At 42.5% G+C, this 72,089-nt stretch overlaps 1 protein-coding gene across 1 annotated transcript; it reads left to right on the plus strand.

Annotated features, from left to right (window-relative positions):
• The first annotated feature begins 6,803 nt into the window (after positions 1-6,803).
• Positions 6,804-56,284, plus strand: Fgf9 (fibroblast growth factor 9). The gene is made up of 3 exons (XM_042685783.1): positions 6,804-7,986; positions 20,479-20,582; positions 56,008-56,284. Exons 1-3 carry the CDS (start codon positions 7,710-7,712, stop codon positions 56,251-56,253), a joined length of 627 nt encoding a protein of 208 aa, XP_042541717.1. The 5' UTR covers positions 6,804-7,709; the 3' UTR covers positions 56,254-56,284.
• The last annotated feature ends 15,805 nt before the right edge of the window (positions 56,285-72,089 follow it).

Below are 72,089 nucleotides of genomic sequence, written 5' to 3' on the forward strand. Positions count from 1 at the left end.
ACACACACACAGAGTTCTCAACAATTTTCATTGACACATAGCTGTACATGTTTATGGTGTACAGTGTGATAATTGAATCTGTGACTATCATATACTATATATCAGTAGGTATAGTTTGTTCCCATTTGTAGGAACAGCCTTATCCATATATGTCATAAACATGGACTTAGATGTCACTTCTGGCTTTCAGGTAGATAATTGGAGATAACAGTCTCATGGACTTTGCTGCTTAGGCTGGTTTCAAATTGTGTTCCTCAGATCTCAGCCTCCTAAGTAGCTAGGATATCAGGCATGAACCACTGTGTCCAGCTAGAATCTTTTTGTTTATTTGTTTGTTGTTTGTTTCTCTGCAGGAATGTAAGCTCCATGACAGCAAAGGGCCTTGGCAGGAAAAGCAAAGTTAAAATGAGTTAAGCTAGAATGACTAAAGGAGAGTGAAACAGAAATAACGAGGTAAATAAAGAAGTGAAGGTCACATCAGGAAGTTTGGCAACTTAACTGGCTTGGGAAGATAAAGTTAGAGTGGAAAATGGGGCTTTTTATTTTATTTTGTGCTAGGTCTGGAGCTTGAACTCAGGGCTTGGGAATCTTGGATTTTTCATTTAGCCCTGGCACTCAACCCTTCGGCCCTTATCTCCACTTCCAGCCTTTTGTTGGTTAATTGGAAATGTAAAGTCTTAAAAACTTTGCTCTCTAGGCTGGTTTCAAATCTCAATTTTCAGATTTCAGCTCCCTGAGTAGCTAGGATTATAGCTGTGAGCCACCAGTGCCTGAAGAGATGGGGGTCTTTTGAATCAGCAATGTGATATAAGTTGGAGACAATTAAAAATGAAGAACATAGTCCCAGGGATGCACCAGCCACATTGCATGATAGGAGAAATAGGAAGGTACAATGGGCAGGGAAAATTGTCAAAGGAGCGACATAGTAGCTGCATGTTGTGGAGTATCTCAAGGTTTGGTAAGTTGACATTTTCATATTTTCAGGGTTGAATCAATTGTGTGTGTGTGTGTGTGTGTGTGTGTGTGTGTGTGTATGTATGAGAGAGAGAGAGAGAGAGAGAGAGAGAGAGAAAGGTAGCTCACAATTTCTGCAGTTGCTCACAAGGGTTTTTGTCTCAGGCACCGTCCTTCCATGTCCTTCCAGGAGAAATATGTAATTATTTTGAAATTAATTTTAAAAACTAAGTTTCAGTGCTAATAGCTTTCTCCTGTAATCCTAGAAGGCTGAGATCTGAAGATCTCAGTTTGAAGTCAGCCAGGGCAGAAAGGTTCTGAGACTCTTATCTCCAATTAACCAGCAAGATGTCTTAAGTGGAGTTGTAGTTAGAGGGGGAGAGCACTAGCCTCCAGCAAAAAGCTAAGCAAGAATCCTTTCCTCCTTCCTTCCTTCCTTCCTTCCTTCCTTCCTTCCTTCCTTCCTTCCTTCCTTCCTTCCTTCCTTCCTTCCTTCTTTCCTTCCCTGGGACTTGAATTCAGGGCCTAGGCACTGTTTCTTAGATTTTTTTTTTTTGCTCAAGGCTGGAACTCTACCATTTGAGTTATACCTCCACCTCCCACTTTTTGGAAGTCAGTTGTAGATATGAGTCTCACAGATTTTCCTGTTTTAGCTGGCTTTGAACCTTAATCCTCAGATCTTAGTCTCCTGAGTATTTAGGATTACAGGTATGAACCATCAGCACAAGGGTCTTGCATATATTCCTAAAATAATTTACATGGGAATATAAAAGGGTTTTCTGTATGATACACATGATTTAATCTCATAATACACCAAATTTAATTCTTTCCCTAACAATAATCTTTGCATATTAGCCCATACAAATATCCAAAAATTCCTTATATTTTAACAAACTATATAAGTTCTGTTGTGTGAATTATAATTTACGCATTCAGTCATTCTTGGTAGTTATATATGAGTGTTTCAACCTTTTGGAATCAAACTTGCTATCTGAGAGTTTTACTCATTTGCTAGTGTTCAATTCACCTACGCCATACCTCTAACCCCTCTACTTTCTTTTTGCCCACATGATTTGTGTGTGTGTGCGCGTGTGCATGCGCGCGCTGGTTCTGGGGCTTGAACTCAGGGCCTGTGCACTGTCCCTGAGCTTCTGTGCTCAAGGCTAGCCCGGCAGTTTCCAGCCTTTTTGGGGGTAGTTATTTGGAGATAAGATTCTCATTGAGTTTTGTGCTCAAGCCACAGCTCCACAGCTTTCAGCCAGGTTTTGATAGCTAATTGGAGATAAGGGTCTCCTGGAGTTTCCTGCCCAGGCTAACTTAGAACAGTGATCCATTAGATCTCAGTCTTCTAAGTACTTAGGATTACAAGTATGGGCCACTGCTGCCTGGTGCCTGCATGGTTTTTGAAGAGAACTCTGATGTAATTGTCACCAATATTCTTCTATAGATGAGGTGCCCCCCCCTACTTTCTTTTTTTTATTGTGAAAATACTGTACAGAGGGGATACAATTACATGGGCAAGATAATGAGTACATTTCTTATCAAGCATTGTAACCTCCTCCTTTGTTTCCCTTTCCCATCCCTTCCCATCCTCCCCCACCCCCCAGCTAATCCTCCCCCCTACTTTCTTTTAAGATTGGTTTCATCCTTTTAAATTTTAAAACATTATTTTATTATTATTTTTTTCTCAGTACTGAGATTTAAATTCATTACTAGGCAAGAACATACTCCTAGTCCTTTTTGCATTGTTTTTTAAAAATTTTAAAATATTTATTATAAAGGTGATGTACAGAGGGATTATCATTTCATGAGCCAGGTAATGAGTATGTTTCTTTTTGGGAAGTGTCACCCCTTCCCTTGCTCTTTCCCAGGTTTTCCTTCCCATCCCACCAACAAGTTGTATAGTTCATTTTCAACATAGTACGATTGCTGCATTTGTTCATCGTTTGTCCCTCCATTTCTGGGCATTCCCTAACACTCCCCAAAACAAATAAATGAATATATAGAACAAAAAGAAAACAAAAACAGCAAGAAAGAAGAAGAGTCTTGTTTTCATTTCCTGGAGTTCATTTCGATAAATATTATTTTGTATGATCAGATGCACATAGGCATTGTGCCTTTCTGTTCCTCTCCTAATAGTATTCTGCTTTGGTCTCACTGTGTGTGAATGCCTCGAGACCTGTATAATTTATGATGTCTCAGTATTTTAGTTCTAGCTTCCATATATGAGGGAAAACCTGCCCTGCTTATCTCTCTGACTGTGCATTAATTTTGTTTTTAGAGAACATCTTTGGTCCCAGTGGAAGACTGTAATGTCCTTCTTCTACTTTCCTAGGAGTTTGAATTACAGAAGTGTACCACCATGCCCCTCTGTTTGGCTTTTTCCTTTTAACATAAAGCCACACATGTTACATAAAGACTTACATCATTTTCAGTATAAAAATTTGTTTATAGTAAAAATGAAATCGATTTGAATAGAACTCATTTCTTTTTATGATTATAATTTATTAATACATTGGTTGAAGCAATGAACAGGATTCTCTGTAATAGTTTATAGGCCACATTTCTATACATGTATGTAAATGAAGTTTCACAGTAACTCATTGAGGCCCATGAGGAGGGGATTCAATCACACAAGGAGTAGTTGAAGGATTGGATGGAATGTTCTAGACTTAGACCTCCAATTCCTCTCCCCATTCCTGTCATCACCCTTTTGATTTCTCTTATCATTTATTCCTGTCTAGGCTGAAGTACTAAATAGACAGTGAAAAAGACAGCAAATACCACAGAAAGGGCATCAGTGGTTCATGTCTGTGATCTGTTGGGATCTCAAGATCAAGGTTTGATGCTAGCCCAGGAAGGAAAGCCTATGAGACTCTTGTCTCCAATTAACCACCAAAAGCCCATTATGGCACCAGCTTTGGACACAAAAGCTAAGGATCAGTGCCCAGGCTCTGAGTTCAAGCCTCACACACACACACACACACACACACACACACACACACACAAGCGAGGAGTGGAGGTGTGGCTCAAGAAGTAGAGTATTAACCTTGAGTCATAAAAGCTCAGGGGCAGTGCCCAGGGTCACAGTTCAAGTCCCAGGACCAGCACAAATAATTACCACCATCAACAACAGCGATAACAAAGAAAAACACAGGGATTCATAATCATGATCATAGCAGTGCTGAGAGAGACTCTTGAGGATGTGAGCTAGAGTGAGGGCTTAAGAATCGTGATTTAGACAGGGGAAAAAGGAAGGACAGTGCTTCTATTACTACATACAGAAATTCATGAAACATCAGCAGAGAAATCTGATGAGTAAGGCCAAGGGGACAAGGAAACGGGGGAGCTGCTTTACCCTGGAGTTAGGGAGGCAGATGACATGTGGGTTAAACCAACTGCAGTGAAAGAGAAGTACCCTGAAGGAGGAGTCTCCTGCTTCTACCTGGAAAAGTGCTCCATCAGCATCCTTCTCTCTCATTGCTGCATCCTTTTCTAAAGTGACAGTCAGGGCGCTGCAGGAATCAGAGCGGAAATGGGCTTTGCTTATTGGATGATGGTCTAAATTCAGAGCGAAAGAATGTGGTTGGAGACAGCTGGTGGAAACGATTCCAGTCCTGTCTGTCCTCAGTGGAAATGTCCACGTGCGCGCTCTCTCTCTCTCTCTCTCTGGTCTTTCTCTCTGTCGCTGTCTCTCTCTCCCCTTTTCTTTTTGTGTCTATTTTCCAACAGGACTTACTTTATTTATTTAGCTAAGTGGCCGAGGAACGCCCGTTTGCTTCCCCCCAGCTCTGCTCGCTTGCCTTAGTGATGCACGCTAGCAACTCGAGTGGTTTATAAGAAGTAGAACTTCCTTCCCAGCTTCTTGTATCTGGGCAAACCTTGCCCTGCACCACTGCGGATGCAACTGCTGTAAATACCACGGGGCAGGGCTCTCTGGGCTTTAGAGACTTTCAGGCTAGCCAGGCGCACTGAGCCAGTGCCCGGACACTCAGTGACCCCAGACTGCGGCAAAGGGGGTGGGGGAGGTGGGAGTGGAAAGAGGGGAGCATCACCTGGCCTTTCCCTCCCCCTCCCTCGTGCTGCGGGAGCCTGGCTTCAATCCGGGGGGGGGGGAGGGGGGGAGGAGGGAGAGGGGGGGGCAGGGGAAGGTCGGTGACACCTCCAGCACCGCCCCCTCCCAAATCTGCAAATTCATTGCTACCTTTCTAAAAGTCCCAGGGCCAGCCCCAAGCGTCACCTCCAGTCTTTACTTGCAAGGCAGATCCGACTTCTCTCCCAGAAACGGTTTTGATTAGCACCCTTTCCCCAACGCCGCCCCATCACAAGAGGCCCAGTCTCCGCTTTGGACTTTTGGATCTCATTCGTACCCGGGTCTGGGAGCTGAGCTCAAGTCCTGGCAACTTTGACCATTCTGACCCTAGAGTCGGGCCGTTTCTAAGGCAATTTAAACAAAGAGGGAGGGGAGGCGGGGGGGGGGGGGGAGATGGAGAGACTGAGTCCCGAGGGCGGGCTTGCTGGGCGTGTGTGTGTGTGTGTGTGTGTGTGTGTGTGTGTGTGTGTGTGTTGGGGGGCGCTCCGCTCCGCGTCTGCAGCCGCTTGGGGGACCACGGCGCGGACGGGTGACCCTGGGCGCCGGGAACGCCATCGCAGGGCCGGGTCCCTGGCAACCCCGGGGCAGCGAGTTTCTTTGTCCCTGCCTCCTGCTGGCTGCGAAGGCCTCTGGCTGCCAGCAAAAAAAAAAAAAGCCGGAGCGTTGGGACTGGGGCTCCAGGCTTCCACGTGCCTCCCGGCAGGACCGAGCCGAAAGCGGCGCCTGGCAGCAAAGCACCTCGCCTCTCGGGGTTCCGCGGTGAGCCGTGGACCCGTAGAGCGAAGACCCTGGAAATCCGCTTTGGACTTCTCGAAGCCCAAGCCAGGTTGGCGGGGCTTGGGGAGGGGGCGCGTAGGGGATCGATCTCCTAGAGCGTTCTTTGCACCCAGAATCTCCGAAGACGCGCGCGTGCGTGCGCGCGCGAGTCGGGCGCAGGTCCAACTCCAGGACACAGAACATTTGGGGTCCCCCTTCCCCCTACCCCGCGACCCACCAACAGTACCCGAGCAAGGGGATCCGGGCGGCGGCGGGGTGGGATCTAAACATAGCCCCATTCCATCCAGAGATGCCCTGCGGAACGTCCCTAACAAAACCGAAACAGTGTCCACAACGGCGTGCGCGCGCGCGTGTGTGTGCGTGTGCGCGCGCGCGCGTGTGTGAGAAACTGAGAATGACTTACCTGCGATAACCCAAGGTGTGCGACCCAACCCCCCCAACCCCTCCCTTCCCTTCAACTCCCTCCCGTCCCATTTTAAATAAGGCAAGGCCAGGTTACAGAGTCCACGTGAAAATTACTTTTCCAGTTTCACTCTGATACTCCATGCGCGTGCGTGCGTGGAGCAAGCTAGATTTTTTTTTTTAAGGTTCTGGTCTGATATTTTCCCCCCCCCCCCGGTTCTGCAGGAGAACTTAGGAGTCTCATGAGACCCCCCCCCCCCCCCCCCCGCCATTCCTTCCTGCCCTTGGTTAGGGGAGGCCAGGCCTGTTCTCTTTTCGCTCTTCTTTCTATAAAGCAGAGGTTTCCTTTTCGCTGGTCTTTCCCAAGAAGTCCCGCGCTCGGCCGCCGCGCGCTGCGTGCGCCCCAGCCTGCCGCAGAGCCCAAGCAGGCAGCACGGCGGGCGCTAGGACCAGGGGGGAAGCTCGGGCGTTCCCCCCCTCTCCCTCCCTCCTCCTCCTCCCCACCCGGCGCTACCTTAAACCCAGCCCAATGCCGCTGCCTGCGCCACTCTGCGCGCCGGCGGGGGCTGCGCACGAGGAGCGCTCCGCCCGGCTACACCGCTCCGCCAGCCGGCGCGGCAACACCTGTTCGCGGCTGCCAGGGCGGCACGCGAGCTCCGGGACGCGGCTCTCTCCGCTCGCCGCTCACCGCCTGCTTCCCGAGCCAATGGATCTCCGCAGAGCCTCTGGAGAATTCTGGATACTAGCTTTGGATGCCTAAAGTTTTTATTTCCCTCCTCTTCTTTTTGTTTTATTATTATTATTAATTATCATCATCATCAATTATTTTTGGAAGGGGTGGGGGAGACAAGGAGGGGGAGATTTCTCGCCGCTACCAACGTGAGATTTATGATTATTATTATTATTAATTATTATTAATTTTTCCTCTCGGGGCGAAGGATTCATGCTGATGTCTGCAGAGTCGGTTAGAGAGTAAAAACAGCGCATGCCTTCCTTGGAGTCAGGATCCGTAAATTCTGACGTAGCCTGAGCATCTTAAAAAAAAAATCTCTTATCATAACGCCTGAGCATTTTCTTTTTAAAGTTGCTATGGTCATTCTGATCTCAAAGCAAATGGAGCCACTACGGATTTTCTCCCTTATTCCGGTCGGATGGGATGAAGACCTTGCAGCTTGCTGAGAGCCAGGCTCTGTCTGTAGAGATACACAGATACGATGATCACGATGTCAGTGTGAGAGTATGAAGCCGTGGTTTCTTAGACGATCCGTGGTTTGACCTTGAACCGGTGCCAGTGAAACAGCAGATTACTTTTATTTATGCATTTAATGCATTGAAGAGAAGAGCCTTGCCCCCGCCCCCTCTCCTCCACTCACTCTCTGCAACTGCAGTAAAGGAAGGGAGTTGGATATACCTCGCCTAATATCTCCTGGGGTTGACACCATCGTTATTGTTTATTCGCGTGCTCCAAAAGCTGGGTCCTCTGATGGCTCCCTTAGGTGAAGTTGGGAACTATTTCGGTGTGCAGGATGCGGTACCGTTTGGGAATGTGCCCGTGTTGCCGGTGGACAGCCCGGTTTTGTTAAGTGACCACCTGGGTCAGTCTGAAGCAGGAGGGCTACCCAGGGGACCCGCAGTCACGGACTTGGATCATTTAAAGGGGATTCTCAGACGGAGGCAGCTCTACTGCAGGACTGGATTTCACTTAGAAATCTTCCCCAACGGTACTATCCAGGGAACCAGGAAAGACCACAGCCGATTTGGTAGGTATAACCGTTAACCCTTTGGTGTCCGTGAGATGACACGCTCGAATTGTAACTATCAAGGAGGTGGTGGCTGGGCGGAGGGGCTGGGGGGGGGGAAGGGATGCGGGAAGGGAGCGCTCTCTCTCTCTCTCTCTCTCTCTCTCTCTCTCTCTCTCTCGCTCTCTCTCGCTCGCTCGCTGGCTCTCTCTCATCTTGCCAGCTCAGGGAAAAAAAAAAGCCTCCGGAATTGCAGATCTGCTGCTGCTGCTGGCAGGGGTGCAGCGTCTTTGCTGAAAGGCCATTTTTTTTAAGGGAGAGGGGCATGATTTATTCATATAACAGTGATCTTTTATATCAGATAACTGGGAAGCTCGGGTTTAGTAAGTTTCTTTTGAATGGACTGATTCCACGAGTTTAAAGCTTTAATCATTAACTACTGAGAACTTAAAAAATGCATTCCGTTTCCTGCAGGCGGTAGGTAGCTCGTGTCCAAATTAAGGTTTTTCTTCTTCTTCTTCTTTCCTTTACTGCTTTGCCCTTTCCTCTAATTGGGATTCGGCTTGAATTGTAAATTAAGCGTATTGTTTATTCCCCCACCCCCACCCCCTCCACGCGGGTCTACAAGCCCCGTAGGCGAAGATTGCTGACTGATTGTTCTGTGGAGAGGGAGGACTTGAAGTCGGATTTTAGACTTGGTGAGCAGTGGGGCTGAGGAGCTCGAGGGGAAAAAAAAATGACTTGGAAGAGACAGAAAGCTTACCAGAGTGTTGTTCTTCTAGACCAGGACATAACCTCTGCTTAAAAAAAAAAATTCCAGAGTGTGCATCTGGAGTGGGTTTCCCGGGTGGCTCTCTGGTGTGCGAGTGTGCGCGCGCGTGCAAAAGCGGCGAGCTAATTTTCTTTAAAGGGCATTCGGAGGATTTCACTTGCCAAGGAGGGTATTTGTGACTCAGCGCTGAGGGCTGCAGACTCGGGGAGGTGACTCTGCCCACTTTCCTGCCTCGCACACACGTGCCTGCGGGGGCACCTTTAGTCCACGGCGATGAAGTCAATTAACACAATCTTGGTTGAGGTGGCAAGGGGAGAGGGGTGGGGTGGGGGTGGGTGTTTCTCTTTCTGTCTCTGTTTCTGTCTCTATCTCTCGGTTTTTTTCTCTCTCTCCCTTCCTTAAAAAAAAAACCAGAGTCAGTTTTGGGCAACCATGCTGTTAGAAGGAGTTAACTTCTGAGTGAACCCAACTGACAACACAAACTAGGTCGTAAAAAAACCCCACAAAGTCCGGTGGTGATTTTTCTCCCTCGTGCCTTCATGCTAGAGCTGGGTACCACCGAAACGACATGCTTCGCTTTGTGTGAGGCCGTGGATGGTGTCAGGTGAGAGGGGTTCAGGTCTGGGATGGAGGACAGTTCCAGATGCCTCTCTGAGGCCCAGGGTTTTTAGCCTCATCTCCTTTGATTCGCAGCTGGCTGGCTTAAGACTAAAGCCCAAAGCAGAAACCCCAAGTTAATGGTCTCTGGTTGCCTCCTTATGCTGCTTAAACAACACAACCACAACCCCCCCCCCCCCAAAGTTGTAGCTCCTTCCCGTTGACTTACAACGTTCCTCCCACCACCCCAGAAGTGTTGCAGAGGAAGACTTCAACTTTACTCCAAGTGCTCTCTTTAGCTGGCCGCTTTAAGGGCTGCCATCGAGCCTCGCATTTGAGACTAGAACAACAGGCAGTGGGCGGCCCCAGGTTGGGAGAACTAGCATGCCACCGGCCGCAGTGGCCGCCCGCCGGGCAGCGGGGGCCGCGGGCAGCGGGGGCCGCGGGCCCCGGCGAGCGGCGTGGGCGGCGGGCCTAGGTGCGCCTGGCAGCCGCAGCCTCCGCCTCCCGCGCTCGCTAGCGGCCGGCAGGTGCCGGCTCCGCCGCCGGGGCCCCGCGGCGCTCTCCGCGGCCGTCCGCCCAGCTCCGCGCGGTCCTAAGCGCCCTTCGTTCCGGTCTCCCTTTTCGCCTAGCTCTGGTGCGCCCTTCAAGCGGCAGCCGGGGACCGCTTGTGTGTGTGCGCGGGTGTGGGGAGGAGGAGGAGGCGGGAGGGGAACGCGGCGGGCGCGGGGGGGGGGGGAGGGCGGCGGATATAATTTGAGTCGCATTTAGGGACCCCCCTCCCGATCGTTCTTATTTCGTTATTTTTGCCCGACTTTCGTCCTTTCGTTTTCTCTTTGTGTACGAGTGCGGGACGAGCGGGGCAGGCGGCCGCGCCCCGGGGCTTCCGGCGCGGTGGGTTTGCGGTGTGGGAACGGCTGGAGGCGCGGTTGGTGGCGGCGGCGGCGTGGGGAGGGCATGGGGGGGGGGGAGAGTGGACAAGCTAGTGACCAGACTCTCCGGCTCCGCGTCTTCATCTGGGGTCTCCCTCCCTCCCTCTCTCTCCCTAGCGCGATCGGGGTTTGGAGAGTAGATGGGGTCTGAGGCGCTGGGGAGGTGAGATCGAGGCACACCCCCCCCTCCCTGGGCCAGGCTGGGCCGGAGTCACCGGGGAAGGGGGGGGGGTCACGATGGGGTGGGTGACCAAGTGAGCCGAGGCAGTGGAAGGGGAGCGGCGCGCTATTGTTAACTGTTCTGCGCCGAGGAGGGCTCTGGGTCCCACCGGCTTGCCTTTCCAGCATCCTCCCCGCCTGGGCGCGGGCCTCTCGGCTCCCGGAGGCCCGGTGCGCGCGCCGGCGCGCGGCGAGGGCGCACGGCAGCCGGGGCCGGGGCGGCAGGCCGGGGCCAGCTTCATTGTGTGGATTTCTCCGCCACAACCCTAGGGTGGGTGCAGCACCACGGGGAGGGGGGGCGGGCAGGCGTGGGGGAGATTATGGGATGTTCTATTTGGGGGTGCTCCACCTCGCACCTACCCTCCAATAGCTTCCCCCCCCCCTTCTTCTTTTTAAAGGTAATCACCTTTAGGATAGGACGTTTGCCATTCGCAATCGAGTCATCAGCAATTCATGAACTCTACCGAGGGAGGAGGGCAAGGGTGCCAGGGAGGTGCCACGCGGGGGGGGGGGGAGGGCAGGAGGGGGCGCGTTCGGGAGGGGGCGGGGAGAGAGGTCGGCGGGCGAGCCCTGCAGGTACGGTTCAGTGGCTGGAGTGGAGGCCGCGAAACAACTACCCCAAAAAGGCGAGACCTCCTCACCCCTCCTCGATCCTAGAGGTTGGAGAAAGGTGTCGCCAAGGAAGTGACATCTCCCCTCAGACTCGCTTGCACAGTGTGTGTGTGTGGGGGGGGTATGATGGGGATGGGTGTTGCTGGGAGGGAGGGCGGGGGCGGAAGCCCCTGGCCCCGGGTTACAGAGGGACGGGCAGGGGGCCTCCCAGATCGGCGCAAGCTGGCGGGTAGCTGTGGAGTCGGCTTGAGGCTGGAGAGGAGGAGGGAGGGAGGGCGCGCCTGGGCGCTCTGCGGTGCCACTCACCCGGGTTGGGATGGAGCTGAGTGGGTGGCTGTGCGCAGTGGGGGTGGGGAAGGAGGGTGAGGCAGGAGGGTTATTTAAGTCTTTCATCCGGTTGCAGTGAGAAACAGGCCCCCGGGGGTGACAGCAGTGCCGCGGTCTCCCGCTGGTTGCTGCTGCTGCTGCTGCCGCTTGCTGCGGCGGCAGGTCCCAATATTAGCAACCTCTGCAGCGCGGTGCTGGTGCCTTAGGAGCCTCCTCCTCGTCTTCCTGGCCCCGCCCAGAGGGTGGCTGGGGCGGCGCTAGGACCCTGCGGCCCCAGCAGGGAGGGCGGTGGGAGCCAGCAGGGCCCGGGTGGGGGCGGAGGGGCTGCGGCAGGCGGTCACACCTGGCGCGCCGCACCGAGCGCAGCCGGGGCCTCACCTTCCGCCTCCTCCCATCACCCCCTGCAGCGGCCGCCTGCTCACCCGGGGGACGGAGTCTGCAGCCGCAGCTTCAGAGTAGCTGTGGAGGGAGGGGGAGAGATGGGGATGAGGCGGGGTGGGTTTACACCTTGATTGCAATGGGAGGTGCATTTTTCTCTACCTGGCAAGGAAAAAAAAAAAGATTTCTGCCGTCCCCACCCCTCCACCGCCTGCAGCTGCAGGTGACCGCAGCTCCGGGCAAAGCCTGGCGGTGACACAGCAGCAGTGCAGGGGACTCGGGGGTGGGGTGGGGGGAGTCTTACCGCGGTGCAGGCTGGAGCGGACAGCTTAGGAAAGGACCTTGAGGGAGTCCTTTGTCTCCTCCCCCACTTGGGGTGGGGTTTGGTGTGGCCTTTGAGGTTGGAAAAAGAGAAAAGGCTCTAGGGATGTATCTGGGCTATTGAGTTCTCTCTTTTCCTATACATATTGGCACTTTAAAGCACTCCAGACTTGCTAGTTGGTAAAAAAAAAAAGTGAGCAAAATAATAACTAGGGCAATGGTGATATAGAGTAGCCAAAAAGTGAATGGTGCCCACCTCTCCCTTCTGTAATCCTAGCTAATCAGGAGGCTGGTTCAAAGCCAACTCAGGCCAGAAAGTCCAGGGGACTCTTCTCTCCAATGAACTAGCAAAAAAAAAAAAAAAAAGCCGGAAGTGGAGCTGTGGCTCTCGTGGTAGCATCAGCCTTGAGAGACAAGTCTAAGGGACATTGCCTAGACCGTGAGTTCAAGCCACAGTACTGGCACACAACCATTGAATGCAGGGCCTGTAAAAGCCTAAGCTGGCTCACCTCCTCTTCAAGTGGGATGGTAGCTCTGTACTTCATCAGCACTCCAACTCCAACCTAGCCACTCAAAGGGAGCAGTGTGTCAGGTGGGGGTTGCATTAGAGTGAAGAAATATGATGGTATGATTTATTTAAAAATAAAAACTGGCTTAAAATTCTTATTTCCAGCTTTTGCACTTAAAATTATGTTCTTTTTGTATGGCTCTTCAATGATCTCTCTAGAGGCAAAGTCTGCCTGTATAAGGAGCTGTTTTACAGCTTACTTAGGATTCTTGAAAACTCTGTGGGTCTCTATCTCCTATTCTCCTGGTTATTTCCTAAGTAAACTCAGGTTTGATCATCTCCCTACAGGTCAACTTTGCTGGATACAGACTCTGATTATAATCTAGTCCCAGGCTTTCTGTGTGTGTATGTGTGTGTGCGTGTGTGAGTGTGTGTGTGTGTGCATATGCATGTGTGTGCACATGTGCCAGTCTCAGAACTTGAACTCAGGACCTGGGTGCTGACCCTGAGCTGTTTTGCTCAAAGCCAGCACTCTTACCACTTGGGTCACAGCTCTGCTTCCAGCTTTTTGGTGATTAATTAGAGATAAGAGTCTTACTGACTATCCTGCCCAGGCTGGGTTTGTACCCCAATCCTCAAGTCTCAGCTTTCTGAGTAGCTAGGATTTAAAAACATCAGCTCCTGGCTCCTGGCAATTGTTAACTTTTAACAGCCTCAAATCATGCTTTTCTTTATAGTTCATGCTTTTTTTTTTTTAACAGACAAGGTCACCAAGCTGCTCAGGTTGGTCTGAAACTCAGCTTAAACAATTCACCTGCTTCAGCCTCCTGCCCCTACGCCCTATGCCCTGATGCATATCTTTTTGATGTCTTGTCTGAAAATCGAAACTGAGTGCCCAGGGCTTTTAGAACTGAAGGTTACTGGAACCTAGGCTAGAGTGGAACAGCTCCTCCTTTGATGGAACTGAGGCATCATTCAGGTGGGCTCTTGGAGGGGTGGCCACCTTGGGGGTTAATGGTCTGTTTGGACAGATCTAGGAAGGCTCTGTCCATTGATTGCTATGGAGAGACTGGGAGGAGGAAGGAGGCCTGGATGTGGACACATTCCTGAGGTGTGCTCTGGTGGACCAGGGCAATCCTTGGAACTCATCAGATCCCTTGAAGTCCCAGGAGTGGGTCTTCATTTGAAATTGTTGGTTACAGTGGAAGTGAACAGAGAAATGACTCTAGTCCTTGACTTTGTGTCCTTTCTGAGCTGAGGTTGTATCTGCTAGAGCGAGAAGCCACCAGGGTCCACATACGAGGGGTATAATAAGTTGGATTTTGGCACATTTCTCTCCTTTTCTCCTTCCTTCCTTCTTCTCATCCTTCTATCCCTTTCTTTCCCTTGATCATGAAACATTCCCATGTCTGTGGAGAAGCCTTCTCCTGGCTATGGCTCAGAGTACCTTCTTTGCCACAAGGTGTGCTTACTCATGCTTACATGCCTAAGCAGATGGCAGGGGAAGTGGCCTGTGCTCAAGGAGGGAGGGGAGCAGTTGGAGGACTTGCCTGGCTCCAGCTCTGGCTTATGAAGGGCTGAACTGACCCGGTTGAGGTGATAAGAGTTCATTGTGGACAAGATGGTACCAGGAATGATAAGGATTGGGGTAGGTCCTTTTACTAGGTTGCCAGGTCTTCCTGACCTCTGTGGGTGTGGGAGGTGGGGTGTGACTCATCCATTGGGGGTGTTCTACTACCCTTGGGTTATGAAGGTGACCTCACAAAAATATGGGCTGTTCTTTGAGGTTTCTGCTGTGTGTATGTGGGGTGTGTGTGTGTGTGTGTGTGTGTGTGTGTGTGTGTGTGTGTGTGTGTGTGTGTGTGCCAGTACTAGGGCTTGAACTCAGGGCCTGGGTGCTATCCCTTTGCTTTTTCATTTAAGGCTGGTGGTCTTCTACTTGAGACACACCTCCACTTCTAACTTTCTAGTGATTATTGGAGATCAGAGTCTCACAGACTTTCCTGCACAGGCTGGCTTTGAACCATGATCCTCAGATCTAGGCCGCCTAAGTAGCTAAGATTACAAGTATGAGCCACTGGTGCCCGGTGAGTTCTCTGCTTTGGTAAGGAGCCACAAAAGTATGGATGGCGATTTGAGGTGATGAAATTTTTTTTTTCCATCTGGGGCTCACTGAAAGTTTCTTCTTACTAGGAAAGCTCCTGAAATACTTAATTAAGGTATTTTTTTAGGAAGCTGCCTCTGATTTGCTCCCCCACATTGGAATGGACTATTATCTTTTTTTTTTTTTTAAGGATTTGTTATTTCTTTTTTGTTGTTGTTGGTCAAAGATGGGAACTAAAATGCAATACCTGCATCCGCTTTCACTCATTGGCTAGCGTTTACTGGCTAGTGCTCTACCTTATGAACCAAGCCCCCAACCCCAGACCACTATGTGTTTGAATACTGCCCACATTTTCCACACCTGCCTGTCACTGAATACAAAATGGCCCTCTTCCCAGGACAATGAGTCCCTCCTTATCTATAGTATTACTTTCTGCAGTTTCAGTTACCCACCATCAACTATTGTCAGAGAACATTAAATGGAAAATTCCAGAAATAAACAACTCCTAAGTTTCTAATAACTTTTATTACAATATACTTGTCCTATTTTTTTAGCGACTTAGTGTGTCTAACTTATAAATTGAGCCTTATCATACATATGTATCTACAGTATATGTACTCTATGTAGGCTTTGATATTCTGTACTGTTTCAGGCATCCCAGAAATGTACATCCTACTGAGATGGGGGCTTTCTATAGTTAGTGAACAATTTCACTATAACTTACTTACCTTTCATTTATGCTTATACTTTTTGTTTTTCAATGATGAGGATCAAGTGTGGTGTGCATGCTAGGCAAGTGCTCTACCATTTGAGTGATGCCTCCAGTCCTTTAGGTTTGTTTGTGTGACAAAATTAAGGTTGGAACTCAGGGCCTTTTCTGTGGCTTGACTATTTTGCTCAAAGCTGGTAGTGTTGTACTACTAGAGCCACATCTCCACTTCCGGCTTTTTGTTTGTTAATTATAGATAAGAGTCTCAGGCACTTTGCTGCCAGGGCTGGCTTTGAACTGAAAGCCATAGATCTCAGCCTTTTGAGTAACTAGGATTATAGGGTGAGTCACTAGCTTATTGCTTTCTTTCTTTCTTTCTTTATTTTTTGGGTCCAATCGTGGGCCTGAACTCTGGGCCTGGGCACTATCCCTCAGCTCTTCAGCTCAAGGCTAGCACTCTACCACTTGAGCCACAGCGCCACTTCCGGCTTTTTTCCTTTTTGCTTATGTGATGCTGGGGAATCGAACCCAGGGCCTCATGCATGCAAGGCAAGCGCTCTACCACTGAGCTACCTTCCCAGCCCTTGATATAGGATGCTGTTCCCTTGCCTAGGCTGATTCTCCATCTTCCTGCTTCTGCTTCCTAAGTGGCTGTTTACAACCACACCAGCTAATAATAGTTTGTTGAACAAATAAGTGAGTGCATATGAATTTCAGAGATCTTGTCAAATAACAACAAAAAACGATTATTATAATGCTTTTATTCCCAATTATATAATTAATAGTGATAATAATACAATAATTTTAGAACTTACCTATATGTAAATGGTGCAGAAATCACCGAATCATGGGAGAAAAGGTGAAATCAGATGTGAGATGTACATAACAAATTAAGGAAAAAGCTGGAAAGTTCTGATTGGTTGGGGCAAGTGACTTAACCTGAAATCTCAATTTTATACTGTAATGACCGCACTATCCTGAGGATTGAGAGAAGGTCTCTCATTGTGTTTTAGCTGTAAGATGATCATTAGTGTTGGTGTTACTGATAGTCTTTCTGTTCTTCAGACCAGCCAATCAGATGGCTTTTGTGAAGTCATATTCTTTGGACCTGGTGAATGATGTTTGATAGGAGTTTCAGGGCTTCCTCTTGTTTAGGAAAAACACAAAGATCATCAAATACCCCCTTGGAAGATGCAAATACCTTTTTGTTGTGTGATTAAGCTTCTCCTCTTGGCCTGGTAAATTAAAATTTTCAGCCTTCTGATGGGGCAAAATACTTGAATTTTACTTTATAATGATAACTGAACATAAGGTAATACCTTAGGGTAATTGGAGGGTAAGTATAACCTAGATTGTGGTGCACATTTAGGGAACTAGGAGAGATTCATATTTATGTGGTCCCAGGAGTAACAAAATTCCATAATTTTGATGATTTTGAATACTAAAAGTTTTGATGATTTTGAACCTTTAGAGTTAGCAGTGCCTTACTGAAATAAAATGATGGAGTCAAAAGAGGTACAGCCTATATGATATGGATATCCAGGAAATATCGCCTCATATCTCTTCCCATTTGCTTTATGAAGTAGGGAAAGCTGGTCACAAATTGACTTGATTCAGGTTTTCTTTTCTTCCATGATACCACCACAGCTCACCAGTAACCTGTAAATTCTTTATTGTTTCCATGTATGAGTTCACATCTTGTGTGTGTGTGTGTGTGTGTGTGTGTGTGTGTGTGTGTGTGTGTGTGTGTGTGTGTGTGCGCTTGCCAATACTGGGGCTTGAACTTAAGGCCTGATTCCTTAGCTTTTTCACTTAAGGCTGGTGCTCTAACACTTGAGCCACACAGCTACTTCTGGTTAACTGGAGAAAAAAGTCTGACAGACTATCCTGCCCAGGCTGACTTTGAACCTTGATGCTCAGATCTCAGCCTCCTGTGTAGGTAGGATTGCAGGCCTGCTCAACCACAGCTAACGGTGGCCTCACATTCTACCAAAATAAGTTTTGCATGTGCAGGTAGCATTTTGTAAACTATAATAAGCTGGAGATAATTTATAACTTTTTCTTTAAAAAAAGAAATAGCTATTTTTTGGGAGGGTGGGTAAATGGGGAGGGGGTCACCTCCAACAGTTTCCTCTGATTTAATTACTTGCTTTATTAGATTTATGTAGTTCAGATCTTCATTTGATCTTAGCCCAGTCTATTTTGTGAGAGTTACAAAATTAATTGTTAAAAACTCTATGTAAGTGCTTTTTTATTAGTCACAAGAGACTGACTATAGTACAGTGATATGTAAGTTATTTCTAAACTCTTATATTCAAGTAGTGTTTTCTACTTATTTATTTATTGTTGGCACTGAAGCTTCAATTTAAATACCGGGCACTATCCCTTAGCCTTTTTCCTCAAGGCTGGAACTCTACCACTTGAGCCACACCTCCACTGCCAGCTTTTTGCTGATTAATTGGAGATAGGAGTCTTTTGGACTTTTTTGCTTGGGCTGGCTTCAAACCTTGAACCTCAGATCTCAGTCTCCTGTACAGCTAGGATTACAGGAGGGAATCTCACCAGTGCTTACTTTTGAAAGAATGTTTAAAACATAGTCTCAATACTTAGTATGAATTCACAAAAGGTCTATACAAAATATAGTACTTTGTAACAAAAATGTGAAAATGTCAGGAGTGCAAGGAATATTAGAAACATCCTAACTCTATTGTGGGAGAATCTTCAAATGACAATATGTTTAGAAGAATGTAAGCTGCTGTGGCATGGTCATAAAATTATGGATTTATGCCCAGCTTAGGTATTGCTATTTGTGAGATAAGCAATATAAAATAAGGAAATAAAAATAAGATCATATCTGGGCACCAGTGATTTTCTCCTGTAATCTTTGTGACTCAGGATGCTGAAATCTGAGAATCGAGTTTTGAAATAAGCTCAGGCAGGAAAGTTTGTGGGATTCATATCTCCAGTTAGCCACAAAAAAGCTGGAAGTGGAGCTGTGGCTCAAGTAGTATAGCACCTTAAGTGAAAAAGCTGAAGGAGCGTACCCAGACTGTAAATTCAAGCTTCAGTACCAGCACCAAAGGGTGGGGAAAAGGTTATGATGTTGATTTAATTTGGGGATATGGTGTTCCATGCTCAGTAAAGCAAGAACATTCCCCCCTCTAGAATGTTATGTTATCTTAATTACTTTAACTATCTTTGAGGTTTAGATAAGCACAGAGAAAAAAATCAATACCTTATTTATTTAAGCAGACATATTTGGATGGTGAGCTTGTCGGTGCTGCTGAGTTACTTTTAAAGGTGGAGCTTCAGTATAGTTATGCAATGAAGAGCTGGAAAAATTTTGTAGTTACACTTTATGCTTTTATTTTGAGAGCCACAACATCATTCTCTGAATAGGTTTAAACATTCATTATATACGAATACTACTTTTGTTATTATTTAAATATGAGATGTTGATCAGGTACCACTGGCTCATGCCTGTAATCCTAGCTACTCAGGAGGCTGAGATCTGAGGATTGTGGTTCAAAGCCAGCCTGAGTAGCAAGGTCTGTGAGACTTTAGTTCATCACCAAAAAGCTGGAAGTGGATCTGTGCCTCAAGTGGTTGAGCACCAACCTTGAGAGAAAAAAAGTAAGGAAAAGCACCCAGACCTTGAGTTCAAGCTTTAGTATCAGCACAAATAAACACACAAATAAATAAAAAGAGATGTTTATTTCTCACAGCTCTAGAGGCTGGGAAGTTCAATATCAAGATACCTATATACAAATATTTAATTTCACATGTGTAAAAGAGAAATAAATTGTTTCTCCAATGTACTCTCAGTGTTATTTGAATATATATTTATATATATTCATTTGTCCTATCACTTCTAAGAATGTATATGTAGATACTAGCTTTTAGTGGGCAGGGGTTGGGGAGAGGAGATTGGTATAGGAGTTTTGAACTCAAAGTTCTGTGCTAACATGACTTGCTTGCTCAGCTGGCACTCTACTCCTTGAGCCAAGCCTCTAGCTCAGCTTTTGGTTGACTGCCCAGCTTTTGGTTGGTAATTTCTGGAGGTGAGTTTTGAAATGCTTTTTTTTTTTTATTTCCTTGGCTTGCTTAGAACTACAAGCCCTGGATCTCAGTTTCCTACGTAGCTAGGATTTTAAGCATGAAGCTACCAGAGCCCAGGGGAATACTAGTTGTTTTTTTTTAATCTCTTTTAAATAAAATGTTTTAGTTATTTATATGTCATGTTGGTAAGTGGTTTTGCTTGATTGGGGTTCTTTGAGACAGGATTTCACTGCGTTACCCAGGCTGGGATCTTCTTGTCAGAATAGTCAAGACTAAAGGTGCATGCAATCTAGCTGGCTCTTAATATGATAAGAAATAATTTAGGTGGGAATTCAGTTATTTATTTTTTGTGCCAGTCCTGGGGCTTGAACTCTGGGCCTGAGTGCTATCCTTGAGCCTCTTTGTGTTCAGGGCTAGTGCTCTACCACTTGAGCTGCAGCTCCACTTCTGGCCCTTTTTGCAATTTATTGGAGTCTTATGGACTTTCCTCCCTGGGCTGGCTTTGAACAATGATCCTTAAATCTCAGCTTCCTAAGTAGCTAGGATTATAGGCATGAGCCACCTGTGCCTGGCTTCAATTCTTTTTAGGAAATACTTTCCCTTTCTTTTTGTGTGCTAATACTGGGGCTAAAACTGAGGGGCTTGAGCTCTTACTTGGCTTATTCACTCAAGCCTGGCACTTTATCAGCTGAGCTACACTGATACTTCCTTCTTTTTGCTGGTTAATTAGAGATAAGAGTCTTATGGACTTTCCTGCCTTGGCTGGCTTTGGATTGCGATCTTCAGATCTCAGCTTCCTGAGTAGCTAAGATTATAGGGGGTGAACCACACCGGTGCCTCACTAAGCAATAGTTTCTAATACAGAAAATGCTTCTTTAACTGGTGTGAAGTTGTGCAAGTCCCCAGGGACGCTGAGACTCTGACAATGTGATCTGTGACTAACCTGTTTTATGCCTTCTGGTGTTTATTTTGCAGGCATTCTGGAGTTTATCAGTATAGCAGTGGGCCTGGTCAGCATTCGAGGCGTGGACAGTGGACTCTACCTCGGGATGAATGAGAAGGGGGAGCTATATGGATCAGTAAGTACCAGAAGAGACAATTTCCACATTCCATGTTTGATTTGAGCTGCAGTCCTCTCCCTTCCCTTCTCTTCCCTGCTCTGCTCTTTCCCTCCCTCCCTCCCTCCCTTCCTTCTTTCCTTCCTTCCTTCCTTCCTTCCTTCCTTCCTTCCTTCCTTCCTTCCTTCCTTCCTTCCTCCCTTCTTCCTCCTCTCCCTCCTCCTTCTTCCTCCTCCTCTCCTTTCCCTTCCCCTTCCCCCCTCCTCCTCTTCCTTCTCCTCCTCCTCCCTTCTCCTGCAGCTCCTCATTCTCTTCCTTCTCCTCCTTCTTTTCCTATTCCTTTTCTTCCTCTTGCCCCTTCTCTTCTTTCTTTTTTGGTGCTAGTACTGGGGCTTGAAGTTAGGCTTTTGCTTGGCTTTTTTGCTCAAGGCTGATTCCTTATTCCTTGGGCCACACCTCTACTTCCAGCTTTTTGTTGGTTAACTGGAGATACATTTCTCATAAACTTTCCTTCCTGGGCTGGCTTCAAGGTGGGATCCTCAGGTCTCAGCTTTCTGAGTAGCTAGGATTACAGGCATCAGGCACATGCCTAGCTCTTAAACTTCATTTAAGGCTGGCAATAAAACCAAGTCAGTCTGGAAAGGCAAATGTTAAGTTTTTACTTTTCAAAGCAAGCAAGCCATTTCATTTTTATTAATAGAACCTCAGTTCTGCATTTTCACTAGACCAAAGTCGTTAAGAAAATGGTTTATTTATGTGCCAAACCATCTTCATTATCAAGTAAATAAAAAAATTCACCAGTGTGAAAAAAATCCCCATCTTCTTGTATTGAATGAGAGTTATTTTTGAAATGAATCAAAATGATCTCCCAAGCTTTGCCAAGCATTGTAATTAAAACTAGAAATAGACCATGCAGTGAGTCTAAATCCTTTTTCTAAATGACACAAGATTTTTCATTATGCAGGGAGGGAAGGGAGATGGAAATTATTGTCAGATATTCTTGTATGCGAATAAGGATATAGCAGCATTGTAATTATTTGCTAGCATGCTGATTTTTTCCCCCTTCTATCTAACTTCCCATCCCCACGAAGTTGGGAAGTCCTTAGGTTAAACATTGACAGAGCATTTATGCTGCCTGGCCAGGTTTCAGGCATGGTGGTAGATGCTGTGCTGTATTTGTGAATGGGATAAAGTCTATTCCTGCTCTCCAAGGAGGTGAGAGGTTTACATTTTCACCTGTTTATGCTTCTAGGAGTGCAGTGTTCAAATCATACTGTATGAGACACAGTACAGATAGAGTCAATGCTTGCTAAATTATTAGGCAAATAATTAGTATATACTGTGGACCCTTCGTATGCACAAGTAAATGGCTCTCAGCAGCAGCCATGGTGGATGAATGCAGGATACATGGCATTCAGAGCTTTGTGTACTTCCTCTTCCTCTTCCTCCTTCTTCTTCTTCTTTGGTCAGTTGTGGGTCTTGGACTCTGGGCCTTGATGCTGTCCCTCAGCTCTTTAGCTCAAGGCTAGCACTCTACCACTTGAGCCACAGAGCCATTTCCAGTTTTCTGGTAGTTTATTGGAGATAAAAGTCTTACAGACTTTCCTGCTTGGGCTGGCTTTGAAAGTGTGATCCTCAGATCTCTGCCTCCTGAGTAGCTAGGATTACAGTGGCAGTGGCAGTGGCACCCAGCCCTAAGCTTCTTGTTACTCAAGTCTAGCACTGTACAACTTGAGCCACAGCTCTACTTCTGGCTTTTTGTGGTTAATTGCAGGTAAGTGTCTCATGGACTTTCTTACTCTGCTAGCTTCTAACTGTGATCCTCAGCTCTCAGCCTCCTGAGCCACTGGTACCCAACCTTGATTAATTTTTCTTATAACAACACTCAACCCCTGCTAAAGACATACATACGGCTTCAAAAAGATCTGTTTCCCTGCTCAGTTCCTTAAACTAAGCACAAAAACTTTCACCTTGTTTTTTTTTTGGGGGGGGGAGGCGGGGACCATTTGCTTTTTGGGAGATATACTTTCCCCCCAAAATTAAGGGCAGGGGAATACTCAGCAGGTCATACAACATTTTAAATTCAACAGCTGATAAGTGTGGGGACTAGAAGTTTTTTTCCACACCCACTCTGTTGTGTAATGTGTGTGCAAGAATTTAAATGTTTTCTTTTAAAATTTCTTATGGTTCAAAAGTATTTATTATTCATTTCTCTTTCTTTTTATGGTTCTTGGTTAAAACCACGTGAAATAAGTGTGCGAATAAGGAAAGCTTATTGTGTTAATGTGGTCAAACAGTAGAATTTGTAATAAAATTAACTTCAGATTTTTATTATCATTATTGGCAATCATGTGAAATTTAATCCATGTTATCTACAAAATGAGAACTTTGATTTAAGCCTACAGAATGTTCAAAATAAAAACATTAGACTGGGAAAAGTTCTGGAGTTTTCAGTTGGTAGATATATAAAGCAAAAAGTTTTCTAGCTGTTTTCCTTTCTTATCCATATAGTAGTTTAAAAAATATATACACATGAGCTAGTCTAGGCATTGGTGGCTCACACCTGTAATCCTAGCTACTCAGGAGGCTGAGATCTGAGGATGGCAGTTCAAAGCCAGCTGGGGCAGAAAAGTGCCCATGAGACTTTTATTGCCAATAAACTACTCAAAAAAGCTGAAAGTGATGCTGTGGCTCATGTGGGAGGGCACTAGCCTTGAACACAAAGAGACTCAGACTCAGGGACAGTGCCCAGACCCTGAGTTCAAGCCCCAGGACTAGCAAACATACACACACACACACACACACACACACACACACACACACACACACACACACACACACACACACACAGAGTACAGTTGCACTCAACTACTTCAAGTGACAGGAAAAAGATAGCTTGTTTAATTTGAATATAAAATACAACATTGGTAGGCACTGGTGGCTTATGCCTGTAATTCTAGCTTTTCAGGAGGTTGAGATCTAGAGGACTGAGGTTTGAAGTCAGCCCCAGCAGAAAGACTGTGAGACTCTACTGCAAAATAACCAGCAAAAAGCAGAGCTGGAGGTGTGGGTCAAATGGTAAAGTGCCAATGGTGAGCATGAAAACTGAGGCCCCAGAGTTCTAACATCAATACCAATGAACAAGAAAAACAAAAACATTGCTGTTTTTGTTTTTTTTTTTTTCCTTCCTATGCTAGGGTTTGAATTTGGCCTGTACTTACTCAGCTTGCTTGCTCATGGTGGATGCACTACCACTTATACCATGCCTCCAACCCTGATACTTTTTGCTGGTTCTTTTGGAAATGGAGTATAGTGAACTTTTCTGCCCTGGCTGGCTTCAATCCAGGGCAGATCTTCTGGATCTCAGCCTCCCAAGTAACTAGGATTACAGAGGTGAGCCAGTGGCATTAGGCTAAGACAGCATTTTTTTTTCTCTCTACTCAACATGTTCATGATATGTACAATGCTTCTCGATCACTTCTCTCATTCATCCCCCTCATCCATCCCAGCCGCACCCTGAAGTTTTCTAGTTCCATTTCACATATGTACATTGAGTGTTAGGAGCATATTCACCCCTTGTTCCTCTTTCCATCAACTACCCACCTCTCTTTGTTACCCCCCTCGTCCCCTCAGGCAAGGTATGGTTCAACTTCCTAGTAGTCATTTAGTTAAAATGCTTGTTAATTATACCAGGGACCTATAGCGTGGAAATCTACTTCATATTACCATAGTCAGTTCTGTTGTGCGTATATGCAGATGGCCCTGTATGTGTTTGCATATATGTCTATTTTTAGATCTAACTTCCACATATGAAAGAAAACATGTACCCTTTGTCTTTCTGTGCCTAATTTATTTCACTCAACACAATTTTTTTCCAGAGCCTTCCATTTCCATGTAAATAACCTATTATTCTTCCTAATGGATGAATAAAATTCCATTATGTGTTTATACATATTATGCATATACATGTCATATGTTTACATATTATATGAACCATATGTCTATATGTAATACCTAGTATAATATATGCGTGTATATATAATATCACATTTTTGATCCATAGTTTCATGTAGGGCATCTGAGCTGTTTCCATAACTTGGCTATGGTAAATAGTGCCTCAGTGAATGCGGATGTACAGATGTCTTTATTGTATCTTAACTTGCAATCTTTTAAATAATTATCCAGGTGGTATGACTGGATCAGAGTCATTCTGTGTTTAGATTTTTTGAGGAATCTCTGTACTACTGCCTTCCATACTAGTAGCATTAATTCACATTCCCATGAACAGGGGAATAGGTTCCCCCCATCCCCAGTCCAGCATTTGTTGTTTTGTATTCTTGATGATAGTCATTCTGACTGGAATGAAGTGGGATCCCTATGCTGTTTTGATTCACATTCCCTTTATGCCTAAGGAGGTAAAAGTCTGTGGGTTTTGGTGTTTATTTATTTATTTTTGGTTGTGGGCTTAAAGTCAAGGCCTAAATGCTGTCCCTGAGCTTTGTGGCTCAAGGCTAGTGCTCTACCACTTTGAGCCAAGCTCCACTTCTGATTTTGTGGTGATTAATTGGAGATGGTCTCACATACTTTCCTGCCCTGGCTGGTTTTGAACTGTGATCCTGAGTAGTTAGAATTACAGGCATAAGCCACTAGTGCTTGGCTAGAAATGTGTGTGTGTGTGTGTGTGTATGTGTGTGTCAGTTGTGGGGCTTGAGCCCAGGGCCTGGGTGCTGTCCCTGAGCCTCTTTGTGCTTAAGGCTAGTGCACTACCACTTGAGCCACAGCACCACTTCAGTTTTTGAGTGATTAATTAAAGAGTTTCATGGGGATTTTTCTACCTGGGCTGGCTTCAAATCACAATCCTCAGACCTCACTCAGCCTTCTTAGTAGCTAGAATTACAGGTATGAGCCACCAGCACTCAGCAGATTATTTTTTTTTAAGTGTAAGGATGGACTTTTTAAAAAAGTCTTTTGAGGACTACAAATTATAAAGTAAAAGCAGATCACTACATAGAAATCTAGTAAATACTTTCTGACTGTTCTTGAAAACTTTACCAAAGATATTCACTTAAATTTACCCCAGTCACAGTGTTATCAGTTATAATGCTCTTAAGATGACCATGTCTTTATTTCAAATTATATTACACATTATTCCCTCAAGGTCAAATAACACATAGAATTTTTAATGATATAGGATATGATGTGATTTTTTCTGCCTTGTTTACATTTTAAACTATAGGTTGATTGATTTAGATATTTAAATATTTTTTTCAAAATCACCCTATTGAAACAATAAATTACTTTAAAATACATTTGTAAGGCATAGAATTAAATTTGGTATTTAAAAATTAAAAATTTAAATACAAATTTTTGATTTTTTTTCCTAAATGGCTTTTGTCAACAGAATTAATTATTTGCTTGGTTTTGGAGACAATGTTCTACTATATAGTCTCTGTCCTAGAATATGCTATGTAGCCCAGGATGGCCTCAAAAAGCTGATACACCTGCTTTAGCCACGTAAGTGTTGAGATTATAATCTACAATGCCTTTGCTAATTTTTCTTTTTCTTTTTTTTCCTTTTAACCGGTCTTTTGGCTTGAACTCAGAGCCTGGGCACTGTCCCTGAGCTTCTTTGCTCAAATCTAGCATTCTAGCACTTTAGCCACAGCACCACTTCTGGCTTTTTTTTTTTTTTTTCTGTTAATATGGTACTGAAGACTCAAACCCAGGGCTTAGTGCATGCTAGGCAAACACTCTACCACTATGCCACATTCCAAGCCCTAATTTTTCTTTTTTTTGGTGCCAGTCCTGGGGCTTGAACTCTGGGTCTGGACACTGTCCCTGTGCTCTACCACTTGAGCCACAGCTCCACTTCCAGTGGTTGATTGGAAATAAGAATATCACAGACTTTCCTACCTGGGCTAGCTTTGAATCATGGGCCTCAAATCTCAGCCTTCCCAGTAGGTAGGCTTATAAGTATAAGCCATTGGTGCGGGTCCTAACCTTCAGTTTTTAAAAATATAATTTTATTGTTATTATTAAGATGTTGTACAGAGGTGTTACCATTTCATAAGTCAGGTAATAAGTACCTTTCTTTTTTTGGACAATGTCAATCCTTCCTTCACTTTCTCCCAGTTTCCCCCTCCCATTCTTGCCCACAAGTTACACAGTTCATTTTCCACATAGCCTAGCCTTCAACTTTTAAAAATGAAGATAGTATTTAAGATAAATACCATTTAGGTTAAGTACTATTTCAGGTAATTTGAAACTTAAAGAAAATATAAAATGATGTTCTTTTGACATGACCTCGATTTTTCTTAACTTTGAGATATATAAAGTGAATTGAAGTAAGTTATTCCCAGTTGAACTCAATAAAACACTTTTTTGATGTATAGCACAGAAATTCTGTCTAACTATAGGTTTGTCATATGGTCTTCAAATTTTTGTGATCTTATATTCCCCCCAAAAATGTGGTTTTATGTGCCTGCATTCCAACATATGCATGTTAACATATTTAAAATCATACTTATAGAAATAAAATTCACATATGGTACATTATTTTATAAAATGTGCATCACAGTAAACTTTTTGTGTGTGTGTGTGCCATTTCTGGGGCTTGAATTCAGGGTCTGGGTGTTGTCCCTTAGCTTTTTCAATGAGGCTGGTGCTTTACCACTTGAGACATAGCTTTACTTTCAGATTTTTGGTGGTTAATTGGAGATGAGAGTCTCACAGACTTTTTCTACCCAGATTGGCTTTGAATGGTGCTTTTCAGATCTTCCTGAGTAGCTAGGATTAGAAGCTTGATCCTCTGGTGGCCTGACTCCAGTAAACATTTTTAAAGGATATGATGAACAAGTAGGCCAAGTTGAGGAATTATTATTGGTGTTTTGCTCCAAATGTTGCCTTGCATAGAGTTCATATGTTGGCCATATACTTCAGCCATAGAGTAGGGTGTACTATCCAGTTAAGTAACTACCAGATTGCTAGATAAAATCACTAGCATGATATAGATATCTGCAGTTTATCAGTGGAAAAAGAAAACACACGTGATTTTGTGTTCAATAAAGTTGGCTGTGGGGTTGTGGGCCAGGCAGAGCCTCATCTCCCTGCACAGATTATTTCAGTGACTTCTAAGTGTAAGTCCGCCCCAGAAGCAGCCATGTTTTCTGAGTGTCTCCCACTTCCTGGAACATACAAGCTGACACAATATATACCAGAGAGGGCTGGGAAGGTGACTCAGTGGTAGAGCGCTTGCCTTGCATGCATGAGGCCCTGGGTTCGATTCTTCAGCACCACATAAGCAGAAAAAAAAAGCTGGAAGTGGCGCTGTGGCTCAAGTGGTAGAGCACTAGCCTTGTGCTGAAGAGCTGAGGGACAGTGCCCAGGCCCAGAGTTCAGGCCCACGGCAGGACTCCCCCCCCCCCCCAAAAAAAAATATATATATATACCAGGGATTGCACTGTAGGAAGTGGTAAAGAGAAGGTAGAAAGCAGGATAACTATCCCTCCCTCCCTCCTTTCCTTCCCTTCCTTCCTTCCTCCCTTCCTTCCTCCCTTCCTTCCTTCCTTCCTTCCTTTCTTCCTTCCTTCCTTCCTTCCTTCCTTCCCTTCTTCCCTTCCTTCCTTCCCTTCTCCCCTTCCTTCCTTCCCTTCTTCCCTTCCTTCTTCCCTTTTTTTTTTCTCTCTCCCTCCCTCCCTCCCACCCTTTTTGCCAGTCCTAGGACTGAAATTCTGGGCTTGTCCCTGAGTTCCTTTTTGCTCAAGGCTAGCACCCTACCACTTGAGACACAGTGCCACTTCTTGGCTTTTTCTGGAGGCTAAATGAAGAGTCTTACAGATTTTCTTGCTTGCGCTGGCTTCGAACCATAATCCTCCAATCTCAGCCTCCTGAGTAGCTAGGATTACAGATGTAAATCATCAACACCTAGCTAGTCATTCCAGTGAGAGTGTTTTGTGTTTTCCTTGAGGCCAAACAAAACCTTGTTTTCCCTTCTGCGCCATATCACAGGCAACAAGCATAATTTATATTATGGTTACATTTATTTTTGCATCCTCTAAAGATAAAAAGGGTTTAGGCCATCTTTTACTTCTCTGTGTGTGTGTGTGTGTGTGTGTGTGTGTGTGTGTGTGTGTGTGTGTGTGTGTGTGTGTGTGTGTGTATGTGTGTATGTATGTATGTATGTTTGTGTGCTGGTACTGGGGCTTGAACTCAGAGCCAGAACACTTAGCTTTCTTTGGTCAAGACTACCTCTCTATTACTTGAGCCACAGCTCTACTTCCTTTTATTATTTTTTTGGTGGTTACTTGGAGGGAAGAATCTCACAGACTTTTTTGCCCAGGCTGGCTTCCAACTGAGATCCTCAGATCTCAGCTTCTTGAGTAGCAAGGATTACAGGTGTGAGCCACCAGTGTTCTGCAGTGTCTTGATGTTACCTAAGGTCTATCTGTGTCCCTTGCCCTTGAACGCAGGTGCTTGGTAAACACCCTTTGAAGAAAAATGAATGGATAGTTCTGATGAATTCTATTCTTTGATTATATATATATAGAATAGGACCTTGACTCATGGGATCAGTGTCTATATGAGACTTTAGTTGAAGGAAGAATTGCTTTCTTTCATTCCCAGGCTTAATTGGATTGCATCTGTGCTGTCCTTGGTGTGCCCAGCCTAGGGGAATATGGCTGAGGTTAAATGAGATCTTCTGCCTGAGCTCCCTGAACAGCAAGCTATTTCCCTTTGCTCTTGTTCCTTGTGCCAGCAAGGTGGGGAGTGAGGTGGAGTGGAGCATCTTTTCCCATAGGCTTTAGGCTTATCCTACCTATGGAAGGAGCAGAATGTCTCATTTTCATGGTGAGGAGACCAACAGAAGGAAAATGAAATAGATGATGAATCTATTTCTAAAGGTATTAAGTGTTGGAGCTGAAGGAGTCCTGGCCTGTGTGAAATTACATAAAGTTTGTGTACTAAAGTGGAGAATGTTTTAAGGCAAGCCTTGAAAATGCTGATCTCATTGTAAAGGAAAGTAGATAAGAGATTTGGTGAGTCTTGAGCCATTCTAATAGAGCAAGTTAATGTGTTCATGTAGCAGAAGTGTTCACTTAACCATATTTTCATGTTGGGAGATTAATTTGCTTTTTTCACTGCTATGTTCTTTGCCTTCCAGTTCACCTTGGATGGGAGGGGACAGAAACGAATGGATAATGCTTCTGAGGAAAATAGAAGAATATTAATATGGGAATGTGGCAATAGGGAAAATCTATATTGCTAATATGTATTGCATTTTGAGTAGTAGGAGAACCTAAATAATTCTTACTCTGGATAGGAGTTTGATCATTGTATTCATGTATTAATTTGTCCATGCAGTTTTCATTCATTTGCTCATTCATCTATTTCACAGACGAGCATATCTGCTATGTGTCTAGCACTGTAATAAGTACATAACCAAGAAACAACCAGCTCAAAGTCTGGCGGGAGAAACATACTTATAAATAATTCAGTGCAATGTGAAATTGGCTATAATTGAGATGTGGCCACATGTCTTTGGAGCTTAGAGGAATGTTTAAAAAACTGTTTGAGAAATACAATATCCTTCCTGGTTGAATTGCATGTGCACACACAGACTTATGAACACACACATATGCACATAAGCTCTCTCTCTCTCTCTCTCTCTCTCTCTCTCTCTCACACACACACACACACACACACACTCAAAAGTGGCAAGAGTATTAGTTTTCATTGATCACTTTTGTTCTTATCAAGAGTCTGGAGAAAAGGTTCAGATAATTACTTTTAGGGACTTAACCTAAATTATCTACATATTATCAAGATATGCAAACATTCTTTAAAACATCGAGAATAATGGTCTATAATAAATGCCTTATTTAAAATGATTGCTATGAGTCAGGGACTGGTGACTTGATGCTTATTAAATCTAGTTGTTCAGAGCTGGGTGCTGGTAGCTCACACCTGTAATCCTAGCTACTCAGGAGGCTGAGATCTGAGGATTGCAGCTCAAAGCCAGCCCAGGCAAGAAAGTCTGTGAGACTCTTATCTCCAATAAAACTGAAAATGGCGCTGTGGCTCTAGTGGTAGAGTGCTTGCCTTGAGCTGAAGAGCTGAGGGACAGTGCCCAAGCCCAAAGTTGAAGACCCCCAACCGATTAAAAAAAAATCTAGCTATTCAGAAGGTGAGGATCCAGAGGATCATGTTTTGAGAGTAGCTTGGGCAGAAAAGTCTGTGAGACTCATCTCCAAAATAACCAGCAAAAAGCCAAGTTGGAGGTGTGGCTCAAGTGGTAGGGTACTGGCCAAGCAAGCAAGTCGAGCAAGTCTCAAGCCCTGAGTTCAAATCTAGATAGTTGGGGGAAGGGAGAAGGAGAGAGGGTGGGGGGAGAAAGAGAGAGAGGGAGAGAGAGACAGAGACAGAGACAGAGAGACAGAAGTAGAAAAAAAACCAATCTTTTTCCTCCAAGAAGCTTTTATATAGTGCAAGGCATTGGATCTTTTATATTTATTTACTTATTTATTAAAAAGGTAGCTGTTAGAAACTGTAGGGACTTAGAAGAACCTGGAGATGGAATGCATCAGAATGTCAGAGGTCAGTAGATGCGGGAAGCGCTGGCAATTCTGGTATGTGTCTCTTTTTGGAACTTACTTTATTCTGCCCAGAGTTTTGATTCTTATTGGTGTTCTTGCACTAGATGAGGATCTGGGAGGCAGAATCTCTGCCTTTATCATCTTTGTGTTTTCCCAGAGGCTCAGCCAGGCACTTCATGTGCAGTTGGCATGTGGGAAATGTTCATTGACCCAATTCTTCAACCCATCCTGAGCCACGTACACAAGGACTGCTGTGTTTGGGCATCATGTGGTAACAGCCCACACCATGTGCTATGGACTCGTCCACTTAGACAGTGCAGTTACTTCCACAAGAGCTAGTGCATTCAAGGACCACAAAGAAAACAAGAGAGAGGCAAGGTGACTTGTTCCAAGGCCTTCAACTTGTAGACTGAGGACTCAGGCTTGGTTCTTGCAGAACCTCAGATAGATGGTGCCTGGGAGCTTGTTCCAGCCACTGTCCTGACACAGGTGCTTGAAGAAACAGGTGTCTTTCAATTGTGGTTCTAGGGATACCATCAGAGTCAGGTTTAGATGAATCTGTCTAATGAATAGCCTAGGTATAATGGATTTTGACTGTGTTTCTAAAGCACAGAATTGTGCATTAGAATTTGAATATACATTAGTTGTGGGAAGTTGTTCTTCAGTAGAGCTATATGAGCTAAAGAAGCGCCTTGTATGGCATTTCCATACTGTGAGGGTAGGTGGGTCCTCCCACCTACTTCTATGAATTCATCAGCCTCAGAATTGAGGAATATATCAACTTCTATAAAAGGAAAAAAGAAAAATGAGCTGGGTGCAGGTGGCTTGTGACTGTAATCCTAGCTACTTAAGAGTTTGAGATCTGAGGATTGTGGTTCAAAGCCAGTCTGGGCAGAAAAGACTATGAGACTCTTATTACTAATTAACCAGAAAAAAAAAGCAGGAAGTGGCTCAATTGATAGAGCACCAGCCTCGAGTGAAAGGACTAAGGGACAGTGCCCAGATCCCGAGTTCAAGCACCAGTACTAATACACACACACACACACACACACACACACACAGAGATGTACCAGTACCAACACACACACACACACACACGCACACACACACACACGATGTTCTGGTCCTTTTCTATAAAATTACATAGTATTTGCTGACTTTATAAACATCCACTCAAAGACCTGAATTCATCTCCAGATGACTTACAGTACCTAATACATGTAAATGCTATGCAAATAGGTATAGTGAATTGTTTAGTTAGTAACAGCAAGAAAAAAAGTCTGTATATGTTTTGTACAGATGGAATATTTTTAAGAACATGTTCAATCTGTGAATGGGAAGTCCATGTATACAGAAGGCTGACTGTATCTCAGCTCCTAAGACTTAAATTAGGTTTTTTTTGGTTGGTACTGGAGCTTGAACTCAAGGCCTGGGTGCTCTCCCTTAGGTTGTCGTTGTTGTTTTGTTTTGTTTTTGCCTGAGACTAGCTTCACTTCTGGCTTTTTGCTGGTTAATTGGAGAAAAGAGTCTCATAGACTTTCTTGCCTGGGCTGGCTTTGAACTTGTGGTCCTCAGCTATCAGCCTTCTGAGTAGCTAGGATTGCAGGCATGATCCACCAATGCCCATCCTGAACAACTTTTGAATAATGAGGGCAGCCTTGCATGTAAGAAGGACGGAGTAGCTTAGAGGAGGGCAAGGCACTGCTAAATTTAGTAATTTTCATTGTGGTGGGTTGTTTCAGATGGGAGATGTTCAGACATGTTCCATACTGAGCATTTCCAAAAAGAATGCAGTTCATGTGAAGGGAACAAAGAGGTTCATTTGTTGAGTAACCAAGCTGATATCAAGTATGCCCTGGAAATGTGTGGTTTTTCAGCCGGCATTTGAGAAATAAAGACTGGTTTCCTTATAGTTTGTTTGTAAATGGTCAGTTTCCAAGGATCAGTAGCAATTCTTAGCTGACAAAGAAAGCAGCAAATTAGATGGTCTACTGTATGATTTAGTTTGTATAATGACCTTATTTTAAAGTTGAGGAGAGTAGAATTGTAATAGTTTACTGATTTACTTAATCTCACACAGAGACAGCAGTGTAAGTCATTATTATTATTATTATTATTACTTGTTAGTTTTGGGGCTTGAACTCTGGGTCTGAGTGCTGTCCTGGGCTCCTTTTGCTTAAGGCTAGTGCTCTGCCATTTGAGCCATTGTGCTACTTCAGACTTTTTCTGTGAGTAATTGGAGATAAGAGTCTCACGGACTTTCCTGCTTGGGCTGGCTTCAAACCTTGATCCTCAGATCTCAGCCTCCTTAGTAGTTAGGATTATAGGCAAAAACCACAGGTACCCAGCAAATCATGATTTGAATATAGGTCAGTGAAGAATCTTTGTTCCATACATTGTTCATGGTAAGAGTGACTATCCAATTTTTTTGTGAATGATTATATTATTATTATTACTACTACTACTACTATTATTATTATCCACAAACTGTAGAGCAAGATTTTAGTATTTTTTTCACAGATAGGATTTTGGAGAAACATTTCTTTTCTAGTAGCTTACTTTTTTTTTTTTTTTTTTATAGAATGAGTCATTTCCTTTACCTCTAGATTTCTCATCTTTAGTTTGTGAGAAATAATCTAATAATGTAGTAGTTGGTCCAGGCTCCATTGGCTCATGCCTATAATCCTAGCTACTCAGGAGGCTGAGCTCTAAGGATTGTGGTTGGTTTGAAGCCAGTCTGAGCAGTAAAGTCCACAAGACTCTTATCTCCTATTAATCATCACCAAAAACCTGGAAATAGAGCTGTGGCTAAGTGGTAGAGCACTAGCCTCGAGTGAAAAAATGAGACAGTGCCTGGCCCTGAATTCAAGCTCTAGTACTTCAGTGTACACAAGTATGTGTGCACAAGTGCACAGGCATATGTGTGCATGCTTGCGTGTACACACATACACTAATGTAGTTGTTGACTTAGTTGTTGACTAATGTAGTACACACTAATGTAGTTGTTGACTTAAGTCTAGTTAGGGTTACATGTTGAACAGAGTAGGCTAGCAGCACTAAAACTCACAGAAAATAGGTTGAGTTAGTGTGACCAAAGGCATAGCGCACAGGCCAAGTCCAGAGATTTCCCAGGTGTTAAGGATTTAGTTGTTTTGCTTTGTTCTGTGGTGCTGGGGATGGAATCTGGGGCCTCCACCTGCTAGTGAGGGCACCGTCATTGAACCACATCCCAGTCTGGGAAGGATTTAGTTTTAATTATGAGTTGCTCCTGAGAGCCCCGAGGGCAGAAACTTGGAATCCCAGGGAATTTGTTCAGGAATGCGTGGCAGTACCCACTTGGGGACAGGTGCAGCTTTTACACATGATCCTCACTTATCTCTGTCCACTCTGTTTCCCTCAGATCTCCTGCCCCATACCGTCTGCTGTGTGCTCTGAAGTTCCCCTGGTTTGGGGAAGCATTGCTTCAGATGACTCATAAAGCTGACCCTTCCTTAAAGTGGATGCTCAGGGAAGGCAGGGACTTAGGCACATCAGCTTTCTAAGGTAACTTCCAGGACTTAAAGGGAGTCTTGCAAACAGTTGATGTCTAGTATATATTGAATGGACAAATAGACTGTCTATGGAATATCAGATTTTCTCCTTCCTTTCCCTCCTGGTACTAGCATGTGAACTCAGGGTCTAGTCACTGACCCTTAGCTTTTTTTTTGCTCAAGGCTGGCATGTTATCACTTGAGCTATACCTTCACTTCCAGCATTTTTCTGGTTACCTGGAGATTGAGTTGCACAGACCCTTCTACCTGGGCTGGCTTCCAACCACCATCCTCAGATCCTAGCCTTCTGAGTAGGTAGGATTACAGGCATGGGCCACCAGCACCTAGCTGTCAGTTTTCAATTTCTGAATAGGCCTTTGAGAAAAGAAAGAGGTCACTTGTAGAACTGTGGTTCCTGTGATTTCTGACCATTTTGGTTCTTTTGGAATAAAAAGTGTGAGAGGCCCCACTACTAGTCACTTGTAGGTGACTTTTGATTGAAAGAATGAACTGTAATGGAAAAAAACCAAACTCATATGACTTCATGGACCCTCTAAGATGTTTTCATTCCCGAGTAATGCATAGATGCATTTGAAAAGAGCCACAGGTCTGTGCATTGGGTGTCTCATTCCTGTGGTTTTACTGGCAGAGCTGACTGCTGCTTCTCCTGGTCCTGAGCCTGGGGCACACACACACACATAGAAGTCTAATGAGTGTATAAGTTGAGGACTGTGAGGACAACTTGACAGCAATGTCAAGAGACCATGGAAGTACAAGTCCAAGGCCTCAAAGTTCTTCCCACTCAGTCCCTTTCTCAAACCAGGCACTTAGTACCACCCCTCTTCCAGTGAGAGGTGAGGAAAACACCTTAGCTGCCTCTCCGTGAAAGCCTCAGTTTCTGAGGACTGCTTTTAAATTACACAGAGTATCCTGCATAGTTCTTGAATCGATGCTACTGGACAGCCTTATTCAAATCAGGGTTCAAATAGCCTGGTATAAACATTCCCAGGTAAGCCAGGCACCAATGGCTCATGCCTGTAATCCTAGTTACTCAAGAGGCCAGGCAGCAAATCCTCTGAGACTCCAATTAAATAGCAAAAAGCCAGAAGTGGACAGCTGGGTGCTTGTGTTTCACACCTGGAATCTTAGCTACTCAGGAGGCTGAGACCTGAGGATGATGGTTCAAAGCCAGCCCAGGCAAGAAAGTCTGTGAGATTCTTATCTCCAATTAAACACTAAAATCCAGAAGTAGATCTGTGGCTCAAGTGGTAGATTGCTAACCTTGTACGCACAAAAGGCTGTAGGACAGTGACCAGGCCCTGAGTTCAAGCCCCAGGAAGGGCACCAAAACAAGGGCAGAAATAGAGCTGTGGCTCTAGTGGTAGAGTGCCAGCCTCGAGTGAAAAAGTTAAGAACAGCACCCAGTCCTTGAGTTCAAGTCCCACTACCAGTGTGCACACACAAATGTGTGTGTGAGTGTGTGTGAGTGTGTATGTGCAGGCCTACACCCCAGACTCACTTGCACTTGACCACTCACGTCATTTCAGTCTTGGATTCATCAGTTCAGTCACTCACACATCTATTCTCTAGTTCACACTTTTGCTCACTTTCTTCCTCGCACTTTTTTGTTCCCATACTTACTTGGTCACTCACTTGATCACATTTCCTTCCATTTATTACTCCCATTCTCCCTCCCTCCCTCCTTCCTTCCCTCCCCCCTCTCTTTCTTCCTTCCTTCCTTCCTTCCTTCCTTCCTTCCTTCCTTCCTTCCTTTCTTTTCTTCTTTCTCCTTCCTTCTTTCTTTCCTTCTCTTTCTTTCTCTTCTTCCTTCCTTCCTTCCTTCCTTTCCTTCCTTCCTTCCTTCCTTCCTTCCTTCCTCCCTCCCTCCCTCCCTCCCTCCCTTCCTCCCTTCCTTCCTTTCTTCCTTCCTTCTTTCCTTCTTTCTTTCCTTCCTTTCCTTCTCTAATTTTCTGTCTTTCTGTCATTCTTTCCTAGTATTAGAGCTTGAATTCATGGCCTTACACTTTCACTTGGCTTTTTCACTCAAAGCTGGTGCTCTATCATTTGAGTTATACCTCCACTTCTGGCTTTTGACTAGTTAATTAACGATAAGGGTCTCAGGAACTTTTCTGGCTTCATATAGGATCCTTAGATTTCCACTTTCTGAGTAGCAAGGATTAGGAGGTATGAACCATCAGCGCCCAGCCACATTTATTTATTATCTGGTTACTTAGTTATGAAGTGCTGGTGTTTGAGCTCAGGGTTTTATGCTTACTAGGCAGGCGCTCTACTACTGAGCCACACGTTCCCCATTCAAAGCTCACCTCCACACTGTCTTTATCTTTTATTCAAATACATCATCTCACATCCTTTATCTCGCTTCCTTTACTCAGTCAAGAAGCATTATTGATTATTACCTATCATTAATATATGGAAAGGTATCACCATTACAGGAGATCTCCAGGATCTGCAAATTGTGTAATTGTGAATTTGCCTACTAGCTGTGTGTGTGTGTGTATGTGTGTGCCAGTACTGAGGCTTGAAGTCAGGGCCTGGGGCCTGAGTGCTGTCCTTGGGCTTTTCTGCTCAAGGCTAGTGCTCTACCACTTGAACCACAGCTCCACTTATGGCTCTTTTTTGGTGATTAATTAAGAATAAGAGTCTCACAGATTTCTTGCCATAGCTGGTTTCAAATCATGATCCTCAGATCTCAGCCTCCTGATAAGCTAGGATTACAGGCGTGAGACACTGGCTCTCAGTTCTACTGGCTAAAATTTGCTTGTAAGTCCTAAATCAATATTTGTCTCATTTTCATGGTTGCTTGTGGACATGTGCAGAGAAGAAAAACATTGAAAAAATGTGTCTCCTCTGCATGTACATTTCCAGTTGAGGTAAAAAAAGGCCAAGCTCTGTCTCATCTTCAATCTCTCTGTAAACAGGGTCTTGTTGAGGGACTGTTAAGTGCTATATATTTTTGTGCTTCTTATGGTGATCTTTCCCTACATGACTAAAAGCTTATAAAGTGTGTGTGTGTGTGTGTGTGTGTGTGTGTGTGTGTGTGTGTGTGTGTATGTGTGTGTGTACCAGTCATTAGGCTTGAATTTAGGGCCTGGGCACTGTCCCTGGGCTTTTGTGCTTAAGGCTAGCACTCTACCACTTGAACCACAACTTTACTTCCAGCTTGTAAGTGGTTCATTGGAGAGAAGTGTCTCACAGACTTTCCTACCTGGTTTGGCTTTGAACCATCATCCTCAGAGCTCAGCCTCCTGAGTAGCTAGGATCACAGGCAGGAGCCACCATGAGGCTGGCATCAGGTGTGGTATATTTTACGGAACAGATTTGTTAGAGTGGATCCAGTTTTAAAGAGCCAGCAACACCTGTTAAATAAGGTATCTTTAAACAAGACAAAGCATAGAGTAACAAAACATTGTGACTAGAGGCTCATGGGACCCTAACCTGGTGTTATTTTCCTGGAGCAATAGTTCAGTGTTAAGAGAGATATTTATAGAGATTAAGTACCATGAATAATGAGACTCATCTGTACTTACAAATGCAAATGTATTTCCTTTTTAAACGGATTCAGAGAGAACAGGTGGCTTTTTTGGGGGGGGGGGATGTCAGATATGTAAACCAAGAATTATAATTTGGTGTAGTGAATGTCTGAATAGAATTAGGTGTAGAAGTGCTCAGAGAGCTTTCAGCAAAAAGTTTAACTGTAGGGGTAGGAGAAAACATGGAGAGTTACAGAGGAGATGGAGAAAAATATGAAATGGGCAGGCATTCTTAGCAGAGGGAAAAAAAAAACTTGTTTAGCAGAGCAACTCATCGCCATTACCACCACCATCAGCATCACAAACCCCTCCCCCCATCATCATCATCATTATTATTTTGAAGACCTCACACTTTCACTTGGCTTTTTTGCTTAAGCTGGCACTCTACCCCTTGAGCCACATCCCCATTTCCAGCTTTTTTGCTGGTTAGTTGGAGATCAGAACCTTATGGACTTCCTTACCTGGGCTGGCTTTGAAAATCTTGATCCTTAGATCTTAGCCTCCTGGGTAGCTAGGATTACCGGCATGAGCCACAGGTACCCAGTTAGAGCAGATCATTTTGCTGCAGGGTTAACAGGCTGCTAGCCTGACTCTTGTCACCAGTTCCATTTCTTCCAGCTGCTGCCAGAAGCTTCTTGGTCGACATTTGGAGGCTCATCCTTTGGTAGTATCATCAGCCATGCTGGGATGTTTTGTTTGGTTCTACTTTGCTCTGTGGCTTGGGAGGTGTCTCTGGGTCTCATAAAGAAGCTTGCCCTACTGGAGTCAAAACAGGAGCTGCTGCCATCAGACAGCTTCAGCTTCAGCAGTGACAGGATCATACTATCCCTTCTGCTATCCCCCCTCCCAGGGACTGACTGCCTTGAACTCGTGCAGAAACATCATTGGTCAGCCTGCTTGGCCGGGCATGCCAGGCTGAGAGAAAAGCCTGCATTCCTCACAGTGCCCTGCTGCAGAGGGCTTCACTCCAAGGATTAAAGAGGCTAGCGCGCTAAGTGACAGAGATGCACTCCAAGCTGAGCTGTCTTCCCTCCATTCTATAAATGTCTCACAGCCTGCCAGAAGTTGGTTCTGATTTAATCTTCCTCTTTTTATTCTTTTTGGTAATTTTACATTGAAAATTCCCTTGATGTTTGCTTCTCTTTTGTAACCAAGAGCCCAAGGCTCAATGCAATATTTGAAGAACGGACATGCCTGTGTCGTGCCAAAATTTAGCCATCTCCTGGTTGATGTACAATATGATGATCCTTTCGCTGGAGCATTGAACTATTGGTGCCTATTTAGCTGCCGTTTGAATGTCCCCAAGGGCTCCAGATTTCTCTCCATTCTCCCACCCTCCCCCCTCTTTCCATCCCTCCCTCTGTTCTTCCCTTCCTCCTTCCTTTTCCCCTTCCTTCTATTCCTTCCCCTTCCCTCCCTGTATTTCTCCCTCTCTCCTGGTTTTCCCTCCCTGTCCTTCTTTCCCCCTCCCTCTTTCTGTCTCTTTTTCCCTCCCTCTCTCCCTTAACCTCTTTTTCCTCCCTCTCCTCCACCTTTCCTCCTTCCTTCCTCCTCTTTTCTTCTCACCCTCTCTCCCTCCTTCCTTCCCTCTTTCCCACTTTCCCTTCTCTCTTTTTTTTCATTTCTGTATGATATCCTGTGTTTCAGATACTTAAAAAAAACTTAGTGTTGACTTGTATTCTTTGTCTTTCAAGCTGATTTTCAATGTGTGTGTGTGTGTGTGTGTGTGTGTGTGTGTGTTTTGGTTCTCATACTGGGGCTTGAATTTAGAGCCTTGTGCTCTTATTTGTTTCCTAAAGGCCAGTGCTCTACCACTTGAGCCATAGTACCACTGCCAGCTTTTCTTTGTGCAGGTTAATTGGAGATAAGAGTCTTATGAGACTCTTACCTGGGTTGACTTCGAAAAACTTAAGCCTCATATCTCAGCCAGGATTACAGATGTAAGCCACTGGTGCCTGGCAATTTGTTGTGTTTTGATGGAAGATTCTGGTTCGTACTTGCAATCTGAGCTGTGTGAACTTGGAGGCTAAGCTTGGAGTAGTGGACGCCCAGGACTTAAAATGAAAATGTCAGTTCTGTAGCTCACTAAGCGTGCAATCTTGAGCAATCTTTGCACACTTTCTGAGCCTAGGTTGCAGAAAGAATTGATGACCGTCATTTTAGAGTATGGCTGTGCCAGTTGGGAGAGACAGTATCTGTGATGTGACCAGCACATGCAGGCTTCACATAGCTGTCTTGTCGGTGCTGGTTCTATTAGACTCTCCATGCTGTGTGCCACCATGCTGTAAATTCTCACTCTGACCTGACCTGACTGCCCTTACCATGTGGGTGAGTTGCAGACATTGAATTTCTTGCCAGTTTGCACGATGAAGACTCATGACTATAGTCTTTGAAAAGAAAGAGATAAAAATGTTCCCACAGATCAAAACACGGCATCTTGAAATTTTCAAACATAAAACATTGTTACTGCTAGGTGCCAGCATAGTGCTTCATGCCTGTAATTCTAGCTACTCAAGAGACTGAGATCACTGGTCAAAGCCAACCTGGGCAGCAAAGTCCATGAGACTCTTATTTCAAATGAATCAGCAAAAAGCTGGAAATGGAGCTATGACTCAAGTGGTAGAGTGCCATCCTTGAGGAAAAGAGGTAAGCAATGATGTGAAATCCTGAGTTCAAGCCTCAGTATGGGCATACACACATCCTTCCCACTCCCTAACCCCCGATTTTCAAGATTAAGTTTACATAGATTATTCTCCTATAAAGCTTATTATCATTTATCTACTTTACTAAAGAGATTTCTTTTGTTGGGGATCTCGTTTACCTTGTAGTTTTATTTACTTACTTGTTTGTTTATTTATTTTGTGCCAGTCCTGGGGCTTGAACACAGGACAGACTATCCTGCCCAGGCTGGCTTTGAACCACAATCCTCAGATCTTAGCCTCTTGAGTAGGAGGATTACAAAGGTGGGCCACTGGATGGTTAATGTTTACCTATTGGTGAATGCACTGGAGTATCACAACTCCCAGAGTGTCTGACACTAGAATACTTTTCCTTAGGTTAAGGCTTATTTTAAATGGGACTCCTGTCAGCATACTCAGTTGGTGTTTTGGAGGAGTAGATTAGTCATGGTAGCTCTGTCTAGCCCTCTAGCAAAGTGGAGGAGACTTCCACATGGCCCCCTCTAGGATGCGGGGAGGAAGAGCCCTATACACTTGTCATGAGGTGGGGATCAGGAGAAAAGGTTTGGTTCCAGAGAAATGACTTGAGTACCGTGGGAGCAAGGAGTTAGGGACCCTCAGGGTCCCCTAAACTAGGGTTGCTCTTTGAATGTTGGCAGAAAGCGGGGGAAAAGTGTGGCAGAGGGTTGCCAGAACCCACTGAATGTGCCTGAGAAATGCAAGGATCCTATGGAAATTAGGAAATAGTGACCAAGACTCATTTACCTTGTAACTCTTTGGGGCTGTATGTTATTTTTTTTTTTGGCCTTGGGCACATTTCCAGCTTTTTCATTCAAGGCTGGAGCTCTACTGCTTGAGGTACAGCTCCATTTTTGGCTTTTTGGTGGTTCATTGAAGATAAGCTCATGGATTCTTCTCTTTGTGTTGGCTTTGAACCTCATTCCTCAGATCTCAGCTTCCTGAGTAGCTAGGATCACCACCAGCATGAACCACTGGCAACCCATAGTTTTGGTTTTCTTATAGGATCTGGGTTGTCTTCCAAGTCAATCCTCTCAGGGGATGATATTCAGAAAGTTCATTGGCCAAGCTGAGTATTCATTCATGATCTATGTTTATTGAGGCTCATTATGGGAAGAGGATTCAGCCAGGGCAAAATACTGAATAACTGGTTAGAGTAACAAACTGTGCATTCTCCCAGTGGCCTCCCAGGGACTTTCTCTGTCCTTTCCTTCTTGAAATAGCTGCTACTTTCTTGGGTTGTTTCTAGAAGCCTCTGACTCTCATGCACAGAGCACCTGATAAGTATATTTCATTTTGTATGGGTACTGGGGCTTCAACTCAGGGCCTGGGCACTGTCCTTTTTGCTCAAGGCTAGCCCTCTCCCACTTGAGCCACAGCTCTACTTCTGGCTTTTTTCTGGTTCATTCGAGATAAGAGTCTTACAGACTTTCCTGCCTGGACTGGCTTGAACTGTGAGCCTTAGATCTCAGCCACCTGAATAGCTGGGATTATAAGTTTGAGCCACCAGTGCTTAGCTTTGTGTTCTCTTCTCTATTTTCCAACTTCACAGCAGTTTCTTCCTTCATTTCCTGTTCAATATGTCCTTCCAGACTTATTATGTATGACTGATTTCCACATTTTGATGTTTCTGAGATCGAATCACTCACTGTAGTCTTAGATTCAAAGGAACCTTCTTGGTGCTGGGGTTATTCCTGACAGGTATACACAGAGAGGCTCCAGCTTCTGGTTCCAAAGAGGAAAGGAAGGACCTTGGGAATTTCTCCTATGTCTTTCTTTTCTTTTTTTTGGTTAGTTCTGTGGCTTGAACTCAGGGCCTGGGTGCTGTCTCTGAGATTTTTCATTTGCGTAAGGCTAGTACTCTTGAATCTCTTGAATTACAGTTCTACTTCTGGCTTTTTGGAGGTTCATTGGAAATAAGAATCTCATGGACTCTTCTGTCTAGGCTGGCTAGGAGTCTCAGTCCTCAGCTCTGAGCCTCCAGAGTTCTGGGATTACAGATGTGAGTCACCAGCACTGAGCTATTATATTTAAAAAAATGTTCTCCTTTTATTTCTGTAAATTATGTGCCAAATTTAACTTGCAATGTTTATAATCAAAAGTATTTGCCATATTTTTCTTGTTTGGTTCCATCCCTTCCAAAAATATCTGTTGATTATTACTGACATAAAGTAGCTGGATTTCATTGTTTTTGAAATTAAAGTTAAATCTCTTTCTTTTTTAACCTCTATCCTCCCACTTTGCCCTTCTCCATTGTCTGCCAATCTGACACTTCAAGGACATCTTTTTTTTTAAATTGTGAGAATACCGTACAGAGGAGTTACAATTACATGGGCAAGATAATGAGTACATTTCTTTTTTCTTTTCTTTTCTTTCTTTCTTTTTTTTTTTTTTTGGGTCTGGTCGTGGGGCCTGAACTCTGGGCCTGGGCGCTGTCCCTCAGCTCTTCAGCTCAAGTCTAGTGCTCTACCACTTGAACCACAGCACCACTTTCAGCTTTTTTCTTTTTTCTTATGTGATGCTGAGGAATCGAACCCAGGACCTCATGCATGCAAGGCAAGCGCTTTACCACCCAGTCACCTTCCCAGCCCCTAATGAGTACATTTCTTATCAAGCATTATTGCCTCCTCTTTGTTTCCCCTTCCCCTCCCTTCCCATACTCCCTCCCCACCTCCCCTACCCGATCTCCACCCCCCCCACCAAAGTTGTGAAGTTCGTTTTCGACATAATGACTTGTACATCTCATTGTTGCAATGGGTCCACCTGCATCCCTATTTAAACAATTTGTTTTTTCCCTTCCCCTCCACAAATTATACCAACATCAAATACAGTGGAAGCAGGGGTTATACCGTGGGGGAGGGACATACAAAGCAACATAGAAATCATCTTATAAATATGTTAGAAACAATTGCATGAAAGAAAAAAAAAACACCTGAATACTTATCTTGGGGTTCATTCCCCTAACATCAACTTATCTGACCTTCTCTGCTTGACTCAGACATATACTAGTTATTGCAAATAAGGGAAACCATGGGACCTATGTTTCCTTGGACCTGGCTTACTTTAGTTAATATAATTTTTTCCAAGTCTTTCCATTTCCTAACAAATGGGGCAATGTCATTCTTTCTGATGGAGGCATAGAATTCCATTGTATATATATACCACATTTTCTTGATCCATTCATCTAGCGTGGGGCATCTGGGTTGGTTCCATATCTTAGCTATGGTAAATAATGCTCCAATAAACATAGTTGTGCTGGTAGCTTTAGTGTGGTCTCGTTTGTGATCATTTGGGTGAATGCCCAAAAGTGGAATTGCTGGGTCATAGGGGAGCTCTATGAGGAGTCTTTTGAGGAACCTCCATACTACTTTCCAAAGTGGTTGAACAAGTTTACACTCCCACCAACAATGTAATAAGGTTCCTTTCTGTCCACATCCCCTCCAGCATCTGTTGTTATTAGAGTTCTTGATTATAGCCATTCTAACTGGGGTGAGGTGGTATCTCAATATTGTTTTGATTTGCATTTCTTTTATGGCTAGAGAGGTTGAGCATTTCTTCATGTGTCTATTGGCCATTCTTCTTTCCTCTTCAGAGAAGTTTCTCTTTAAGTCTGTAGCCCACTTATTTATTGGGCAGTTGTTTCTTTGAAGATTTGTTGTTGGGGAATTTAATTTTTTGAGTTCCAGGTATATTTTAGATATGAGATCCTTGTCCGTTGTATGGCTAGTGAAGATCTTCTCCCAATCTGTGGGCTTTCTATTGATCTTGCTAGCTATGTCCTTTGCCATGCAGAAGCTCTGCAACTTCATGCAATCCCATTCAAGGGCATCTTGCTCTTAGTTTTTACTAAGGAATATTTGATTTGGAATGTGCTCTATTTTTGTATATTTGCAGTGGGCATTTTAAGTGGCTATTGGATGATGACACTACTCTTGTCAGGTAACAGTTTATAATAAGAGGTATATTGTGAATTTTTTTTTCAATTTGGTGTTTCAAGATTGTAAAAGGAAAATAATGAAAATTTCCTATAGGTATATTTATGGAAGAATATGCACTAGGTATATATTAACAGAAGCTAAATTATTCCTTAAGGTGAATTTGAATTTGAACTATCTTACCTAGTGCAAGACTGTCTTCCCTATGTGGGACTCACTTTGGAAATTAAAGAAAATTTTTGAGCTGATATGATTTGCTAAATATTTACTTTCTTGAGCCGTTTCTAAGGAAAGCCTCTAAAATGCTTGCTTATCTTACGTGGAAGGTTACTTATTGCCATATGAGCAGTAAGAATGCCTTGTGGGCCAGGCTCCAGTGGCTCAGACCTTTAAATTCTAGCTACTCTGAGGTTGAGACCTGAGGATCGCAGTTTGAAGCTAGCCTGGGCAGGAAAGTCCATGATACTCCTACCTCCAATAAACTATTAGCAATAAAAGCTGGAAGTTTAGCTGTGGCTCAAGTGGTAGAGTGCTAGCCCCTGAGTTCAAGCCCCAAGACTGGTATAAACTCTCTCTCTCTCTTTCTCTCTCTCTCTCTCTCTCTCTCTCTCTCTCTCTCACACACACACACACACACACACTATCCCAATAGATGTGTGAATGCTTATGCATCTATATGTATTTGTGTGTCTGTGTGTGCATCTATGTGTGTGTGTGTATATGTGTCAGTGAGTGTGTGCATGCTAATGTAACCAGCTTCTGAGGAGATATTTCCTGCTCTTTTTCTTTGTTTCCTTTTCTTTCTTCTTTCTTTTTCCACTTTTAGATAGGGGAGGAACTCAGAGACTATAGGCATTCTTAACTTCAAATATATGCTTAATATTTTATAGAATTAAAAAATTAAATATATATTTAATGGAAACATTTAAAGTTTTAAATTTGTTTTTTATGTAATCAGTTAATTGCTTTTTTTTGAGAGAGATGATCTTGCTATATTGTCTAGGTTGATCTTAAAATCTTGGACTTACGTCTTCCTTCTACTTAAGCCTTTTATGTAGCTAGGACTACAAGTATGAGCCACCATATCTAGCTTAAACTTATTATTGTTACTATTTTTTCAGTTTTAAGGCTTAAACTCACAGCCTATATACTGTCTCTGAGCTATTTTTGCTCAAGACTTGCACTTTGTCTATCAGTTGAGCTACAGCACTGCTTCAGGCTTTTTGATTGCTAATTGGAGATAAGAATCTCACGGACTTTCCTGTCCAGACTGGCTTCAAATCTCGATCCTCAGATTTCAGCCTTCTGTATAACTAGCATTACAGGTTCACACCATTGGCATCTGGCTTAAAATTATTTTTCACATGATATATAGAAAGATAAAAATCATAATACATGAATGGATTCCCATGTGATGTCTTGATTCATGTATACATTTGTATTATGTTTATCTTAGTATTTGTTCAAGTTATGGGGTTTGAATCCAGGGCTTTGTGTCTATCAACCAAATGGTCTGTCACTAAACTTTTAGGTCTCTGTTTAATATTTAAATCAGGTTAAATATATTTATTCTAAACATTATTTTTTAATAGTAAGAACATTAAAACCATTTAATGTAAAAACATTAAAACCAGCTTTTGGAAATACATAAGCCATTATCATTAACCTATAGCCACTGACTGTACTTGTACACCAAGATGCCTTACTCCTAACTAAAACTTCAGTACCCATTAGCACTTTACCTCCCTGTATATTTCTGTACCCATTTGTACTTTACCTTCCCTGTATATTTCCCATATATATCCACGAGACAATATAAAACTTGCCTCCATCCTTGCTTGCCTACATCGATCCAGATGCATACAGTTCCTTTGTTCCCATAATTCCAGGACAGTTGGAGGTCAAAGATAGCCCCATTCAGAATGGTTGGTATTTGGAGAAATGAACTTAGGGTAAGGTATGTGGAGGTCCCAAAGGTGGTTGGATCTGACTGGAGCTTCTAATAAAATAAGAAGTACTGCGCTCCTGCTTCTGCTGTTTGTTGCTTTCCATCTAATTGGGGAATTCTTCCATGAGAGAAGAGTTAAAAGACCTGGATTCTTATTAATTGTCTTTTCAGTCATTATATTTAATCACCCTAGTCCTTGCAGCAACTCCCATTAAAGCTTTTACTGCTAGATTATTAACGAGGAAGAGCACATCTGGATGAATAGTTGTGGTTAGGACTGTAATGAACAGTAGACGTGAGAATGAATGATCACATCAGAGTCATTAACTTATGAAATGTTCAATGTTTGTGTAGTCACTGGTCATGAATTGATGTGCTATTGTGGTTTATATTGTGGTGCAGGTAGTTGAAGCAACCCATTCAGTTGAATAAATTATAGCCTGGTTATAACTAAACTATATATTTATTAATATTCATGGTAATAGGGAAGTCATATTTTAAAATAGCAGCCTAATACAAGTCTATATGTTTGTAATGAGAATTACTCAGTCTCAGATTTGGAACTCCTCTCCCCTCCCCTCCCCTCCCCTCTCCTCCCCTCCCCTCCCCTCCCCTCTCCTCCCTTCCCTTCTCCTCTCCTCCCTTCCCTTTTCCTCTCCTCTCCTCTCCTCCCCTCCCCTCTCCTCTCTTCTCCTTTCTTCCCCTCCCCTCCCCTCCCTGCCCTCTCCTCCCCTCTCCTCCCCTCCCCTCCCCTCTCTTCCTTCCTTCCTTCCTTCCTTCCTTCCTTCCTTCCTTCCTTCCTTCCTTCCTTCCTTCCTTCCTTCCTTCCTTCCTTCCTTCCTTCCTTCCTTCCTTCCTTCCTTCCTTCTTTATTTTTGCTGGTCCTGAAGCTTGAGCTCAGGGCCTGAGCACTGTCCCTAAGCTTTTTTGTTCAAGGCTAGTGCTCTACCATTTGAGCTACAGTCCCACTTCTGGCTTTTTTTTTTTTTTTTGAGTGAGGGGCTTAATTAGAGATTAGAATCTCATAGACTTTTCTGCCTGGGCTGCCTTCAAACCTTGATCCTCAGACCTCAGCCTCCTGAGTAGCTAGGATTATAGGCCTGAGCCACTGGTGCCTGGCTTTTTTTGAAAAGCAGGCATAGATTTGAATTGGACATCATAATAGGCATGTGGTTTACCTATTTTCAAATAGCCTAATATGTTAAGTTTAGTGTCTGTATAAGTCTGTGTCTTTATAACATTCCTACGCATTCTCCAGGCTATACTATAATTTTCACATTATTATCTCATACTTTGGTTTTAACAGGAACAGTAAAAGTTTTGAAGTTTTTCATTTCAGTTTTTTTCCCCCATTGCTCCAGAATTTGATGATATAAAATGAAAAAAGGTTTCCATAGTTACTAACATTCACCAGATTTTGTTCCAAAGCATGGGCTTTAGAAGACTTTTGAATTAAATCCACATTCTCCACCCAAGCCTAGTGATATAATCCAACAGTTCAAAGACAGGTATGCCATAAACAGCTCAAGTTAAATAATCTAAAAAAATTTAAAACATGGAAATATAATAAAACAAGAATTGATCACTTTATAGTGGAATACTCTATAAACTGTCTCACTGGAAACATGTGGAGAGTTTTTAAAACATCTGAGTTCCATATTTCTAAAGTGTGTAGTTTATTTGAAAGCAGACTCCCTCTTCCACATATGTAAGAAAACAGGTTAATCATTTTTTGCTATTCCAATTTGCGTGTGAAAAATAGTATATTTTTAATTAAAAAATAATATTGCTGCTGGGCACTGGCGTGGCTCACACCTGTTTACCTAACTATTCAGGAGGCTGAGATCTGAGGATCAAGGTTTGAAGTCAGTCTGGGCAGGAAAGTCTGTGGGACTTATCCCTAACAACCAAAAATCTGGAAGTGGAGCTGTGGCTCAAGTAGTAGAGCTCTAGCCTTGAGTGAAAAAGGTAAGGGAGAGCACATAGGCCCTGAATTCAAGCCCCAATACCAACACACACACACACACACACACACACACACCGAAAAACAATTGAGATATATAGCAAATATAGTCACCTCAGCTAAATACTTCATTACAGAGTAAGGGAGAGCACATAGGCCCTGAATTCAAGCCCCAATACTAACACACACACACACACACACACACACACACACACACACACACACATACACACACACACCCCAAAAAACAGTTGAGATATATAGCAAATATAGTCACCTCAGCTAAATACTTCATTACAGAGTACTGAAGTTTAATTATTTAAATCTTGAAACTGTCTCAAACAAAGATCATATGTTGACAAATTTGAGGAAGAAATTATTTAAAATATTTAGGGAGGTAGAGGAAAGTAAAATCCTTATTGATATGTGTACGTATGTATGCGTGTGTGCATGCACCAGTGCCAGTACTGGGATTTGAAAACAATTTTGCTGAGGCTGATGCTCTGCTACTTGAGCCTCACCTCCACTTATGTTTTTCTGCTGGTTAATTGGATTGAGTCTCATGGACTTTTCTGTTGGCTGGCTTCAAAAACTCTATTTTCAGATCTCAGCCTGCGAAGTAGCTAGGGTTACAGATGTGAGCTACCAGTGCCCAACATGGTTACTGATATTTAATAATCATTTTAATTATTATGGAATGTAAGCTTATCAGGGTTAGCGTATTTTCAGGAGTTGAAATGTACCCTTGTTTTTGTGGTGTAGTGTTAGCACAATCATACTGGACTGAAGTTCTACAGCCTTTCCCTGTGAACTGGTCATCATAAGAAATGCTGGCTGTAGATTATAGGGGCCATTTTTCTGTATGCTGGTACTTGGACTTGAACTCAGGGTCTCATACTTATACCCACTTGGCTTTCTTGCTCATTGCTTGTCCTTTGCCATTTGAGCCACACCTCCACTCTGGCATTTTGCTGGTAAGTTGGAGATAAGAGTCTTGCAGACTTTTCTGCTTGGGTTGTTTTGAATTATAATCCTTAAGACCTTAGCCTTCTGAGTAGCTAGAATAACAGGTGTATACTGTTTTACAATCAAATAATTCACTTTATTTTCAGGACATTATATGTGCATAAATGATACTTAAAACAGCCTTCAAGGGAAGTAGACCACTTTAATTGGGCCGTGAAAAGGTTAGTTGCATTTTATTTTTTAAGCTGACTCCCCTGATTTTGTAGTGGATTTTTAAAATATTCTTCTAAAGTATACAATAAAAATCTTTGTCTAGGCCTGAAAAGAAATCCATATTTTGTTTGTAGATAGCAGATACTTTCCACTAGAGAATTTTGCTCAAGCTTTCTATTTACTTTCTCTCTTTTAGCCTCTCCTTCTGAGAACTAGCTAGTGGGTTTAATTTTTAATTTGGAATTGTATATTAAGGCAGATGAATGGAGAGAGGCAGGACAGGCAAAAACATTCATTACATTCAATGCACATATTTTCCTTTCCATCTCATCCTTTTTCCCTCCCTCCCTCCTTTCCTTCCTTCCTTCCTTCCTTCCTTCCTTCCTTCCTTCCTTCCTTCCTTCCTTCCTTCCTTCCTTCCTTCCTCCCTCTCTCCCTCCCTCCCTCCCTTCCTTTTTCTTCCTTCCCCTCTGTGTTGTGTGTGTGTGTGTGTGTGTGTGTGTGTGTGTGTTGGTACCCAGGGCTTAAATTTAGGGCCTCAAACTCTTGCTTGACTTTTCCGCACTTCACTTTACCACTTGAGCCATAGCTTCACTTCCAGATTTTTTTTGCTGGTTTATTGGAGTTTTGTGGATTTTCCTGCCTAGGCTGGCTTCAAAGAGTGGATAGTTCTCAGATCTTGGCCTCATGAGTAGCTAGGATTATAGGCTTGAGCCAGCCAGCAGCTGACATCCTATTTCTTATGTAAGAAAGATTACTGTGGATAGGGAGTGGAGCAAGAAATACAAATCAGTCAAAATCATGGCAGCAATAGGAGAAGGAAGTGTGTTACATTTTAAGATAAAGATGAATTTTGTGATGTCTGCCACACATTACAGAAAAGCTTACTTTTAATCACTTCCCACTGATTCTTTGTAGAACTGAAGCCTTAGCATCACAATCCATTTTGGGGTCTATTTCATTAATGAAAAAAATTAAATGTACACAATTTGTTTAGAAAATTTACTAACAGCAAACTAAAAACCAGTCGTTTAAAGCCAGGAATAACCTTGAGTCTTTATCATGCTGCAAGGCAACTAAAATACGTGGGTAATGGCTTTCAAACACTTTTTTTGGGCTGTTGCTTCATGGGTTTTCATAGACATGAAAAGAGAACTAGTCAGGATCAATCTAGTCTCCTTTGTGCAGAAGACAATTCCTTTTCCTTTTCCTCTGAAGGGCCTTCTAGATACTCAGCTTCCACTGAGAGCTCTACACCCTGCATCTGCAGAGCTGAGTTCCCTTGCTCACCCCATATAGTTGGGCAGCCCAGCTGTGGTGGAACAAAAAAGAGTTATAATAATAATAATAATAATAATCATTATTATTATTATTTCTGGTTTATTATTATTATTTCTAGTGATGAATGTTCTCTGAGACTGGATGACAGAAACAGAAAAATGTAAAATGAAGGTGAGCTCTTGTAATTGTGCCTGTAATCCTGGATACTGGAGAACTTTGATACACTAGGGTGTGTGTGTGTGTGTGTGTGTGCATGCGCGCGCGTGCTCTCCAGTTTCAACACAAAGCAAATGTTTGTCCAATGAAATACTTTGTTAAAGCCAGACTCCGAACTGGTAGCTTGTGCCTATAATCCTACCTACTCAGGAGGCTGAGGTCTAAGAATCGTAGTTTGAAGCCAGTCCAGGCAGGAAAGGCTATACTAACATATTTATGATTTTTTTTTTGTTGCTTTGTATGTCCCTCCTCCACGGTATAACCCCCGTTTTCACTGTATTTGATGTTGGTACAATTTGTGGAGGGGAAGGGAAAAAACATATTGTTTAAATAGGGATACAGGTGGACCCATTGCAACAATGAGATGTACAAGTCCTTATGTCAAAAACGAACTTTACAACTTTGGCCGGGGTGGCGGGGGAGGGATGGGGAGATGGGAAGGAATGGGAAGGGGAAACAAAGGAGGAGGCAACAATGCTTGATAAGAAATGTACTCATTACCTTGACCATGTAATTGTAACTCCTCTGTACGGCATTTTCACACACACACTCACAAAACTCTCAAAAAACAAAAATAAAATGTGCCTCAGAGGAGTACAATTTCCAGGCCTATAAAAAAAAAAGAATTCTTATCTCCAGTTAACCACTTAAACACCAGAAGTGGAGCTGTGGCTCAAAGTGGTAGAGCACTAGGCTTGAGCAAAAAAAGCTCAGAGACAGTGCATAGACCCTGAGTTCAAGCTCCATGACCAACAAAAACCAGCCAAACAAAAAACCCCTGAGAGCTAGACTGGGCACTGGTGGCTCATGCTTATAATCCTAGCTATTCAGGAAACTGAGATCTGAAGCCAGACTTGGTAAGAAAAGTCCATAAGAGTCTTAATCTCCAACTAACCAGAGAAAGAGCTGGAAGTGGAGCTGTCATTCAAGTGATAGGGCACTAGTGGTGAGCTAAAAAAGATCAGGGCTAGTGTCCAGGCCTTGAGTTCAAGCCCAAGTATCAGCACAAACAACACCAAAACAAAACAAAACAAAAAACCTGGGGGCTAGTGATTGATCAGCACTTTCCCTAATATATACAAGGCCCTGTGTTCCATCAGCATCACAAAAATAGAAAACTATGCAACAGAAATCTTCTCAGTGCTTCTGATCACTGGTAAGAACACTTAAGACATTGTGTAAACCTGCTGGAGTGATAAAACTATGTCTTATTCCTTTGGATTAAATAGTGTTAGAAGCCAGTCTTACATTGGGTGGTTGGCTGATCAGTTTTTCTCCCTTTGTGAAATTCTCCATTTTGTTAAGTTCTCTGCTCTTTTCTTTCCTAGATTTTTGGTACTTTACTGGATATATGGGTCCCATGGACTTTCCTATTCAGGCTGGCTTCAAACCATGATCAGCAGATCTCAGCCTCCTGAGTAGATAGGATTATGGTTGTGAGCCACAGGTCTTCAGCTTAATTCTCTGGTCTTTTGACTCATTCCTCAAGCAGTAGGAGTTAATTGATTATATCTGATATATACCCATTGTATTACTTTACTACAAAAAGAATATTATTTTGGTTATGTATGTCCTTTGAGTCTGAATGATGGAAACAGAGAAATGTCAATGAATCTGGGTGACAGTGGCCCATATCTTTAATTCTACCTACTCAAGGAGGCTGAGATCTGAAGATCAAGGTTTAAAGTCAGAAAGAAAGAAAGAAAGGAAGAGATAAAGAAAGGAAGAAAGAAAGAAAAAAGAAGGAAAAGAAAAGTATAGAAGAGAAAAGAAAAGAAAAATGTCAAGTGCCTTTGCCTGTATTTGATTACAGATATCCTTTGGTGTCTGTAAGGAGTTGGTCTAGGGATCTCCTTAAGTATTGAATGTTTTGATGCTTATCTATCTTATATCATTTGGCTTAGTATTTGCCCAGAACCTACATGTGTGTAGGTCCTCTTGTAACCTTTATATCACCTCCACATAATGTACAATACTTAATAATGAAGTCAATGCTGTGGAAATAGTTATGTCATATTGTTCAGAGCATAATGACAGATAATAACAGTTACGTATAGATACAACTGTATTTCCAGTATTTTTGCTCTGCCATGGCTACCATGGTAGCACAACCTGTGGATATAGGATAATTTTTTAAAAATTTATTTAAGGTTCTGGGTGGACAAGGACATTAAAAAAAGTCTCGGGGCTGGGAAGGTGGCTCAGTGGTAGAGTGCTTGCCTTGCATGCCAGAGGCCCTGGGTTCGATTCCTCAGCACCACATAAGCAAAAAGAAAAAAAGCTGGAAGTGGCACTGTGGCTCAAGTGTTAGAGCACTAGCCTTGAGCTGAAGAGCTGAGGGACAGCGCCCAGGCCCAGAGTTCAGGCCCCATGACCGGACCCCCCCAAAAAAATAAATAAATAAAAAATAAAAAAAGTCTCTCTCTCTCTCTCTCTCTCTCTCTCTCTCTCTCTGTGTGTGTGTGTGTGTGTGTGTGTGCGCGCGCGCGCGCGTGCGCCAGTCTTGGAGCTTGAACTCAGGCTTTACACTCTCACTTGGCTTTTTTCATTTATGCTAGCTCTCTACCACTCTTGGGCCACATTTCCACTTCTGGCTTTTTTGAGGTTAATTCGCGATAAGAGTGTTATAGACTTTTCTATAACACTTGGTTCAGGCTGTGATCCTTAGATCTCAGCCTCCTGAGTACCTAGGATTACAGGCATGAGCTACCACTGTCTAGCTCTTTTGTTTATATTTTAAAAGAAGGTACTGATTTAAAAAGTTTTAACTGAGTAATAATAAAAGCAAAAAAAAAAAAGCAAAGCCATCCCATTGCCTTATATTTCCAGGCACCAGCTTCAATGTACAGGTTCTGCCAGGAGTAAAATCCTAGCTGTGAGAAGTGATATAAATGTTATTCGTTCCTGGTCATTTCTGCCCCTGTGTAAAGCAACCACAGGAGCCCCAGGCTGTGAGGTTTACATGGGACCCCACTTTCATCAGCTTAGCTGGAGGGGAAGAAGAAGAAGACAGGGAACCTGTTTTGTGGTAGGGATTTAAGACTAAGCTTAGCTTTCCTCTTATATCTGTATAGATGAGATTTCCCAAATCATGGCGCTCTGCTGTTGAAATTCAGGAAAGGAGGAGGGCCAGGATATTTGTCTTTATTGTATTCTGGAAGATTTATTCTATCATAACAGCATGCATGGTGGTTATCTCTGCCTATCCATACACTGTGTGTTGGTGGGTTCAACCAGCCCTGGACAAAAAAAAAACTGTTACATCTGTCTTTAACATATATCAACATTATTCTTGTCTTCATTCTTTAGATAATACAGTGGAACAACTGCTCACACATCATCAGGTATGATAGGTAGTCTAGAAATTATGTAAAGTATACAGAAAGATGTGCCTGGGTTCTAGGCAGATTTGACATCATTTTTACAAAAATAAGGGATTTGAGAATCTACAGGTCTTATTATCTGTGGGACAGGGAGGATTGGGGTCTCAGAACCAGTTCCTTGGGTACACTCAAGGATGACTATATTAACATGTAGTTGGGGGTTATCTGTCTCAGAATTCTTCCATGATGAGCTGGGTACCTATGGCTCATGCCTGTAATCCTAGCTACTCAGGAGGCTGAGATCTGAAGATCTTTGTTCCAAGCCAGCTTGGTGAAAGAAAGTCAGTGACACTCTTTTCTTTCCAATTAGCCACCAAAAAGCTGAAAGTGGAGCTGTGGCTCAAATGATAGAGTACCAGGTAAAGCTGGCAGGTCCTGAGTTTAAGCCCCAGTACTGGTGCAAAAGAAAGAAAAAAATCACAAATTAGAGTTGCACAGATTTTGCAAAGTGCTTGGAAGTAGTCAAAAATTATGTATGTATGTATGTATGTATGCATGTATCTATCCATCTATCTATCTATCTGTCTATCTGTCTATCTATCTCTCAGTCATCAGTCTTACAGGTTGAACATCCTTAATCTGAAGATAAGAACTCTGAAGTATCTTTAGTCTCTTGAATTTTTGAGCACCAACCTTATGCCTCAAGTGGAAATTCCACAAATGAATTTTTTTGTGTGAAAAATATATCATTCTATCCATATATCTATTCCAAAATCTGGCCATGAGCTCGTGGTGGCTTAGGCCTGTAATCCAAGCTACTCAGAGGCTATCAGAGGATCATGTTTCAAAACCAGCCCAGGTAGAAAAGTCCATGAGACTCTTATTTTCAATTAACCAGAAAAAAAAATGCTGGAAGTGGGATTGTGGCTCAATTGTTGGAAAGTCATCCTTGAGAGAAAAAGCCAAATGAAAGCTCAAAGTTCTGAGCTTGAACCCCTTTTCTGATACAAAATAGATGATAGATAATAGACAGACAAACAGATGGATAGACAGATACATAGATATTCCAAAATCTGAAAAAATAAAATCCAAAACACTTCTGCACCCAAACATTCAGGATAAGGAACACTGAACTTTCCCCATGTTATAATAGAATGTAACTGATCTTTTAATACAGAAAGTAATTAACTTTGCAATGCATTAATTTTCCTTATTTTTTCTCTTTTAAACAGGAAAAACTAACCCAAGAGTGCGTATTCAGAGAACAGTTTGAAGAAAACTGGTATAACACATACTCCTCAAACCTATATAAACATGCGGACACTGGAAGACGATACTATGTTGCATTAAATAAAGATGGAACTCCAAGAGAAGGGACCAGGACTAAAAGACACCAGAAATTCACACATTTTTTACCTAGACCAGTGGACCCGGACAAAGTACCTGAACTATATAAGGATATTCTAAGCCAAAGTTGACAAAAGACAATTTCTTCACTTGAGCCCTTAAGAAAAAAAAAAAAAAAGTAACCACTCTATAAAATGATTTCATGCGGTGGGTTCTCATTGATTAGCTGTGTTATCTCCTGGCTCCACTGTTGCCAAACTTTGTCGCATGCATAATGTATGATGGAAGCTTGAATGGGAACATGCTGATTTTGTTCTGCACTTAAAAGGTGAGTCCTCTCTGAGGGCTGCCTGGGGCCACTTGCTTGATTTATTTGTGAAAGGTGAGAGAGAAGGAGAGAGGAGAATGGGAGAGGGAGAGGATGGGAGAGAGATTGGGAGAGAGTAGCAGGGCAAATCAAAGACCCCAGAGAACAGAGACGACGCCTGATGCATGCTGGGAAATAGACACGCTTTTCCATTTTTGATCAGCTGAACTCCATCGTCCATCAGCACAGCTGCCATACTTCAACTCATCAGGATATTTTGGCTGGTAGCCTGACGTTTAAGGGTACACTGCGTTTTCAGAGGCATGGAGGGTGCAGTCTTACTTATAAAAAACGAAAAACAAAAACACACACACAAAAAACTTTTTCAGTTAATTCTCACTGGTAGCATCCCAGTGAACTTAAAAGCAAAGACCTCTTAGTTTAAAAAAAAAATAAAAAATAAAAAGAAGAAAAAAAAGGAAGAAAAAAAAGGAAGAAAAAAAAGAGGAAAAAAAGAGAAAAAAGTTAAATTTATTTATAGAAATTCCAAAGGTGACATTTTATTTATTTTATATATTTATTTATTATATAGAGTTTATTTTTAATGAAATATGTACAGGCCAGATAGGCATTTTGGAAGCTTTAGGCTGTGTAAGCATTAAATGGTTAAGTCTGCTATGAACCTGTGGTAAATTCATGCAAGTAGGTATCACGGTGCATGGATATGAGAAATTTCTAATGACCCTAATGTACTAAAGGCGACAATCTATTTTGTGCCCATATTATTGTAAACTTATGCACTTGCTCATGACACTGAGTCTTCACTCTTCAGACTGCTTGTTTCATAGCTTATCCCAGAGGATTAAAGATAAAACTGGGTCTCAACCTTTTATTCTGTGTCTGTAATTTTCCTCTCTCTTAAGTGATTTGTATTACTGTAGTTTCATGGTTGGAAAATATGAGGGATGGTATATGTCTTATTTGTCTCAATCTATCACAGAATATACCAAAGCTAAACAATAACTTTGCTTCTTATTTAACCCATCTCCAGAACAATGAGACTGACATCAAACATCCTGCTGATTTAGAATCCTCAAAAAGAAGGAAAAAACAAAAGCTTACATAGCACTGACTTTTTATTATTTTTTTAAGAGACAAGATTTGGATTAACAGGAGCATTCTTGTAAACTTTTTATTTGTGCACTTAGTCATCAGATTTGAAATCATACAAGTATCATAGGAGATCATTGTAACATCTTTTATAGAGAATTGCTTCAGGGTGACCTGTCATAATTATGTGGTAATGACACCCTTTAAGTTAAATTTTCATCATGAAACCAATAAACCTTTATCAATAATGACTTTGAGGGGCCAAACATTGTAATCATTGACTGTGTTTTGTTTTGTAAAATAGTCTTCAAAACTGCTCAACTTTTTTTTAAGAGGGAAACTTACTACTATCTAGGATATCTTTTACAAGCTTTTATAACATATTATGCTGAAAAGCATAAGAATACATACTCCTTTGGTAGCAATAATTTTGGAACTTGCCCTTGGGTGAGGGAGACTATTTCTTACTATCTACTAATGTGCAAAGAGCCAAAATTCTTAAAGCAATATTTAAGGGGAGTGGGGGGAGGGAAGCAATTTATATAACAAATTCTTCATCCATACATCACACTTTCTAGCCAATGGCATTAGAATATTAAAAAATGACAGTTAAAAATATGTTGGGCTTTATGTAACTAATTAAAAAATTCAATGTTCTAGTTTTGTTTTGCTCAGATGCACATTCTCTATGAAAAATAAACATGTCAGTAGCAAGTTAAAGCTTTTGAGGAATGAGAGATGCATAACTTACATTGTGAGCAGACACACATAGCTTCTATATTTCACATAAGAGTGCGTGGTAATACCCTCCTACTGTTGTGTGTTGAGGAAAAAAAGGAAATAATATTTGGAATTGAAAATTACAGAAGCACTGTAAAATGGTGGTTTATGATAGAATATTGAAAAGTCCTTTTCATTGTATTTTCTTGGGATTTTTTTCCCCTTTCAGTTTTCTAAACAGAAACCCACTTAATTCTAAGTAGTATTCTTATTTATTATCTATTTGCTGCTGCTAAAATATGCACATATTCAGACTTTCATTTTTTTCAAATGACATTTAATTTTTGTTTTCTGGCTAAAAACAAAAAAGATTAAATCTTTGACCACAAGGGGAGAAGAAACAAGTTTCTAGGATGTCATAGGACTAATACTTATCACTGAAGAAATTGATTTTGGAAGACAGCCAAAAGTAATCTTAAAGTAACATGAGACTCCAGATAATTAGCCTTAAAGAATGAGAGAATTGTGAAAAACAAAACAAAAACTCCCTCAAATCTCCATGCATTCCTAAAAAAATGCTACTTTAATGTCTACTTTTGGAGTTATTTTGTTTTTGGTAATTTTATTTCTTAAAGGAAAGCAAAATGTTATATGCTTTTGGCAAACGGATACAATAAACTGTAATGGTCTGTAAATAAATAAACATTGACTTATGCAATTGATGTAAATAGGTGTTCTGGGAGAAGAAGATGGCTCAGGGTTTCTGTGTGTGCATGGTCTTGTTGAGCAGTAGTTACCCCCAGCTCTGGGTATGCATCCGGTTCTTGTCATAAGAGACCCCCAAGCTCGTTGGATGGCAGCCCAGAGCCCCCCTGTGGAATGGGTGGTTCCATTTTCACAAACAGATGCTCACATAGCCAAACCACCCTCTTGTTGGTGCCAACTCCGACACCTTGGTCAAAGACTTAACCCTGCATGGATGGAAAGGAACCACCTCTCCATCTGTCATGCAAACGTCCCCTAGCAGTGTTGAAGGACATGCCAGGTCAGCATTTGGGGAACTGCCCTGCCAGGTCCTGTTTTGTAGATAAAGGAATGGTGATTTCATTCTATTTCATCTCGTTAACACGATGACAATGACCTTGTGTTATTTACTTGATAAACTGTAATTGTATGTAAATACATACAGGATAATGTAATTTGTGTAAATACATAATTACAGACTTTTTGAAAACTGGCATTTTTTTTTCACTTGATGTCCATCTTGGAGCGGTTGCAGATTCTGTGCCTACATAACCAAACAGGATTTAAAAAACACACACTCCTTGTTCTTACAGCTGTGTGTGTTTGTGGATGGGTGGGTCGGGGGGGAGGTTGGAGGGGAGGAGCAAATGTAGGCAGATGTCTTTTCTGTAAAGAAAATGAAGAAGCAAGTGATTTTCTGGGATGAAAATTTACGGACTTGAAGCAAGCAAATCACACTGTATTTTTTTTTTTTTTTTTGCGCATTTACTCAAATGGGCGAATGAACAAAGGCATAGTGTTCGAGGTCAAATTCTATTTAGTGCATCACTTGACATTGAAATGTGCCAAATATAGATGCACTGTTCGTGGCCACTTGCACGAAAGAGCTGTGGAGGGTGGGAGGAGGAGGGGCAATATGCCAGATGGAGTCAAAAAATGAATTAGCCATCAGGCCCCTCCCACGTGGCTGTTTATGTGTGGTCCATGCACTCCTAGAATACTCTCATGCATCTGGAGATATTTCCATTTTTAAACTGATATTTTATTCTTACAAATAGAATAGGGGAGGAATTGTAACAACAAATAGCCTCTATCTCTTTCAATACCCAGCCTAAAATTCAAGAAGCCGAGATTGTAGAATGGATCATGGGTACAGAAAGATTGGCTGGAAAATGTATGAATGGGAGCTTGAAAGGTTATTTTTCTCCCCATATTGGACAACAGAAATTCATTTTATACTACTGTTATTATTAATGCATAGCCATAAAATTTATACAGTGAGGGATGGATTTCCTCTATTTTTGAAAGAAATGCTGTTTCAAAATAGACAAATTTTCTTTTTGCTAGAACTGGGGCTTGAACTCAGGGCAACACACTCTTGTTGGCATTTTTGTTCATGATTGGTGCTTTGCCACTTGAACCATGTCTTTAGTCCAGCATTTTGCTGGTTAATTGACTATGGGAGTCTTGTAGACTTTTCTGCCTGGACTGGATTTGAACTGTCACCCTCTACATCTCAACCTCCTGAATAGCTGTGATTACAGACATGAGCCACCAGCACCTGGCAGAAGACAAGTGTTCTTAATGTGTTTTCCCCTTCTTCCATAACCTCCTGCAGCTGCAGACATCAGATTGCTGGACAGACAGCTGGATCTTAGGTCAGACAATTTTTGTGAGGTTTCTTTGTTAGTTTGATTATTCTTAAGAAAATTCTGACTTCACATTTTTATTGGACTCCAACTGTACCTCAGCTTATCCTGAGCAAAACATTTTTAAATTAAAAAATTAATTTGGGTTTGTTGTGGGGCTTGAATTGGGGGGCTTGGGTGTTGTCCCTGAGCTCTTTTTGCTCAAGGCTAGTGCTCTATCACTTTGAGCCACAGCACCACTTCTGGTTTTCTGGTGGTTCATTAGAGATAAAAATCTCATGGATTTTCCCGCCTGGGCTGGCTTTGAACCATGATCCTCAGATTTTGGCTTCCTGAGTAGCTAGGAATACAGGTATAAGCCACCAATGCCTGGCTAACTTTTAATTTTAAATAAAAAAATTCTTCATTTTTTTCTCCTTTTGGTGCGTCATCTCTATAATCCTAGTTGCTCAAGAGGTTGAGATGTGAGTATTGTAGTTCAAAGCCAGCCCTGGCAGGAAAGTCTGTGTGACTCATCTCCAGTTAGTGAAAAACCAGAAGTGAGCTGTGTCTCAAGTGATAGTGTGCTGGCCTTGAGCAAAAAAGCTCAGGGACAGCACTGAGTTCAAGCCCCAGAACACACATACACATACACCCACACACACACACTCTCTCTCTCTCTCTCACACACAGACACATACACATACAGACACACACAGACACACACAGACACAAATTCATAGGTCCCCCAGATATCTGAGAAGCCCTTGAAAAGGTGTATGTGGACCTGAGCTTTGCTTTTCTTCCTTATCCTTTTTAGAAGGTTGATTTCCACCGTGTGTGTGTGTGTATGTGTGTGTGTGTGTGTGTGTGTGTGTGTGTGTGTGTGTGTGTGTGTGTGTGTGTATTTATCCAGAACAGTTTGACACCAGGAGAAGAGCTAAAGAGTTAGATGAAGTTATATGTTGAGACCATCCATAGCGAAACCCCTCCTCACAGGGGAAGGGCAAGCATCGTTATTAACAGTCATGGCCCAGCTTGGAGACTCCCTGGCCTCCCCCAGGACCCCCCCATCCCCTTTTTGGTGCTGATCTTGGGGTTTGAACTCCGGACTTTGGTGCTATCCCTGAGCTTTTGTGTTAGGCTAGCACTCTACCACTTGAGCCATAGCTCCACTTCCAGCTTTTTTGAGTAGTTAATTGAAGATCATTGTCACATAGACTTTCCTATCCAGGCTGGCTTTAAATGATGATCCTCAGATCTCAGCCTCCTGAATAACTAGGATTATTGGCATGATCCACTGAAGCCTGGCCAAGAAACTCATTTTTAAAAGCTCCCATGCAGGAAAATGTTGGGGTGTTGCAGAATGTTCTGTAAAGCTACATCTGGCTGACTTCTAGTATATGCATATGCTTACTATCACGGGTGGATGACAGCTTTGTGAGATTTCTTCTTAGTAATAGAAAGAGGACTTCTAGTCTGTGAGGATAGTAGAATTACAGCTGCTCTTTCAATACTTCAAACTCTATGACTGACTACACAGTTTCTCCATTCTTCACTTCCTATTTCTCTTTATTTTTATTATTATTTTGGGTTCAAGCACTGGCTTGGTTTCACACACTCGTTTGGGTGTTTTGGCTCACAGCTGACCCTCTACTGCTTGATCCATGCCTCCAGCCCAGGTTTTTTCTATCTGGCTTAAAAATTATTATGTAGCTGTATGAAGAGATAATAATTCCGTAAGTCAGCTTATGAGCACAATGCTTCTTGATTAGTGCTACCTCTTCCATTGTTCTCCATTTCCCCCAACCCTGCTCATCCCTAACCTCAAGTTACATAGTTCAATTTTTACGTAATGTATGTTGAATATAATAACAGCATTTGCCTGCCCTTCCTCCCTCCGTTCATGTATCCTCCCTTTGCCCTCTCTCCTAAAATCATGTTTCCAGTTCCTGTCTATTCATTCAGAGGAGTACATCTTTACACTCTAGCCCAGGTTTTTGCTGGTTATCTTAAAGATAGAGCTTCATGGGATTTTTCTGCCCAGGCTGGTTTTGAACTGCTATCCTACGGATCTCAGCTCTCTGAGTAGCTAGGGTTATAAGTATGAGCCACAAGTCCTCTGATACTATTTCTCTTACCTTTACTCCGTCCCTCCTTTCTCCAATCCATTATATGGAGTTGCTATCAGTGATAAAGAAGACCTCTCCATCACTGGTTGTATGCATCTTAGAGTTTCCACACATGGGTACCATTTTTTGTGTGTGATTAATCCTGAGATAAGGAATGTTCTGGGCTGAGGAATGTAAGAGGTACACAACTCATGCTTAGAATCTGGGGTTGTAAGGTCAAAGGTAAAATGCAGTGGATGAGCAGGCATTACAGAAAGAGCCACTACAGATTCTATGGTGTTCTATTTAGAGTCATATCATTTCCTGATTTTTTGCTATGCTTGAGCTGAAGAATATCAAACGTGTGGGCTGATTGGCCAGCTCCAGTCTCATGGGTTTTCCTGGGCTTTGTAGAGATGATAATTACAGAGTTTTTGAGTCAGACTAGCTCTGCTGCTCTGGACTTACCTGTGTCCTTGGTGAGAACAATCGTTCTATCCATAGGAAGCTGATTCTTTTTGAGCTTTAGTTAATAGCACTCACTTAAAAATGTCCCTTTACATTTCTTTCATGTCACAAAATCCACATCATAATAACAATGAAAACATAGGAAAATAGAAAAGGTAAAAATAAAATCTGTAAATGAATATGTATATAGTAACTGCTATATGACATTAATCAGAGAGGGGGGCATGGTAATGAAAACAATAATGAAAAGGTTAACATCTTTATATTGACACTTGAGTATCAAGCTAAATTCTACCTCCATGATTAGACTGACATATGGTACTTGCTGAAGATGGTGGTTCTCTGGGATGACCACGTGGAAGGGTGCCTACAACAGTATTGGTAATTTTCTATCAGCTTCACTTTCTTTCAACAATGTCTTTATATTAATCTACAAGATTTCAGGCTCTGTGTCAGTAGTTTATTCCTATAATCCTAGCTACTCAGGAGGCTAAGATCTGAGGATCACAGTTTGAAGCCAACCCAGATAGGAAAGTCCATGAGACTCTTACCTCCAATTAACTCCCCAAAAATCAGAGGTTAGAGGTATGGCTCAAGTGGTAGAGGTCTAGCCTTGAGTGAAAATGGCAAGCAAAAGCAGGAAACTCCAGAGTTAAGCCACAGTAAAAGCACATGTGCATACATGCATGCACACACACACACACACACAATTGACTCAGGAAATGAGAACTAATTGAACTGGAGTAATATTCAAAGAAGGACATATTGGCAAGAAAATAAACTTGCGCATGTTTCATGGCTGAGTGTGGTTGGGCAATACTTGTGGCCTGAACATTTCCATGATGCCTCCATGCATTAGCTGAGCACCCCAAGTGCCATCAAGAAATGGCAGCTGCTTATGACTGACTCTGGTAATTGGTTACAAAGTTAGAAATCAGGCCATTTGTTCTGATTCAAAGAAACAGCTTCACATTTTGTGGTGACTCTAGTATGTCTATATAAATATTTCCTGTCCCTTCCTGGTGTATTTCCCATGTAAGCAGAAAATTCTACTATTCTCATCTGAGCTTGCACTTTGTTTCAGATATAAAATGCGTATTCCTACTGAGACAGATTTTTGAAGGTAGGAGAGCTGTATTTACAATGGCTCCTCATAGAGTACGTGAATTAACCTGATCCCCCTCAAAAAACCCCTTCTAATATATAATCCACACCCAGGGTTCCCAAACCACTCTGGTCTATATTCCATGTCCTTTTCTTTTCTTTTTTCTTTTTGTCTGTTGTGGGGCTTGAACTCAAGGCAGCACTCTACCACTTGAGCCACAGCACCACTTTTGGCTTTTTCTGTTTATGTGGTGCTGTGGAATCGAACCCAGAGCCTCATGCATGCAAGGCAAGGGCTCTACCACTGAGCCACCTTCCCAGCCCGCATGTCCTTTCTTTCTCTTTCTCATTTTTTCCCTCTTCTTTATCTCCCTCCCTTCCTTTCCTTCTTTCTTTCGAACTTACTGACGTATATATTTTGCATTCCATTCCTGTATTGTAGCCCTTAGAGTTCAAATGCATCATTACTTTTCTTTTTTCTTTTTTTGTTGGTCATGGAGCTTGAACTCTGGGCTTGGGCACTGTCCCTCAGCTCTTCAGCTCAAGACGAGTGCTCTACCACTTGAACCACAGCACCGCTTCCGGTTTTCTGGTAGTTAATTGGAGATAAGAATCTCATCAACTTTCCTGCCTGGGCTGGCTTTGAACTGCAATCCTCAGATCACAGCCTCCTAAGTAGCTAGGATTACAGGCGTGAGCCACTAGTGCCCAGCTTGCACCATTACTTTGAAATGGACAAATTGCTTTTCAAATGAGTTGCTTGTAGCCACCTGATGGCTTGTGCCTGTGATCCTGGCTACTTAGGGAGTTGAGATCTGAGGATCACAATTCAGAACCAGCCCAGACAGGAAAATCTAAAAGACTCATATCTCCAATAGACCAGCAAAATTCTGGAAGTGGAAGCATGGTTCAAGTGGTAAAGTGCTAGTTGTGAGCAAACAGCCATGTTAAAACAAGAGTCCCTGAGTTCAAGTCCCAGTACTGGCACAAGAAAGAAAAAAGAATAGAATTGTTTTGATTCCTGATAAGCTGGTTTCAAAGTATATGAGTGTGTGTGTGAGAGTGTGTGTGTGTGTGTGTGTGTGTGTGTGTGTGTGTGTGTGTTGGTCCTGGTCTTGAACTACTCAGGGATTGAGCTCTGTGCCTGAGATTCTTTGTTCAATACCAGTGCTCTACTACTTGAGACATGGCTCAACTTTTGACCTTTTGTTGGTTAATCAGAGATAAGAATCTCACAAACTTTTTTGCCTGAGTTGGTTTGGAATTGTGATCCTCAGATCTCAGCCTCTTGAGTAGCTAGGATTCCAGAAGAGAGCCACTGGTGCCCAGCTTTAATTTTAGTTTTTCCAAATATCAGAATGCAGAGTACACAAGAATTAACAATACAATACCAATAACTATTTTCTTATTAACTTACTTTCTGCAGTCATGGCTTACATATGATGCTTCAAGAAATGCCTTTAAAAATGGCCAGAACTGGAGCTTTATTTCTAGTTGTTTTCAACAGATCTATAAGACTCGGTACAGCTTAGACCCTGACTAAAATTGATGTGAGGGCAGATTTTTATTGACACTCATTATTCAGCAAGAAATTATTAATATATGATATGTTCCAGGGCTATGAAAATAGAAACAATGGTGCATTTTTTCATATAAAATATAAATGTAACTATATTCACCCATTTGGCTTTTTTCTTCTTTGAAAGTATCATGAACTAACTGTCATGAGTTTATTTTTTGCTTCCTTTATGAAAAACACCACTTGCTCCTGGGAAAGGGCCTAGGGTGTGGTTTAAAGTTGAGAACCATCTTGCTAAAATATGTACTCTTAATGATGGGCTCAGGCCATTTGGAAATCTTCCTTTGGTTCATTCAGTGGGTGATTAACATTGTTCCCAGTGGAATGTGTTCTTGGTTTGATTTGAATTGAAAATTGTCTCTGAAAAATAAAAAAGAGATGCATAAAATCAACATGGAGTAGTTTGCCTTTTTAGTGTACTTTACGTGGTAGTTCTGTTTCTAGTTCAGAGCAATAGTTAAGTTTCCAAATTCTGATGTGACTGTTTTTATCTCAGAAACATGTGATAGCTTGTCATGATGCTATCTTATTTGGAGGCCACACCTAAGGGTCCTGAATATACCCATAGGACTATATTAGGGAGCATGTCACAAATGTGCAAACAATTTATAAAGACATTTGGTTCGTTACTGCTCTGTAAAAAGGCACTCTGTACTGACCAGCACATCAGTAATAAGGAAATTGTCTGGGGACAGGGATAGAATTGCTATTCAAGAGTAGTATCTGTTTTTACCAGCCAGGCTAAAAAAACCTCAAGACTCCACAGCCCTGGGTACAGCACTGAGGATCTGTGGTAGGAATGATTAACCCCAGATTCAACCCTGTTCCAGTCTTGACGGAGGTACTTTAAAATCAACACTAGAAAGGATCAAACTACTTTCAAGTTACTTAACTTTGTCCAAGAACAAAGTTCTATAATACTTAGATGAATAAAACAATATTCAGCACCTGGGAATTATACAGAAATACACAATGTCTGGTATCCAATAAAAAAAATCGCTAAACACACCAAGAGACAGAAAAATCCAACCTGTAATGAGGATAAAAAAAAACAATTCAATCAATGCAACTTGATCCACAAAAATAAAAATGTTAGAATGAGCAGAAAGCACATGAAAGCAGCTATAAGTATATTCTACATTTTCCAAAAGTTAATGATATGAAAGCTTATAAGAAAGGTTATAAGAAAAGATTCAAATTAGACTTTCAAACACAAAATTAAAATCTGTGAAGCAAATATACTCTAAAAGGAATTAATGGCAATTTACATGTTGTCAATGAGAAAAAAAAAGAGTGTTCTCAAAACTAGAGCAACAGGGACTAGAGTGAAAGACACAAACATTTAAAATGTGAACACAGTACCAGCAAGCCATAGTCCAACTTCAAGCAGCTTAATATATGTAATTGGAGTTCCCCTAACGGAAGACAGACAGAGCAGAGAAAAATTAGTTTCAATAAAATACTCATCAAAAAATTTCTAGCCAGGCATGGCGGTGCACGTTTGTAAGCTCAGTCCTTGCTAGTCTGAGGCAGAAGGATCCTGGGGACCAGAACCACTGGGGCTAAGGGTGAGATACTCTCTCAAAAAAACTTGCTAAATTTGTCTAACATTGTAAACATACGATCTAAAGTACTCATTGGACTTCAAGTGTTAGAAACATAAAAAAAAATCACAAAAGAATTCAATTTCTAACAACTAGTTGAAGAGAAAAGCAACCACTTAAAAATATATGCTATACACCAAGAAAAAAAGGATGACAGCAGATTTTGGATAGATACAATGAAAGGAAGGAAGCCATAGAGTAACATCTTTAAGGTTCTGAAAGGACCAACCTGTCAAATTAGCGTTCCAGACATATCAGAACGACATCTCAAAAGCAAAATGAAAGCCATTTTCTGATAAATCCAAAGCTGAATTCATCATCAGCTGATTCAAACTGCAAGAAAGGTTAAAACTACAATTGATAACGAATAAATAGAAAGATATTTAAACCTTAAAATATCATTCAAGCAGGAGAAAGAAGATATCATATGGAAATATGGATCTGTATATTAGCAAGGGGCTAACATTTAAAAAGTTAACTGTACTAAGTGTTGACAAGGATCAGGAGGAGCGGAAACTGTCATACGCAGCTGGTGAGAATGTAAACTTGTTCCACTTCCTTGGAAAACATTTTGACAGTTTCTCAAACTACCAACAGATTCAGCCATTACACCCTTACACACGTACCCCCATAAAATTAAAAACATATGTCCATACAAAGACATATGACTTTATTTATAAAAATCCAAAGGCTTTGTAAAACCCTGTGCATACGACAAGCATGTGCAGACTGTGTCACACTGCCCAGAAAGAGTGAAGTCCTCTTACAGAATGGAGAAATCTCTGCAAAAAAAAAAAAAGATTAAATGTGATTTTAGAAAACTGAGGTAATTGTAGAGTCCTGGAGAGATCAGATGAACAGGGTAGGTCCAGTGAAAAGGATCAGCCAGGGAGTAGGGACTTTTATGAGTAACAAATAGGTTAATGATCTTGACTTCCTTGGCATGTTAGGCTTATCAAGTTATCCAATTGTATCTAGCTAATTGGATGCCAGTTATACTATGGCAAAGTACAAATAGGACATAAAATGATCACAGGTATAGTGACGACCTTCCAGCATTGTAGGTGTGTCATTGTAAGTGACACATCCATGTGATTTTTCGTACCACAACTATATCATCTTACTTTACTAAATATTTTCCAAATCGTAGGCCAAAAGAGGACTCAAAAGAAGGGAGAGAATATGAAGGTATCTGCCTCTTATCACCATTCCTTGCTATGCACTGAAGTGATCTGCCTGCAAGAGGCAGATGAATCTGGAAGCTGGGGGCCTGTCTTCATCCAGATTCAAATCTAAAATCACTGAAAAAGCCATCTCCTTCATAGGAGATAGTGGTTTGACTCCTAATAGGTAATAAAGGAGTGTGGGAACAAAACAAACCTGAGAAAATCAAGTTGTCTGTGTAATATCAAATAAGTTTTTTTTTTTTTTTAAAAATGCACTTTGTAATCATTAGCTCTGTATTTTTAGTTTAGCATCACAGTTAAGTTTTAGAATTCCTTGGCTGGCTGTTTTTATCTCAGAAACACGTGTCTGACAGGAGGCTAAATTCAGAACCACACCCTTTGGTTCTCAGCATGCTCAAGAAACTATATTAAGGGCCATGTGACAAATGGATGAACAAAATTTAAACTGATGATTAGTTACTGATTTCTATTAGACTTGGAGCATGGGAAGCAAATGGAAGAATTTAGGCCTTTTGGTGGTGCTTCTGAGCCACGAGAGGAGACAATTAACACTGATTTAATTAACTATTTTCAGAATAAGAAAATTTATGTTTAAAGTAGGACCCAAATCTGGGGCTGGTGGTTTTTGCCTGTAATCCTAGCTGCTCAGAAGGGCGAGACTTGAGGATCACTGTGTGAGGCCAGGACGGGATGGAAAGACTGTGAGATTCATGTCTAATTAACCACGAAAAACCAGAAGAAGTAGAAGTGTGGGTCCTGTGATAGAATGGTAGACTTTAGAAAATAAAAAAGCTAAGGGACAGTGCCCAGGCCTGAGTTCAAGCCCCAGTAGTGGCACAAAATTAAAAAAAAAAAATAGGATACAGTAATCAAAATGTTGAAGCTATGGATTAATGATCTAAAAGCAAGTTTTGTATATAAAGGGAGGTTTTGATCAAAATCTCCTTCTTGATTTCTGAATCTGGTTTGTGAACAGTTTCTATTTGGAAAACAGTAGAAATGTCAGTTACAAGTTGTGCAGAGAGGAATTAAGCCCTCTTGGAATGAACCATGAACAGGGGTGGCCTTGTTCATGGTGCACTACACTCATAGACTGACATGTTGAATTGAAGCCCTGTGTGCAGCTACTTAAAAATAACAAAAAATTATTATAAAAATTAAAAAAGATAAATGAAATAAAAAAAAACTAGGCCATCTTGTGCCTTGTGGTACGTAGTATTGTATCCTATGTTAAATGGAACCTACTGGACTAAATTGCATGTTCCAGCTGTGCTTCTGAGAAAGGAGAATTGAGCCCAGTAAAAATTTTAATTATCTGCACAGGTGCTGACTCAGATTTGGGCAATATAAAGCATATGGGATGCTGAGTGACAAAGATCAATGCAACACCAATATTTTAATAACAGTGGAAGGCGCAGTAGGTTATTCTAGGTTTGTGAAGCTCCCCATCTCTATCTAGGGATTAAACCCAGTATTTAAGAACATAGTGTAATCAGTTCACCTAGACTTAAATCTCATCTCTACTGTTTCTTCTAACGTTGTGAATTAAGATAAAATGACTTTCGTCATTGTGCCTTATTTTGGCTCTCTAGCTCCGTGTCTGTAGGGGCTGTTGCCAAGATTTAGTAAGTGAAGATTTATGAAGAGTGCCTTGAAGCCCTCATCAACTCTGTTATACTCACACACCTCACATTTGAATCCTTAAAAATAACAGGAAGATCTGTGTGCATGCCTGCTCTATAGACAACAGATGACCTAGTGTATGCCATATCTGCCTGAACCCCACGTTCCTGACTTTGCCTTAGCCAATCGAGCTCTATATGGTACTGCAACGCTGGGGGTCCTCCCCTGTGACATTTTCCCCGAACCAGAATGGATTTCTGTGCTAGGTGCCTATGGCAAGTGAGAGGTGGTATCCAGAATGCAAAGTGGTGGAGGGGTGAAGCCTCATTCACCATCACCCAACCCAGAAGGGTCACGCCTGACCTTCTTCCTTCTCCTTTGCTGAACTGGACACAGGTACAAGTGAAGTGAAGTGAGCCAGGCTCTGGTGGCTCACATCTATAATCTTACTCTGGAGGCTGAGGTCAGAGGATCACAGTTCAAAGCCAGCTTGGGCACAGATGTCTCTGGAAGACTCTCATCTCTAGAAGTGAAGTGATCGGATTTGGTTTGACCCTTACAGCTTGACTGCACCGTTCACTTCTCTAGCTTCCTAATTCCCTTTCAAACCCTCAGCAGAGGGAATCTGCCAGACACATGGTCAAGAGATCTCAAAGAAGCATCCTTCTGGACTAGACTACTTGTTGGACTCTACAGAGGAAGACCAAGGACTGCAATGAGGACATCTCTCCTCAGCTAGTGGGCAGCACACCACCATGCTCAAAGGATGTGGAGACTCAGCTTTGCAGCTAAGCCCAGTGTTCCGAGGACTGGTTGGCTGATATCAGGAGATATGAGGGAAATCTTAGAACCTGATGTATCTCCATGGAGTAGAGCCTCCAATTCACCTACCCCTGGCTGTTTCAGAGAGAAATAAAAATCAACCAAGTGTCGGTGGCTCATGCCTATAATGTTAGCTACTCAGGAAACAGTGATTTGAGGATCTTGGTTCAAAGCCAAACAGAACAGGCAAGTTTGTAAGACTCTTATCTCCAATTAACCACCAAGAAAAAAAAAGCCAGAAATGGAGCTGTGGCTTAAATGGTAGAGTACTAGCTTTGAGCAGCACAAAAGACCAGGAACAGTGCCCATGCCCTGAGTTCAAGACCCAGTACTGGTGTGTGGGCCCAAGTGTGTACCCCCCACCCCAAGCAGGAAAACAACCAAAAGAAAACTTTCCACACACTATGACACTATAGTATTGGCTCTCTTTGTTCCATTGTAACTCTCTGTCTCTCTGTTTTTCTAATTTGGGGTACTAGAGTTTGAAGTCAGGGTTTCCGATTTGCTGGGAAGGCATTCCACCACTCCAGCCACTCCTGCAGCCTCTTTTTGCCTTTGTGTGTTGTCTGTATGTGTGTGCATGTGTGCATATTGTGCATGCCAGTACTGGGGCTTGAGTTCAGGGCCTAATGCTCTCCCCTAGCTTTCTTTCTTTCTTTCTTTCTTTCTTTCTTTCTTTCTTTCTTTCTTTCTTTCTTTCTTTCTTTCTTTCTTTCTTTCTTTCTTTCTTTCTTTTTCTTTCTTTCCTTCTTCCTTCCTCCCTTCCTCCCTCCCTTCCTCCTTTCTCTCTCTCTTTCTTTCTCTCTCTTTCTTTCTCTCTTTCTTTCTTTCTTTCTTTCCTTTTTCTTTCTTTCTTTCTCTTTCCCTTCCCTGCCTCCCTCCCTTTCTCCCTTCCTTCCTTCCTTCCTTCCTTTTCTTCCCTCCCTTCCTTCTTCCCTCCCCCTCCCTTTTTTTCTTTCC

Source organism: Dipodomys spectabilis, unplaced genomic scaffold, assembly GCF_019054845.1.
Source record: "Dipodomys spectabilis isolate Male_0828 unplaced genomic scaffold, ASM1905484v1 ptg000095l, whole genome shotgun sequence".
Classification (NCBI taxonomy): domain Eukaryota; kingdom Metazoa; phylum Chordata; class Mammalia; order Rodentia; family Heteromyidae; genus Dipodomys; species Dipodomys spectabilis.

What these genes read in the sequence shown, in the direction of transcription:
- Fgf9 (XM_042685783.1), top strand. Translation starts at nt 7,710, where the DNA reads ATGGCTCCCTTAGGTGAAGTTGGGAACTATTTCGGTGTGCAGGATGCG. An exon ending in GAAAGACCACAGCCGATTTG is followed by an intron (nt 7,987 to 20,478) that starts GTAGGTATAACC and finishes TTTATTTTGCAG; the next exon opens with GCATTCTGGAGTTTATCAGT. An exon ending in AGGGGGAGCTATATGGATCA is followed by an intron (nt 20,583 to 56,007) that starts GTAAGTACCAGA and finishes TCTTTTAAACAG; the next exon opens with GAAAAACTAACCCAAGAGTG.